The sequence below is a fragment of the Fringilla coelebs genome (assembly GCF_963513975.1).
Source record: "Fringilla coelebs genome assembly, chromosome: 4".
NCBI lineage: Eukaryota > Metazoa > Chordata > Aves > Passeriformes > Fringillidae > Fringilla > Fringilla coelebs.
This window is the reverse complement of record NC_140032.1, coordinates 47,529,939-47,602,027: the sequence shown is the minus strand read 5'-3', so window position 1 is coordinate 47,602,027 and position 72,089 is coordinate 47,529,939. Positions and strand designations below refer to the sequence as shown.

Here is a 72,089-nt window from a genome sequence, read left to right as displayed (position 1 = left end):
GATAAAATTAGAAATGGCTCACATGTGGGAGCTTTGGAATTGACATTTGCCTGGTAAAAACAATAAAATTCTATATACAAACACTTCTTCTAAGAGGTTTTAAAGTACCTTACTACCACAGACATTTATTTCCATCTTTGCAAACTACAGGGAAACAACAGTCAAACTTGAATTTATTGTTCAAGGCTTGTATTCATATTTTGTAACAAAAACCACTAATTTTCCTACAGGTTTTTTGTGTGTGGTTTTTTTTTAATTTGCATTTTCTGTTAGGATTGGGTAAACATCCAACCTAGAATTACCTTCCATCTTCATATATTTCTTGCTGAAAAATCAAAGCGTGTCTCTCCTAGGTTCTCTTGTTTCTCTGATATTCACAGCAAATGGTTGCTCAGAGTAGTCACTGGAAAACAGCAAAAAGCAAAAAGTGCAGGTGCTAGCTTTCAAACACACAGCCAAGGCAGTGTATTAGAACCATGCACACACGTGCATTTCACACTTGCCAACCAGAAGTGTAGAACGGATATTACTCTTTAATAATATGCACATTTTCAAACATCTAACAAGCTATTACCAACAATGGTGGGTAACAAAAATTTAAACTCAACAATGGTAAGCAGCATTATCTTTCGAACAAAAAAGAGCTAAAACACAGTTTAGCAGTTTTAACCGTGAAATGAGTTCTCACTAGAACAGTCTGCCTGCTGTTTATGACTTCCATATTCCACGAGTTTTTCTGTAATGAAGCCACAAAACCACCAGGCATTTACCCCTATTGGCTTTTCTGGAGTTCATAGATGCATAATCAGGAAATAAGTTGTTCCACTTTTTACATCAGTATCCTGCTTATGCTCCCCTCAGCCTTATAGGGAAGAAAAATTTGGTCACTTCTCAATGTTGCTGCAAGACTTGTTCCTTTGTCACTGCAGTCAGAGTGACAAATGCAATCTGGGAAGTTCTCATTCAGGACAAATTTTAGTAGAGATGAATATTTTCTGCAGAGTCCTTCCTGTGGATCAGCTCTGTGCCATTGTATAACTCCTCTTCATACCTACAGTATTTCACCTGGAATCTCCTACATCAATCCTTGTTTTGTCTAAAGCACCTTTCAAAGGCTTGTGGCCTTCTTATGAAACAAAAGAAAAAGAAACCATCACATCTCTAGGTAATCTGTTTCAACTCATAATCATGCAAACTACAAAAATGCATTCCTGTGTCTCATTTTAATTTCTTTGACCAACACAGCATGCTGGTGTTTCTCTCTAGATCAGGATCTCTGTTCCTTCACAACTTTACCATAATTTGGACATAACTCAGTTTCTTTTTGAATTAATTGAATGAATTACAGAACATTTAAAATGTACTTCCATGTCATGTTTGCCAATTTTAAATTTATTTTGATCTTATTTTGATTTTTTAAAAATTTTTCTCTCCTTTTCTAACCCATGATAGAAACTAATGCCAGTCTTCATAGTTCTGTGGAACACCAGGATCCCACCCCCCATCCTAACACTGCTTCTAGTGCCTGTTTATAGAAATAAAGAATTGAAGCAGCCAATATAGTCACACTGCATATTTTTCACTACAACACAATAATAGCTTTTAGTGATCACACTCTGCAGCATTTGCATGCTATGTTGATCATCCCATTATTTGAACCACAGTGCTTATGGGGCAAAAAAACAAAACAGACAAAAAAAATTCCAACAACATAAAGCCATAAGATGAGCCTCACTGTCCTTGGTAACTATCTATTATGAAATGCTAAGGACTACTGAAGAGTCATTTTCTGAAAAATAGGAATCTTGCATTTTGTCATTGCTCTGTGGAGAAGGAAGGTCAGCTTCATTATTGTAGAAGGCAAAAATCTAAACCAGGGTTATGAAATAAATTACTAAAACTCACAGTTTGGCCTTACAGTAAGACCACCTTCCAAGGCTCACCTTGTAAGTTATATTTCATTTATTCTGAGAAACTTATCTCTCCCAAGCTCTGCATGAAGCTACAAATGTCTTGATACTAATATCAGCTAAAAGACAAACTAGAGCAATGGTGTTGATAAAAGAAACCCAAAACAACACACTCCTCAATTGCCTTCCCTATAATTTTTAGCAATAGATAGAATTAATATCCTATAATCAGTTCCATATTCTCCTGCCTTGAGCAATACAGGTGCCCAAAATGCAGATGAAACTTTGAGTTCATACATACTTTCAAAGGTCATGTGTTTTGGGGTTGTTCCTTTTTTCTCCTTTCTAGTAATCTAAAAGACCCCTGGCTATAAATTGTTCCTTCTAGCAACCACATGCCAGGATTTTGCTGGCTATTTTTATTCATTAATACCAGCTGCCTCACAGTGCCTGGATGTAACAGCAAAAATATGTATATATGTTTTACCATATGGCAAAAACTGATGAAGACCTTTCATGTAGGATAATCCATATACCCAGAGCGTATGAATCTCTTGTGCAAAGGCCAGACTAAAAGGGCTGTTCTCCACTTGAACCTTCAAGGACTCACATCACTACAAGTTTCTGAGCCAAATCCACAAGTGCCTGTTTGTAATGCTCCCATGAAGTCAGAAGAGCAACTCCAGCTTCCATCCCTGTGTTTTTTCTGCTCAAGTGGTGAGCAGAAACTTCTGTCCAGGGGTGGATTTTACCATTGCACTTAAAGACAAAAAAGCACAGGCTTCCTTCTAACAACCATTTGTCATGCTACACTTTGTTCCAAAAGTGTTCTGTTGCCATCATTGCTAAACAAATGAGGTTCACTTTGAGATTATCTAATACCAAAGATTAACACACAGATAAAAAATTAAAATAGATGAGATAGTTGCAAAAATCATGTATTCAAAGCACAGGTTCTAATAATCTAGAGTATTAAATAGAGTCAAGGATATTAAATGCTAGCACACAATCAAGTGCAGAATGCTTTACTTCAGCTCATAATAAGTTTGCACAAAATAACAAGCTTTGTACCTCTTAACCACAATAGTCCTGAACACAGAATCATAGCTGCACATCAGAACAAAATAAAAGAAGATCAAATTAGAGAAGCAAATATGGCTGACAGAAGAGTAACAAGAAAGGTGATGAAAAAAATCATGTGTTTATTCAGAGGTCCTAGTGGGAGCCTAAGATAAATGAAATCCTGGAAACTATTGATTTCTTTTTCAAAAGGTTATAGACTGTTCTACATAACTTTTCTTTCCATTACGATCTTCCATTTCAGTTAGTAGATTATTTTCAATTCATGACATTTATATTACATAACAATAGATCAGGATTTTTTTGTATGCACAAGTGCAGATATGCATGAGTTTTCTTTCATACCAGTCTCCCATTTCCTCCTTTACTATTGCCTCCAGGTATAAAACATTTCTTGTAAATATACCCAACATAATCTCTAGCATAGGAGAAAAGGACATTCCAGCCTTATGAAATCTTGAGTATTCATTTGTGCTGCAACTTAATTAGAAAAACAGACACTGAGAAAAAGCTTGTGTCATCTGGGACATAATGTCTTCAAAATTTTCCATTTCTAAGTGTGGGACAAAGTTATACCCACTCCAAAAGTCAATTACAGAATCATCAGATCATAAGGGTTGGAAAAACTGTCGAGGATCATCGAGTCCAACTTTTGACTGAACACCACTATGCCAACTAAACCATAGGACTAAGTGCTATGTCCAGCTGTTTATCAAACACTTCCAGGAACGGTGATGCCACCACTTCCCTGGGCAGCCATTCCAATGCTTGACAACCCTTTCAGCAGATAAATTCCTGCAGAACTCCTCTGTGTTATAGACTAGAACTACTCCCTTTAAATGACACCAAACTGAATTATAACAAATGATTAAATGAAAGTTAACTATATGCATTTTCCTCACCATACTCTAGTGAATATTAAGCTAATTCAAACCAGGATTCTTCTACTCTGTGTAGAAGAGGAAAAAGTGGTAAGAGCTTTGCTTGAAGCGTTTATGAAATCCTGAACAATAATAAAACCTAATAGTGGTGAAAGATTTTTACTTTTGGCTTAGCAGGGAAAGCTTTTCTCAGTGGTATTATCTATTCTCTCTGTGTCATTGTACACGCATCATGAAGTTAAAACAAACTATTGCAAACCCACACTGAGTGTGCTTCTCTGAGCTGGGATAATGCTATCTTGAATTCTAAAAGTTTTCCCTTCTGTGTCAAATGTTGGCTTTGCTCTGTAGTGGTCATAATAAGAGGCCTAGGAGGTTTGTCAAGGCGACTTTGACAACTGAATTGAGTAACCTGAAAGTGCTTAAAATAATATTCTGAACAAGCCCTTAGTATCCAAGAAACATTCCAACCCTGGAAAAGATACTGTTTGCCCTTCCTTCACTGATTTTCATTCTACTGGTTTGCAATAGTCCAAGCTTAGTTGCCTAGCAAATATCTTTTTCCCAGCTGTTAGCAAAGAATGACAGAATCTAAAAATTCATGTTATACTGTTTCTGCCAGAGACTATGGCATCTGTCCCCTGCACAAAATAACTAGACTAAACAACCACTTGGCTGATTAAGCAATATGGCATCCAGCTCATTCTTCCATAGCTGTGTTAGCCTGCAATCCCAACAGGGATAATCAAGTGGCTTTGTCACTGAAGAAAACAGATGAGTTTCCAGAGAAACATATGTTGTGGTTAAGACACTTTCTCTCTTTTCCCAATCTCTCTCTCCCCCTCTATCTCTTTACATGGATACACAAACACTTAAAAATACCTTGGTATTCCTTGAATGGGAACAACATTGAAGAAAAAAAAAATGCTGCTCAGTTATCACTCCGTGTAAAAAAAATTATAAAAAGGCAGAGCTTTATTTTAAAAGGTCTCTTGTATTTCTCAATATGTGATTTCTTCTGAATAACACTTACCACTAGAACTCTACAGAACTAATTCCGCAAGTCAAAAAGCATCAGTAACAAACTCACGTCTTGAGCATAAATTAGGATAAAACTCATCTAGTAACATGATTTCACCATACCATCTTGCTCACCCATCAGGCATCTTATCCAGTGGAAATAGACCAGCATATCTAGTGCACTTTTCTAATAAATGGGAAAACATCGCAACATGAAAAAATTCATGCAAACTTAGTCTGAAAAATAAATTTCTTCTAAAAATGGCTGAATTTTTATGTCTGGTTTTAATGTTAATTGAAATGGTTAAGCCACAAGTAAAATAGTTTGGTTCATGGGTGATAACTATGGTTTAGTAGAAATCCAGAGAAACCAATAAACCAAAATAGACAGAAGTTAGATTCAACAAGTTCTCCTGAGAAACAATAAAAAGCCCTATCAAACTTTGGAAAGATGAATCCAGTCTAATATTATCCCTCTCATGCTCTGATGAAATAGAACCCTATAAAATTACATACCCTAAAAATGAAAATGCAATATTTTTTTTGCTTAGGACTTACAAGGAGAAAAAAATTATTCATTTAATGCACTATTTTCTTTATGACAGAAGTACCCTAATTTCATTACACTAAATGTATGCTTCTGTTATAAGGAAATGAAACAAAAAGAGCACACATCAGATATCCCCTTCTTCAGAAGATAAAATGGAGAGAGTAAAAAGGACCATGTTTCAAAAGTTCTTCTCTGATAAATATGACACTTCATGACCGTCTCCATAAAACAAAGCTCAAATAAGCCTGTAATTAAATGCTATTCAGTTCCTGCTTTTTTATTTGGGCAAAAGATCAGAGCAAATGCAAATAAGCATGTCACATATGAACAGCAGGTCTGGCTGTTATTTAATTTTGAGGAAGATTGATACAGTCCTGCTTATTCAGCAGAACTTTGTAAGGAGATTTTTATTTTTCTACAGAATAGAATAAACAGAGAATGTTCAATTTTACTAACTAAGACAGAAAGGGAAAAAGAAATCCCTCATCAACCACTAAGTTTTCAACAATATCCTAATCCTCCAATTAAGTCAGTCTAATGTACAAGACAGCAAGGCTTGTTCAGCAATGTCAGGAAAACACCAAGTACTGACTCCTGCAGTGAAACCACAATGCACTTTCTTCGCACTTACAGAATTACTTTTCCAGGGACAAGATTCACCTCTGAACATAAGAGGGCATCTGCCAGAACTGGCTGCCACAGAAAGAAAGTCCAAATGGCTTGACAGCATCCCAAAGCAAGAGCATGCTTACACAGCTGTTCCCATAGTAGCCTGTTTTCACAGAAATCTATGCAGCATTTTGCACTTCACCCATTAAATTAGTCCCAGAGCACGAGCGCTAAGGGCAGATCTGCTGTAGCCCACTGGGAATGACATCTTCTAATTAGTGCAAGGTCAACAGCCCTCAGAGAGGCTCTGACAGAGCCCAGAGACATGCTCATGTGCAATAACCATCAATGTGCAGACTAAGTGTTGTGTTTTCAGGCTGGGTTGAAAACAGTCATGGTACCAGAGACAAAGGAAAAATCTGAAGCATTAAGAAATTTACCACTTTACAAATGCACTTTTCTGTCCTCCTACAATTTAAAAGTGTTATTAATTAAAACAAATGTAGTAGCTCTTGGATAACTGAAAATCAGTTTAAAAACAAAAAATGGTGATACTCAGTTCTTTGAGCAAGCTTAATCTTTCAGCTTTTATGCAATCATCTCTTTAATAAAGAAATCTGATTAAGACAAACATCAGTGAAAACACTAAATTCCTTTAGTATTTTGTCTGTATTGATTTGAAATTTTTATGTTCTCCCATCCCCTGCACTTACTGCAGGATTGGCATGTTTCTACTTGGAAAAGAGAGGGCTTCTCTTTTGCTCTTTGTTTCCAACGAAGCCTGTAAAAAACAAAGACTTTTTGACTATTCCTCTGGTTGTGCATCAGCACCACAGATGGTGTTAGAACAGTTCTGTGAACACTTTGCAAATTAATTACTACTAGATACAGCTTAGTTATGTCATACTGCAAACAAAAAGGCTCTCCTCATTACCATGATTATCATTTTACCTTGAAATACTGAGGAATCACAGCCTTTATGTCAGGTTAGCAGCATACAAAATTTAATCTCTTTGATCTATGTTGCTTATCAGAGAAGTATTAGAACAAAATATAGAAAAATGAAGAGATGAGGTCAAAAGATGAAGCATGTATTATTTAGAGAAATGGGTAATTCAGAGCTCCTCACTTTCTTCAGTTCAACTGCTTCCATGTCACTTGAGCTTGTAGTGTGTTTCCTCATTTTTGGGGAGAAACCACTCTCATTGATGTACCAACAAAAGGAATGGCAAGAATAAAAAAACTACAAATAAATGCAGTGTTCTTCCTCCAGATCTGGCACAAGATCTTTCAGCAGGCTTCACCCATGCCTTGCCACTAGGTGTTTCACAGACAGACTCTTTTATAACCAGAGCTAGAAGCAATGGAATTAGAGCAGTCACAACTATTGCAACTGTCTTCACCATCTGGCCACATCAAAAGAGCAGTTTCTGCCAAATATGGAAATATCCCAGGATATCTGGAGCTAAAGCCCTTCCAACCTTCACAGCTCTTGTGAAGCAACAAAGGTTTACTGGGTTTGTTTGGGAGGGAAATGCCTTTCTTTACACTAGCTCCTATGACATTGTATTTTGTACTTGTAACTTAAACACCATTGGTAGCACTCCACTGGTAGTACACCACTACTATCCAGCTCTTGCTGGATAATGTGTGCATTTGCTGTTTCTCAGCAAGCAGGCTTTTGACTGGAAGCTGTGACATAAAAAACAGCAGCAGAAGCAGAGATAGATGGTAAATTAGGACATTTTGGTTTATACTACAGTGTCTTGTTTTCAGCTCCATGTATATGACGAAGGAGAGGAGGAAACCACATGCCCAAAACCACAGACCACAAAAACATGCTCCAGAAATAATAAAAATAGCTAAGCTCACTGAAAAGCATGCTCAGGAAACCCAAAAATTCTGGCTGTGAGAGAGACTCAGCAACTGCCACAGTTAGGAAGCAGATGAGCCCAAAGAGAAGCAGCTCCTGGAGCCCCTTAAGTCCAGGTAAAGCCAAAGTATGAAAGGCCAAGGCCATCAGGTCCAAGACCAATAATCTCAAAGCAGCCATGATTAACACACAACCACATGGCAGACAATGCTTGTTTTTCTAAAGAGAAAGGCAAATAGAACATTATTACTCTACATTTTCTTCTTACACAGAAAAGGCTCAACATATTGTGTAGAGAAGACTATTCTAGATGAATATTCTACCAGAGAAATAGTGGTACTTGCTTTGGCTCCAATTCAGTAAATAGTGCACAAGAGATCCAATCCCAGAGTTCAGGGTCTCAGTTCCTGTTTACAAACATACTAACCCCTCAAATACTGCCTACTCAATTTATAATTATTTTTCCTTTCTCTTTATTCTTGTTTCTTTGAATGCATCTGTGCTTTGTAATTTTACACAGACAACATTAATGACAATTTGTTAACTGTTCTTGTAGAGCAATGGTTTAAAACTTGTGAGCTGCACTTCCCCGAAGGGCTCATAGACTACCATTAAAAGATGACAGGCTGACTGATGTTTACTAAAACAAACAAAAACCCCCAAGCAAACAAAAAACACCCTACCCATCTGTAATAGTCTGCAAACAAAACAGAGACTGTATGTTCCTTTTATATTGACTAACATCAGAAACTCCATTGTCACAGAACACTCTCCAGTTCTTTCCCCCAGTTTGCACAGCTGACTGATGAAACTGCATGAGTTCCCTTTTAAACTGTGATGTTTCCCTCAGAACATCCGAGCTGAGAAAATTTTCGGCCTGAAACAATGATAGTATCTTATGAGAGAAGGAAGAAAAGGATTCAAGAGGGGAATGTGCGCTGTTACAATATCTGTGAACGTACGACATTTCGTTAAAACTGCACGCAGAGATGGAGCAGACATTGAAAATTCCACAGGAATCATGAAATGCATAATAAATTCATACTGCAAAAAATCCTCTTCAACGCTGGAATTCTTGACATTAGCGGTAGTCTCCCTGGGGAGTATACACAGTCACAAAACTCTGGGTTTTAGTGGGCAGACCTTCTTTAATTTGTACTGATCATTTTGTAAGCTGCATTTTTGTCTTTATTTGGCTTGTTAAGATAAGTCTGTTTCTTTGGAAAACCCAACGGTGTCACATTTTTTAAAAAACAGCGGCTTACTCCTTTTCTGTCAAAATAAAAGCTCTATGTAGGCCAGCATTCTGTTGCAGGCTGAAAGAGAGAAGCTCAGGAGGCTCTCACTCAGATCAATTTTTTCCACAGGCGGACAGATCTTCATACAATTCACACTGGTGAACATCAAACATGTCTTCCAGGTTTAAAGTCAGAAAGTCAACTGGAAAATAACCTACTTCCTTACCACTGACTTCAAGGTCCACAGACATGTAGGATAATAATCAAACCAAGAGTGCATAGAGAGGCTGAATTTTCTTTCAGTATTTACACGGTTATGTGGGAAAATTCAAATGAGGAATTACTGCATACAGGTGAAAAAAATCCAATTATTTATTTGTTTGCTTGTTTAAAACTGTCTAGTGCAGGATTGGTCTAGATTGACCAGGATTTTCAGTTCTTTGCCAATTCTCATTCAGCAAGTTCTCAAACTGAAGACAATCCAAATGGTTGAGTAAGAGAGAGAAAACATATCGGTCCCCTATCAAGGGGGGGACACTTGCATAAATCAGAACTTCTATGTTTAATTTTTCAAGCACATTAAAAATGCACACGTGTTTTAGGTAGAACATGCTGCTTTAAATTTGCATTTGAACCTTAACTGTGATTATAGGAAAAGCACAATATTCTTTTGAAGTTGGGCACCCCACCAGTGAGAGCACCCAGGTTAGGGGTGCACAAAATGCTGTGAGCAGACACAGGCAGGACAGCTGACCCCAGCTGACCCAAGGAATATCCCATACCATATGGCAGCATGCTTAGCATAAAAAGCTGGGGGAAGAAAAAGGAAGGAGGCTTACACTCACAGCGATGGTGGTTTTCTTCCCAAGAACCCATTAGGAGGGAGTCCTGCTTTCCTGGGAATGGCTGAACACCTGCCTGTCCATAAGAAGCAGTAAATGAATTCCTTGTTTTCTTTGCTTGTGTGTGTGGCTTTTGCTTTAGCTATTAAACTGTCTTTACCTCAACACACAAATTTTCTCACTTTTACCCTTCTGATTCTCTCCCCCATCCAGACATGGTGGGAGTGAGTGAGCAGCTGCGTGGGGCTTAGTTGCCAGCTGGGGTTAAACCACACGTTACAAGATGTGGGTTTTTATTGTCAGTGCTTGAATAAGGTTATCCTGGAATTCTCCAGCACCAAATCACTGTCTTTAAATACACTTTTCTCCAGCCCATAAAGTATTTGACAAGAAATCCTCACAACACGAATGAATCCCTGAACCAAAGGCTAATATGAAAAAGCAAAGGGTTAGAGTAGTTTTGATAGTTGATGAAAATTCACCAATCTCTACATGAGATTGATGTTTAGGGGACAACTTTGTACAGAAGGGAAAATGATCAGCTACAAAAAGCAAAATAGCCAAGAATAATTACTAAGAAAAACTTTAAAACCTAAATGTTCTTTGCAAATCCATTTCATGGTGGAGCTCAGAAGGGTCCATGTATTTAAAAATACTCACAGCAAATCAGAAAAACTACGAAGAATCACTGCTATTCTGAGTGTCTCTAACTACCAAGTAAGGAATACGCATTTTCTGTTTTCAGGAAGAGGGAGTATTTTTCCTTGAAGAAATGAGGAACAAAGGGGTTATAAATAACTGTCTCTAATGAAGAAGTGTCAATAATACCATTTTGCACTGTACTTACGATGTTGGCCCTGATGGTATGTTTATTGCTCTGCTGTCACATAGTATGATAGGAAATTTTTGCTCATATAACTGCAACACTCTATCTTTCAGACGGTTTATATTTAAACTAGGATGCAGTAATAACACTAAACTTTTTCCTAGTGGAAAGTTAAACATGAACTTGCCTCATAATTGTTTTCATTGTCTGGAAACAATTTAATCAAATCATTAAAATATTGTTTTTCACAGGTCGTAGATGAACTATAAACAAGGCAGAACTCAATAACACATGAGCAATCCTGCAAATAAACCTTCCATTGACTAATCAACTACAGTTTTCCATTCTACAGCAGGCAGCCCATTTGAACCCAATCTTGAAGGGTAAAGGAGTTTCTTCTGCTTCCACTTAAGCCTTTGAGAGACTGTCAATGAAATCAAATTAATAAAACAAAGCCTAAATAATTTCTCATTCTCTAAGGAGTGCTGTTGAAATCAAAGAAATGTTTCCATGTTAAGAGTAGGTTTGTCCTGAAAAAACTGTCATGTTTTAAAACAAATAAAATAATGTTCAGGGAACATTAACACATGGATACTGGTGTCTCTCATCTGTCTTATCGCAATTGTTGCAATGAACTTTGCACTGTCAAGCATTACAAAAATAATTGATTTAGACCACAACAATTCAAGCACACCTGGAGATCTGCAGGTGCTCAGCAAAATATAAAAACTCACAGCTTAGACTGAAAGGGTTTTTTTACATGCACCATAACTGCTGCTATGAGATGAAAATAAATGGATATGGCCAAAATATTTGTATTCCTCTCATATGATGAAATTTATAGTGATGAATGTAGGACTCCACAGAAAAAACAGCTTTGCTTGCAGAGGATAAAAGCAAGATTTGGACACTATTTTCAGCCCAGTAAATTTTATACTGAAACTGATATTTTTTTCCTCATTTTATACATAGACAGGTATCACTCTTCAAAGCATTGTGTAGATGGATTTTAATATGACAGTCGGGTGACTACTCTCATACTGGATCCAAGGCTACTTGAGTTTTATGGCATATAAAATCTCTGTACTCTCTGCTTAAAGGTGGAGCCACTAACAGTCTAAGAATTCCAGATGTGGCTTTAAGGCTGTGTTTTCTAGCTTTCAGTGTATTTGCCTTTCTCCTTCAACTTCCAAATTATATCAAGATGAGGTTTCTAGGGCAAACAGTTCTGCATGATTCTGGCTCATGAGCATATATAACCTCCATAGAGAAGAAAAAAGTGATTTTAATAAAGACTAAATAATGAAAAGGGATACAGGTTAAAAAAAAAGAATACCACAAGAACAGACACAGAGCTTGAAGGAGAAACAAAGAGACCCCTTCAATGGACACTTCAAAAGCCTAGTAAAAATCCAGCTATATTCATAATCAAAAAATTTTTTGTGAATGAAAAAGCTAATTTAAAGGAGGCGCTGGTATTCCAGCCCTCAGGCTTTCTTCAAGGTAAAAACAACACAAATGAGCAGAAACCTCTGCACAGTCACCCTTTAAATCACATGTTTACCTGGCATTTGTTTAGCTGCTATCAAGGAACTCTCATATCAAATAAACTGGAAATTTAAATTTCCCTTTGCAGTCTAGCTTCTCAGCTCCATCTGTAAAAACCCAAGCATGGGAAAAAAAAAAAATGGAACCAGAGTCACTCTTGTTTTTAATAGCATTTAAATCAAGAATTTTGGTAAGCAAGTTTCAAAGACCAATTTAAAAAGACAAAAAAAATACTTATTCTGACCTGTCAGTTGCTTTCATTACAGTGTTTAATTTGGCCAGCTCATTGCAGGCTGAAGTCCCTGGCTTTTTACAGGTGATGGTGAAGGGATTTTATGTCAGGTTTGAGTAGAATACTATCTCTAAACATTTCTTACAAACATTCAACACCACAGCAAATCTCATTCCTATAGACATACATGCCATTCCTATAGACATACATGCAAAGTTAGATGAAGATCCAGTTTCTATCTTCTATCTTCTTTCTTCCCTATCATTTCTCCCATATTAAGTGAAGAATTAGTTTTTACCTTTCCCTGTTTTTGGAGATGGTGCCATCAATGAAGTAACAGATCTTCTGACTCACAGGGAAGCAGAGATGAGAGTTTTTTTCCTGTGTTCCTACAATCCCTAGCATGATAACTTTAAGGTTCATAACTAGAGATAAAAGGAATGTTGAAAGTAACACACACATACTTGTTGAGCTGTCAACTTTCATAGGAAAAGGCTGTAATATGCTGGTTAGCACCTTTAAACTGCTGGGAAGGAAAAATAATCTTTTAAAAATTTATTATATATTTGTTTAGGATGCTCAGAGTAACTTTTATTCTTTGTCTAGCATGGAAAGACAGGAAGTTTAATGCTTTGAATGACCCACTTATGAAACTTTTTTAAATTAGGGAAATATGAAATGCAAGAGAGGGTCAAATTCAGGCAAATTACAGTATTGACTACATAGGTCAAAGCCTTGTTTATTTCCACCACCACTATGCCAGGAAAGCCTCTCATTTCCTTCCCCTCCTGATTTCTACTGCATTATTCCAGATGTAGAAGCTTGATTAGCTCCAAACTGCATCTGAAAACCAACTTGGGACCAAGTCTGCATTCTCCATTTTGCATCTCTAATGCACTACTGAATTGCTAGTGCTCAGATTCCCTATTGAAAGAAATAAATCAGAAATCATCATCCTCAGCATTGACCTACTATTTTTACATCACAACCTGTAGATTCTTATGTGAAAAGTTACCCTGAATACCCATGTCAGTCAAAAAAAGGCATAAAAGAATTCACAAAGGAAAAAAAATGAATTCTCAGCCATGAGGTCCTTTAGAAAAAGTTTCTATTTTCTTTAGTTGCTTATGGGTACTGCAGGAATTACTTCACCAAGGAGATGCAGTAATTTTGTACCAAACTCTAAACCTTAAAATAAATGGTAATCTCCACCTACCTTGTTCATCTTGTAATTTGAAAAACTGACTATGTTTGTATCAGCCATACCACTCAAGTAGTAACACTTTCATAGATCATTTGCCCAATACATCAGAATGATCCTCTGGAAGAGAATAATCATCTCAAGACTGTACAAAAAGTACAGGATAATTGCCATAAAATATCCTATACAAGTAGCAGGTAACAAAGCATTTATAAGGTAAATAAATGTAGAGGCAGAAAATATGAGGCAGGGAGAACTTTTTGACATTTCTTATCTTAATGAACAGGGTAAAACTCTCTGTGACTGCTAAATAACCTTTAGAAAGATGACATGCTTGGAAGTTTGATTTTGTTGCTCTTTGTAACAACACACCTACACAACTGCTTAGCTGCATGATTCCCATACATAGCAGTATTTTTCCAGTTTAAAAAAAATTGTTTTAGCAAATGAAGAAGCAAGACAATGTAGCTTTTTATTTTTCCAGCTGCAAAATTAGGTCCTGCTTACATTGCTAGGAGTACATTTGATCAATGTAGCCCTACCCTCATATGAGATCACACAGTGATCCATGGATCACGTTATTTCTGTTGCATGACACGTCCTGAGGTCACTGCTCTTTAGTGCCAGAGCGGGTGGGAAAGCATGTGTTTGGTGCAACAACCCTCCCTCACCCCATTAGTCCTGCTGCTGCCTCTGGAGAACCCCAACTGCTGTCTCAGAAGCACCTCAAATGCCAGAGCACCCTAAATGAAGCTGAACCTACTGCTGAAAGCAGAATGTTAGGACTTGATAATGGTATCCACTGAGAGAAGGCAGGGAAAAGCTAAAGAGAGACATTGGCAAAAGAATAATTTTTGGTAGGACAGCCCTTTCTTGTAAGTATGGCTTCCTTAAATAAGGAAGCTGCAGACAGGAGGAAAAATTTGAACTCTACAGTGAAAACTCATATAATACAGGAAAATATTTTTGTATAGAGCAAGTCCTGCCTACAAATTGATCAGATTCCCAATTAGCATTATGATGGGAATGCTGTGCCTTTAAGTTCACAAAAGACTGGAGCTTCTTTAACACAGATCCCCCCAAGAAATGCTTTACAGAGGCACTATAACAGCAACATGGGTTACATCTAGAGAATGAGATCTGCTTGTTATCACTGTGTTAATCTGCTTGAAGGCATTTCTGCTTCTAAATTCATTTCACAGGATGATTCAAATTCACATTCATCACTCCCATTGATTTTCCATGCTTGATATAGCATTTTAAAAACAAACTTCTGCAGACATTCACCTGTGTTTGCTATTCTGTCAAAATATCTTTCATCACAGCTAGCAAAAGAATCAAACCTGACTGCAAAGAGTCCAAACTGCAACTTCCAACAGCAAATCCCATTTTAGCAGCTGACAACTCTAGTTCACCTTCATGGTTAAACTTGAAGTTTTGCATGAACAGCTGAATGGACTCTTTATTCTGGATTTTATACATCCTATATATTGATACAACCTAAAAAAGAAAGCCAAGTTTGAAGAAAATCTGTTCAGCGGTTCTGAAGAAATAAGCTTGACTCTACTAAAACAGTCTCAAGCAATTTGCTAATAAACAAGCCTCCCATTTTTCCCCAATTCCACCTGTCTATCAAAGTAAAGATTCCACTAAAAAATACATTCTACATCTCTTCAGAGACAGAGGAAGAAAAGAGGAGGTCAGTCTCAAGGAATTTTTCTTAAATTATATAAGTAAACAAAGACAGCAAGTAGCATTCATCCTATTCATTATACAGATCCCCTCATCACAACCTTCCTGGCATTAAAAAAAAAAACTAGATCAACACATGCTTCATCCAGTACCAACATTCTAACAACAATTTTGAGCTGGTTCTTCCCATATACTCTGTTTAACAAGAAAAAAGTAAATTTCTGTGACAAGGGTTGAGGTAGTTTCTAGCTAAGAGCAGTTATGACTGCTCCACTGATTACCTGCAAATGCTTGAAAAGACACCAATAGGTCAGCATCACTTTACACATGAAGGAGTGTTTTACTTTTAATTTCTTATGTTTCTTCTGGATTTTTGAAGAATCCTAAAAGAATATGTGCTTTGTCTTCAAAGCAAGCAAAGCTGACTCACAAGATTACTCTTTGGAGACCTTGAAAAATAGACAGACAATCAATATCTGAACAATGCATTTTAACCACAGGAAATGCCAAAATCTAAGGATTTTCTTTATTTTTCTTGCAATAATTAAACATGAAATTAAGTTTGGGCTATCATGCTTTTTAAAAAGCTGTAGTAGGCTGATTAAGTATATCTGGAAACAAAATCCAGTAAGTTACATCAAATGAAATATAATATACCCCACTGACACCTATGGCAGCAAGCATATACAAAAACAATATGTGAATTTGTTAACAATTGAAACTGAAAACTAGATATTTTCTTTTATTCGTTACTTGGCCATCTTTACAGGTCCACAGCAGAAGAGAATCAACGTACAGCTCAATAAACTCCAAAATTAAACAAAGAAAGCAAAATTTTAATTATACTACATAAAAAAACCCTTCTGCTTTTTGATTACATATAGTCAGAAATAAATTTTAAGTGCTTCTGGAGATGATAATGAGGAGATAAAAATGAAGACACTTTTACAGATATTTTGAAACATTCTTTACTTTTTTGATTTACAGATAATCTATCCATAGTTAAAGGATTACCTCTTACATTTTCTCCTACAAACTACTAAAACCAGACACTACCCAGCAGCTTAAATAACATGAAAAAGCTGCATCTATTTAACAGCTGCAGAACTCAGGACAGAGGCAGTAAAATAGAAAAAAAAATACAGGAGTTAAAAATCCTACTGCAAGAATATTAACTGTAATAAAAGAGAAGACATTAAAACCAGCAGCTAGTTAGGTGCCAGGACATAATAGAACCCATAAGGGCAGGCAAAAGAATGATGCTAAGTTAGGAAGAAAGAGTCTGTTTTCAGAGAACTTCCTGACAGACACCACAACAAAGCAACATGAATGGTGACTGTGTGGTCCCCTTCTCGTAAATAAATCAGGCGTCAAAGGTTGATCTGCAGTTAATAAGAGGCCTAAGCCTTCTCCAAGGATTTGTAGTACTCTGTCAGCACAGTCCAAGCCTTGGGAGCCATGAAGCCTTCCGGTGGGTTCTGTCCTTCCCGAGCCAGCCTGCGCATGCGGGTCCCCGATATAAAATCAAAGTCTTCGTGGCTGACGGAGTAGGGGCGGAGGAAAAGGGAGGGAAAAAAGAACATACATTAAAAGCAGGCAAAGTTGCTCATATTCCTTCTACCTTGTTGATACTCTACACATTTCTTTTCCTTGGGAGTATAATGCTGTATCACAGCTGTCATTTCAAGGCCAGCAATGCCAGTATCTCAGGAATATACATCCTGACAATATTCAGCTTTGGTAACTCCTGAGGTTTTAGCAGGGTAGCCACATTTCTCTTCACAGAGAAAAGCAAGGCACAATTCTTCCTGAGAATATTTCTGGGTTTCACATTCTCTGAACATCAGAGAAAGAAAAAACAAATCTTATCTCATTTACTGCTCCTGTGTTTGTTCACAAGTGGAATGCATCCTGGAAATTCTTTACCTGAAGGGAATTGATATCTGGATTCTGGTGTGAGTGTTTTGATTCACTGACCAGTTGGATCCAGGTGTGTGTGTGTGTGTGTCAGGACTGTTGGCTGACAGTCACAAGATTCAGTGCAGTGGAGCGCTTGTAACATAGTGTAATATAATATAGAATAATACAGTATAATAAAGTAATTAATTAGCCTTCTCATGGATGGAGTCCTCCTTGTCATTCCTCTCCAAAAATATCTACTATATAGCAGCATGGTGCAACTGAAGCCCTGTGGACTGAATTCAGTCTGTGCTTCCATTGAGCCTGGCTTGCTCTCCGTGAGGAAAAATCCTGTTGAAGGAGAACCATCTACTCTAGCTACAGTCTGAGCCCTCTGCCAAGGCAACAGCAGCCATCCTGATTTACACCTTGCCTTGCCAGGGCAGGAGACCAGCCTGATGAGCTGGTTGAATGTTCCCGTGCTGGTTCAAGGAGGTCATTTCAGTGCCACTAGAGAATGCGTAAAAATAATTTGTCCATTTTAGTGAGGGACTGTTTGGAGAACAGAGGAAGTAAAAGCCTCAGAATCTAGAGGCAAGCTTCCCAGCTGTGCCTCTGCAAGACACTAAGCACACATATGTATATTTATGAATATCAATAACATGGCACATACAGTTCAAAATAAAGAGAAAAGCAATGGAATAATAATTCCTTCCCCTAAAAAACAAAATTCAGTTGGACAAATGCAAAACTGAACACAGATCAGGATTGTTCACCATTGTTAACATAAGAATTCTAAATTATTAACTTCTCAGGTATGTAGTCATAAGCAGCAAAAGCTCCACAAATTAAGTTACTCCTCACAGGACTGAAACAGCAAAAGCAAGACAAGAACGCCAGAGTTCTATCAAATGCTCTGAGGGGAAAAAAAATATGTATTTCTAAATTAAATATGCAATTTTACTTATGCCATTCGCTCAATTTGCAACATGTATGCATTACTCATTCTTTACTTGTCTGTTTGAAATAAAAACCAAGTATTGATCTCAGATGTACATGCCTTAGACAGAGACAGGAGCCAAGTGTGCACATCAGAGGGCAGAACTTGGCTCTAAGTGCTGGTCTATGCTCAGTAGGGTATGGAAGTTAGCAAGATGCAGAAAGCATTCCACAGTTCCCTTTCACAATAACACTAGCCCCATAACTTTTTGATTTGGACTGTATACATTTACACACCAGCACTGTCACACAGGCTCTTTTCTTGTTGCTCTAAATTTGGGACTGTGGGTTCCTAAAGTGTCACAAGACAAAAAAACCCTACTGTGCTTTAGTCCTGCAAAATATAAATCACATAAAAATGAAAATTTAAACTTGGTCTAGCTCCATGGGAGAAAAAGTTGGCACTGCTATTTACAACATCTGAAAATTTTATTCCTTAGCAGAGAAATGTCTGCTGTTCACTAATACTGCCTGAAGGTAGCTTGAGTGCTTTGCAAAGAACTATTTATATAAAATATATGTAGGGAAGTGATAAATCTGGTTAATTCTGTCAAAAAAATACCAAGTCTTCACATGATCAGGAAGAGAAGAGTAAAGCAAGTACTATGAAGTTTCTCCATGTGTGTTTTCTCCACAGGAAAGTTGGAGCATTTTTTAAAAAAAAGGTGGTTTATTCCCCCTTGTTTCATAAGGTTTCAGAAAAGCACTCAACTTTGTCCCATACCCTGCAAGTGAAACAATGCTCCTAAACTACTACATTTAGATATGTCATAGAAGTTTGCTTCAATAATACATACAACCCCTTTAGCTGCTTCTTATCCCTAGCTGCACAAAAAGCAGGTAAGAAGCAGAGATACCAAGGAAGAGAGAAACATGAAGCTAAGGAGATCTACAGAAATTATAAAAAATGAAACTAAAAGAGTGAGTGAGCTTCATATCAGAAACACAGTACATTCATCATGTCATAATATTTCTAGAAATGTTTCCAAAATGCTATTAAAAATTAAAAATGCACTAATGATGTCCTCACATCATTAGGTGAGGTCTGAAGGTCTATTTTGAAAGTTTTTCTTTAAAAAAAGATACTTAAATTAGTAATTGCTAAAGTAACTGAAATGGAGCCTTGGCAATATATACACAACAAGACAGTATTTTTTGCCTTTTTTAAAAATTACTGCACTTACAGATTTCAATAAAATTTCAGAAACTGAGATTCCTGCTTAGGAGAAAAACCTCATCAGTACTGTGACCACTGTGGCATGATGAGACCCACAAGCATTTTGAAATAAAACATAACAGTATGAGTAATTTGCTTTAGTAGGAGATAGTAAAAGGAGTCACCAAGAAATTTTGTTCAGAGTGAATTTTGAGGAAATAAAGAGTTACTCTATCCACCAAATCAGGTGGATTTGAGTGGAACATGAGAGGGGGAAATATCTGACCATTAAAGATGCTATAAAAAAAAAAGTCATTCAAATTCCATTCTTGTCAGATTTGAAATGACCCTCAATGAAACTTAATACAAGCCTTTTCTGAGTATGGCATTTAAGTGCCTTTGAAAAGTTTACTCAGTAACTGATGGAATCAGCTTTCTTTTAGCCACACTGGATGCTACTAGGTACTTGTAACACTGACTTGACTTTTTGCTGCCAATTGAGTTTGACTGGTACTAACACAATACTTTGTGCCACTGCAATTAAAAGCATTCTCCAAAAAGAAAGAGGAAAAGAAGGCAGAAAGAGAACCACAACAAAAATTTGTCAACAGAAAAACAATCCTGGAACATTTCACTTCGAGGACTGGTATTTGATCTGTGGCATAGCATCCTAGAACTCTACTACACTCACAGTGTGGAGAAAACCATACCTACACACACTGAGAAATTTTCTTACTGATGGAGGACAGGGATTACAGAGACCTTACAGGTACTGTGACAAAACAAGGACATCATTAGTCTGCAAGTGGGAAGTGACTGCCACAGGCCTACAGGAAGCCTCCTGTGCTGGACCTCTGGGGTGTCAATACAGTAACCAGAGAGAACATTTCTCCTGCCTCAGTATTCCCTACAAATTTAATCTAAGTATAGACCACATTACATCGTAGATTTTTTATCTGGGAGCACTAAAGCTCAGTCATAACCTTTGGAACTCTGACCTCCTTTTAGGTATTTAGCACTGTGCAAATGATCTTCTAGGAATTCCCATTCTCTGTGGAGGGCAATGTCTGGTGCTCTCAGGGTCTTCAAGAATTACTTTTAAATACAAGACTCATGATAAAAGTACAGATCATTCATTTGCAGTTTTGCCTTTTTTTTTTTTCTTTTTTCTTTTTTTTTTTTTTTTTTTTTGTTTAGGCAAAGAGAACAATAGGGAAATAAAACAATAACATGACTTATTCACCCTGGTCTGTCTTCAAAACAACTGTGATGCTCTACTCAGCTACTAGACTTCAGACTAATTTCTGGGACAATTCACAGTCTCCTTATCTGGGGTCTAATTCTAACCTTAAACTCCTTCTAGAAGGACTCTCTCTGAATTTAAACTTGCCTTGGCAGCATCAAGTCACAACTTACAGCATAACTCCTACAGGAAGTCCACACTGTGCCTTGGGAATGAATGTCCCATGATGCTGAATGAACTAGCCAGTGCCAGCTAGGTTCAAATCCCAACCAGCCAGGAACAAACTGTTTGTGAAATTAGAACACAATATTGTGAGTAATATCAACATATGAAAGCAAATCTTTTCCTAATTCCTTTCTGACTGGCTGGGTTTAAGTCTCCTGGCCTGATGCAGGGTTTCAGTGTATCCTACGTTATGTACTAATTGAAAAACCATATTTCACATAACTAAATTAAGGAGAACAGTCAAGTGTGCTTACTGCAGCCTCTTACTACCACTTTAAAAAACAAATTTGAGAACAGCATGTACTTAGTTGGAACAGCTCCCCTATAAGGATGATTTTACAGGATTAAAGCAGTAATGACAACCACATTAAAGGTCCTGGGGAAAAAAAGATATAAAGTTAAAATCTCTCTTCTTCACAGATACCCATGCTTCATTTACATTTTATAGATAGCATGAACAATCTGCTCCAGTCACCCTACTGATGGGTTTCTTTTAGCCAAAATATTCTCTTTGGTTTTCTTTCAGGAAAAAAAAAAAATTAAAAAAAAAAGAAGAAAAAAAAAAGTAACTTAATTCCAGACACTGCTGTGGCTTTTTTAATTGCCAGACTAATTTCCTTTCTTAATTGAGCTTTTTCTCAGCAGCAGTCTGTGGCTGCATTTTATAGGACTGATCTTCCATAAAGAATTGGGAATCTCTGCTCACAAAACCAACTTCTATTATTAAGCCACCAATCCCAAATGACACTTGTCTGTGGTAACTGGGAGGCCTTTTTGGCTGAAGAAGCACACTAACTGATTTCCTGAGCATTGGGTAAGCTTTTTTTTAGGGGGAGGGTGTGGGTAGTGGTGTTATTTTGTTGGTTTCTTGGTTCTTTGGTTGTTGTCTTTACATTTCACTCCACCAGCTGTTTACAGGTCAGATGTTCATTTTTAATTACTCCATTATAACTAGAGTTCTTCCTATAAACTTTTCCAAAACACATTTGGATATATTCAATTACAGATCAAAAATTTTATGAAATCTAAAAGTGCAAAAACTTTGATAAGGACGGTAACAATATTCATGCTAGCTTTTATATGCATTAATTCAGAATTCTGTGCAAGTGGAAACACTCAAGCTTCCCACACAGAAACTTAGATTAGGCTGACTTGAGCAACAGCAAAAATGGCAATTTTATTTTTATTATCCAAAAGTAAATGAAATTAGCTCTACCTGTACTGCTATACATCACTTCAAATGCATTCCTCAAATCACTCTCCTAGATCTAAGTTTCAGAGAAACTGTTTTTCAAAAAATAAGTTTCAAGAGTTCAGTTTCATAAGGTGCTAAACCTAGTTCTAAGACATCCAAGAAACAAATTTAAAATTGTGCTGGCTTCATGAGGTAAAACATGAATATAATTCATTGGTTGTTCATATGTTTTAATGTTCTAAAGGGTAACGGAACATAAATAATTTAAGCAATTTATAAAAGTTAAACTTTGTGCATCACTTGGCAACTACAGTTGCTGTGCAGCTGTTATAAATGCTTTCAGGTCAGTCTTTCTTCCCTCCCTTTCCTCACAGACAATGCTCTGTTATCCTGAATGCAACCAGCATATTTCTGCCTTTCCTCACTAACAGAGGCCAAGTGACTCCAGCTCCCACAGAGCCCAGAGCAGCTCAGCACTGTAAACCAGCAGCACAAGGTCCTGACACACCAAGTCAGCAGTCTCCAGACCGGTCCCAAGCAGCCACTGGGTCAAACTGAAACTCCACACGTTCTGGAGGGTACTAACAGGAGTGAGAAACAAACTGACCTTCTCTACCAACTCCACAAACCTGTGCTTGTGTGCTCACCCCTGGCAGCAGAAGACATTAAGTACAAGAACCTCTTGCAATCACAGGCAGCACACCAGAGAAGAGAGAGCCTTTGGCACTAATTTGCAGGCAGGGCCAGTGTAGGTTTTTGGTGCCTCCCAGGCTTGCCAGCAAGGTCATGAGCAGCTCAGGCACAGTCAGAGCACAGCCAGGTCTCACACAGTTGCCCAGCACCTTACTGGAAAGAGCTGACCAGTGGTGACCCAGCCTCTGAACACCCATCCCCACAGGCATACAAGGAATGCTGTCATCAAGTGTTACACCTTTCTCATAAAAGCTGGGCAAAGCAACTCTCTGCCACTGCTAATTCTGCAGCCACAGCTTGTCAGACATCCCTCTGGCAGCTGGACCAAGCTTTTGGTAGCCTCTCACCATGAGACAAAGATTCACCTACCACCATCCTCGTGTTAGGACTTTTTCAGAAGCCAAAAGTTATTTCACTAATGGCAGCAAAGAGCCCAACTGCAATAACCTCTGCATGTCTTTGCTGCCAGGCCAGGTGTGGGTGTGACTCTACCAAATTACTGAGACACTCAAGGCAGCAGATGGGGTCTACTATGGCTTCTCACAAGCACCCTCCCAAACCAGAGGAGTCCAGGAGGCCTGAAAGAACAGAAGAGATGATCACACGGGGAAAAGAATAACTACACCCAGCAGCTAAGACACATGGCCAGCTATAGCTTGGTCCAAGGGAACCCCCCTTGCCATAAGCTTCCACACATTCATTAGTGATGTGAATTCTGCAATTGTCTAGTTGGCTGTCAAGTGTCTAAGCCTCAAAAAACTGAGAAAGGCGCGAGAGATACCAAATTACCCTTTTCTGACAAAAGTCATTGCAATGCTTCTAAGCATACAACCCTCCTTCCCACATTTTCATGCTGTGTTTTTCACCAAGTGAGCTGAGGAAATATTTCCACAAACATCACTATTTCACATCCAAGGGTCTTCCACCAGTACTGATCATCCCATATTTCCAGGCAATCCTCTCTTCCCTGCCATCCTCCTCGCAGAGTCAAACACACATGGTCCAGGAGTCTGCCACATTTTCAGCATTACACAGACTATCTTGAAAGGCAGCCAGCTGCACCCACCCAGGCTCTAACTCTGTCTGGAGCCTACCACAGTGCTCCGTCTGGCAGGCAGGAGCAGTGCCGGGAGCCTGCGCGGGTCCGCATTGCCACCTAGAGGGCTGCAGCCACACACCAGCCCATCCACAAACAGCATCTAGGCAAGGACAGAACAAATGGGCAGCACCAGGACTGAACTGCACATTAGGGGCAGCATGGCCTTTTTCCTTTTTTCTACGATAGTTATAGAACCCTGGAAAAAAATTCCCCAAAAACAAGGCTTCATAGACACAGTGAAAGGATAAAAGGGTGCACATGATGTGCAGTCTGTAAGAGAAGGCAAAATCTGTTCCCACTGCTTTTCATAAAAAAAAACCTCAAAGAATTGTTTGTGGTTTTTTTAATCATTTGCTAAGATTAATGACAGAGGTACAATTTTACTAATTTTACTTGATTCAAATCACATCTATCCTCCTAAGAGTACAGCATTGATGATCCGAGATTCAATATTCTGAATTTTGGCCTGTCACATTGCTACTCCTGTACTATTCTACTTTAGGAAGAATTGATATACCAATAAAACTACTTCACTTTGATCCTTCTGTATTGAAGCATGACTAGCAGGTCCAGGAAGGTGATTCTTCCCCTCTACCCCACTCTTGTGACAGCCCACCTGGAGTACTGCATCCAGACCCTAGGGACCTCAACACAGAAAGTCCATGGATCTGATGGAGCGAGTCCAGAGGAGGGCAAAAAATTTGATCAGAGAGCTGGAGCTCCTCTCCTCTGCAGACAGGCTGGGTGTTGCAGCTGTTTACTCTGTAGAAGAGAAGGCTCCAGGGAGACCTTATAGTGCCTTCATGTTCCTAAAGAAAGTTACAAGAGAGCTGGAGAGGAACTTCTGCGAGGGCCTGTAGAGATAGGAGGAGGAGGAATGACTTCAAACTGAAAGAATGCAGGTTTAGATTAGATATTAGGAAGAAACTCATTCCTGTGAAAGTGGTGAGGCACTGGAACAGGCTGCCCAGAGAAGTCTGCATTTCAGTTCGATGTAAAACAAAAGTACATTTCAACAATCTGAATAAAGAGGGTTAAATTAAAATGACAAATCATCATCTCAGTATCGTTCATTGTCACCAGAGCAGCACATACACAAAGTTTCGAACACTGCTATCCCCACACAAGGGATAGTAGGCATACAGAAGATTAAATAAACTGTTCTGTAACTGGATTAAAAATAAAAAAACAAGAAAACAGCTGAAAACCCTGGGACAGAGAATATTCTTAGGGCATCATTGTGTTTTATTACTAATAGAGAAAATAAATAGCTATTTGTCACCTCATCTTGTCCAGTTTCTTTTTTGTGCTGCACACTCTCACTGTGTCTCTTCCCTCCTATCTGATGCACACCTGACACCTGAGAAGCTTATTTAGAAAGACAAAGCAGCAGAAAGCCAATCTTACCATTATAATACATAATAATACCTTTCTCTAGATTTACCAATCTGTGTCATTATGTTCCAGAATCAGAGAAACCCCAGTATCTGGGGAGCCTTCATGTGGCAGCTAAAGTTAGATCAGGTAGCTGCACTGTGAACCAAATCATGCTGAAATCAAGCTACATTTGTCCAAAAGCTACATTGATCTAAAATCACATCTTCAACATTGCCCTATTAGAGCAATATAAATTTAATTATAAACAATTTTTTTTAACGTGGGCAGGGGTAAGAGGCAGCTATTGCTCAAAATTTCCTTAAAACGAAAACACCACTTACTGATCAGAGTCATAATAATCCATGCACTTCTTTTTTTTATTATAGGCTGCTACCCTGAAGGGTACAATTTCCAGTGCTCGGAGGCCTGGAGCCATTGTGAGCACTTTGGCACCATGGGTTGGTTCGTACAGGTCTTTGCCAGTGTCAGGGTGCGGCATCCCCGCTGGATCTCGCCCTACAATGTAGAAGTTAGCTCCTGCAACCATCCGGGATCTGCAGTGCCACTGAACCTACAAGAGAGACAGCAAAAACAATTAACAGAAGAAAAGGCTCCAAAACTGCAGCTCTCAACATGGGCATGCACTCTGTAACTATTTTTCCTGAATCAGATGTGATTTTTACTATGGAGCCACAAGATAATAAAGAACCAGTTGAGTTGATCGCCATGAAACTTACAGCTAAAACATACTGCCTTTTTATCTGCACAGTAGGTACTCAAAGTTACGTCAGCACACATTCAGAATGAAAAACCACCCATGTTCAGCATTTTCAACTCGTACATGTGGCAAGGATGTTGTTCAAGGCAGAACTAACACTTTGTTTGCATGAACATTAAAACCCAAAGGACGCATAAACCAGGTACACACTGCACATGAATGCTTGGAATAAATTAATTTTCCTAAGCAAGTGAATTTATTGCAATTTGAAACAGTTTTGCCTTATAGAACTGTTTCTTTTCTTCCAAGGCACTTATCAGGAATGTTAAAAATACAAAAAATGCTAAACTGATAATTATTAGACTTGTCCATTGAGATTTTTAAAGACTGGAAGGACACATCCACCCTGTAAATAACCGTATTACCAGCTGCTTGCTCTTCTGTAAAGTACTTGTGCTATAGAAACAGATGTAGTACCCATGACTTTTAAACAACCTATGGAAAATTATTAAAGAAAGAATCTCTCTTATTACTTGAACAAACATTACTGTTAGGCTGTACTCTGAGGTCACTAGAAATGACCTCATAGGTCATAGGAGGAGAAAAATAGGTAAGGAGAAAAATTTTATCCTATTCAGAATAAGGAATGTGGATTTTGTTCCTCCTCACAAATACAAGAATGAGGTAGAAGATTTCTGTTAGTTCTCACAAAGGGCCTATGGAGAGCAGCAGAAGATTCCCCCCATGAGCTCACTAACATGCCTCAGCTAGATCTGGACCGCAGTTTTCTCTGGACTAAAAGGCAGTAAAAGCTCTGTTTGAGCAGTCAACTGGCCAGCAGAAAATAAGTGGCATCTGCCTAATTTAACTTCACTAGCAAGATCTCCTATCTATGAAAAAAGCTACCCCAGAGTTAACCTCAGAGTCTGGTCAGAACTTGAACTTCCTGTGAGTCAAGGTGGAGGCCAGCAAGGAGGGAAAAAAAAAAGAAAAAAGGAATGAGATGGAGAATCAATATCCCCTCAAGGAATTGTCCTCAACTGAGAACATTTATTCTTTCTGCTGCCTCCCACAAACCTCTAGGGACTCCAACCCAAGACCTGGCTCCTAAATAAAGTGCTGCCAAAGAATTATTTCATACAAAAGCCTCGAAACAATTCTCTCTGAATTAAGTTTGCCAAAAAATAAACAGACTGCTTTTTTTCTTAATATGTGAATGCCCCTCCAACATACAAACTTCTTGCTTAACGATCATAAAACTTAAGTATTTTTAACATTCAGGACAATCACGTTGTGTTTCGTTATGTTAACAGATCTTATAATTCCTTCTAAAAAAGGCTGTAAAAAAAAGGAGGAAGGATTAAATTATTATCATATCCTTGTAACTGTAAAGAAAGAAACCTACAAACAATATTTTCTCCATTTCCAGCAAAATCCTTCAATATAGAAGTTTCTTCAGAAGAGAACGTTTTGGTTGGTGACAGAGACTTGATAATTTACTTTCCCAAGCAAAATTAGTCTCCTCTCTCCCTCCATTAAAACAACACAACACACAAACATCAGACATCCCATAAAATATTTTAGTGCGCTATCAAAAGGGTTTTGTTTCACTTCGAACTCCTGATGTATTTACCTCAGTTGGTCCTGCATACATCATGGGAGAAGGGAATATAGCTACCACCGTGGTTTCTGGATTCAGGATTCCCTCCTCCAGTACTGCAGCATGCTGCTTCATGCGCCACATGAGAGGAACATCATCCTCCTTTGTCCAGCCGCCGAGGGGGTGCAAGAGCAGAACCGGGCGCCGGTAGCCGCGTTCCAGGAGCTGCTTGTGAGTATCCTGCATTAAGAGGGCGTGCCCGTTGTGCACCGGGTTGCGTAACTGGAACGCAAAGACAGCATCTGGGGAGGAAAAGAAACAAGACAAAAGATACAAGGGAAGCAAGTTATTTTATCAGGAGTTGCACAGCCACAGAAACATCTTCAGTGTACGCTTTTCTCTGAGCTGAATTAAACAAGTGTAATAGCAGCAGTCACGGGTCATTAAAGAATTATCAATTATTACAAAGTCACTGTACTTAGTAAGCAAAACTAATAAAAAACAAGCATACAAAAAAAAATCAGCTTCCTTAACTTCTGAATTTTCTGCAGAGTTACTCTAGTTTCTCCAACTTCTATTTGGATTTTTCACTTGCATAAGGGTATTGTATTCTAATATGAAATAAAACTATGCTACCTATCTTAAAGGTTAAATATATCATCAAGAGAACAAATGGACCGGTTTGAAACAAAACTAATAAAAGGGGATTTAATGTTCTTTACTAAGTTTCCTTCACCTTAGTTTAGAAGATTTAAAGCATGGTAAGAACAAAGCAAGACCAACTGCTATTCCAGAGTATTACAAACCCCTCAATGAAAAACCGTGCCACAGGATTTCTCTCTCCTGCAAATTCAGATGAACTAAAGTGCCCTGCAAGACAGCAAAATCACTGTAACAAGACATTTTCCAATATGGAACCAATGAAACCTAGAGAACAGGGTTTTTTCAGATCTCAAATATGTGTTTGTTTAGGGATTAGCCAAAAGACTGATATTGCAGACCTACAGCTCCTACACAGAACCTACCGACCACACAGAACGACGACAGGAGCTCAGGAGCAGTTGTGCTTTGCATCCTCAATGTTAATCTCTCTCCTCACATTTACAAGTGCAGCTGCCTGCCAGTCACTGCCACAGTGAAAGCAGCATGTTTGTTCTCTGTTTTATGACATTCTTCGGCCTCTTATCTGCCTAACACAACCACTTCTGTGAAAAAAACTGTTTTATGTCTTGAGTTGGAAAGAAACTTGGCACCAGCATACCTACACTACTTTCATAAGCCTTGCTCCCCCAGAAGCAGCATGGAACAGACTTAAAAATAGCAGAGTATGAAAGCTCAGCATTCAACCATACCTCTGTCGTTTTGGCCAAACATGATCTTTAAATCACAACTTAGCACATTTTAGCATTATCTTTTCTTGCATTACTAACATGTCTACAGTGCATGGAAAGATAAAGCTCAGAACCTCAGGCATAACCAGCTTCTGTTATGTATTTAGACAATGCAATTCCCGAGAACATAAAAATTATTACTATTCAAAGCAAAGAATGCCACCTACAAGAGCATTCAAAATTTTCATCCTTGAAACAATGCCAGCCACACTGGTGGCAGCAGACATTTGGATAAGCCTCAGCAGGAAGAAAAAAAAGCAAAAAACATTTACTCACCAGCATTCATTTCTTTGAATTTCTGCCTTAGTTCAGCCGGAGTGAGGCGGTATTGATCAAGTCCATCATTCCAATAAATACGATCAAGGACCTGCAGATCTCCACCCACAAGCCAGTTCCCTTGCTCCATAACCATCTTAGAAAAGAAACAAAGTCCATGTCAGGATTAGTTATCAGCTTCTCCTGATTATCGAGGGCATTGCAGTGGGGACACATCTTTACCAAGGATTGTGTTCCAGGTTAATCTTATTTGACAGTTGGAACTCAAGCATCAGTGTTTAAAAAATGAAAAAAATTCATTGAAGCACAGTCCAGACATGTTATCCCATGATGCAGGAGAGATGCACAAACCTTCAGTAGGCCTTTCTTTCAAAATTGAGATAATATAAAGAAATACAAATAGCCAATATTCTTAACCAACACTGCATGACAAACAAAGAGTGTCTGGAAAGCCTTGCCTAATCCTATTTATTTAGCATATATTTTTATTAGTACGTATTTTAAAATTTAATTACAATATAACAATACAATGAAGTTGCACACTTAATAGTTATTGGTCAAAGCAAATGCTATTGCAGCATTTGTACTCTGTAATATGCAAGATACTGCAGCACTTGAACTCTGTAGTTTACAAGATTCTAGTCAAGAATAAAGTAACAAACAAAACAATTCTGATTAACTACTCACCCACTATAATCTACAAATAAAGTCAGAATCTTTGAAGTAGAACAGCTTTTGGACTTATTTCATGGTAGCAGTTTACCCAAGTTACAGATGTTGGACAGTCACTACTTTTTTTATATCTTTAAATATCACCTCATGCTTTATCAAAAATTAATTATGGCAAGCTGCTTAACATACTCTACAAAGAGACATAGACATCACTGTGAAATTTTTAATTTCTAAGGATGCATTTTCTTTTGAAGACAAAATCAGAAAAAATTTTCAACTTTCATACACATTTCTGATAACTTTTTTTGCCTTCTGTAATTTAGAAATGACAATAAATCTTGATATAACAGAAGATACTACATACTAAACCTAAAAGCCAAGGTGTGAAAATTAGGTGTGAATTTTTCAATTTACTTTTCCTTTGACATGCAGGAATTAAATGATGCCACAGTAACCATTCCCTTCCTGAAGGAAATGTCAGACCGTGACATCTTACCAAGCTGGAGGGAAGGTGTGATAATGACAGGAAGATGAGAAAACTCTGCACTACACAATCTCTCAGGTATTTCTGATTAAGAACAGCCACCAAATTAATGTGCTGTCATGTTACTGCTATACACCCCAGTACAGGCATAAGAACATAGTTCCTTATCTACTACATAAGAAGTCATTCAAATTTTGTCTGCACAAAATTCTTATAATTTATTAGATCTATGTTAAGTCTTCAATAAAGGTCTATTAGATCTATGTTAAGTCTTCAGCATCACAGAATACATCAAGGTCTTTAAAAATCTTCTATTAGTCTTACAGATACTTGTACAACTTTTCAAAGGCTTTCCCTCTTCAAGAGCAAGCTCATAATTTGAGGTTTGCTTGGTTTCTCTTTACCAAATTTTATGTCATACCTGTAAACAAAAATACCTCAGAGACAAATGGGCTCTGCAGAGCTAAGATGTAACATTCACATCAGCTTGCATAAGCCAACACAGCATTGTGATGAGTATGCTACAATTAGAACATTTCAGTGTGACATACACATAAGGCCAAGATAATAAAACATAACGAACACAATGGATGGGAAATTACTCCCCAGAGAGTTAAATGATGAACTCTCCAGGAACAGGGCCTGTTTGAAAAACATCTAAAGCAGGCAGGTCTCACGTGCACCACATGCAGGCAGAAAAGAAGTTTTCTATCCTTCACAATGCATATATCCACTGATTAAGGAGCTTTGATGATCCATCTGGTGACACAGAGGGATGTGTTTCCTAGGCACACTGGAGGGCAAAGTTCCCTCTTCTGTAGCACAGATTCTACAGCACATTCTAAATTCATTTCACGTGTACATATTGACATTAGATTTTCACACTAAGTCCAGACTATTCAACAGCTGCACAGAAAAAAATTACCTTTGTTTCTGCTCAGATATTTTAACTCATTTTCAAAGTAGCTTTTTTGTCAAAGTACATTCAGAGACATGGACATCAATGAATTTGCAGCCCCACAACAGTACAGAGAACAGGACCAGATTTCCAACTTTCAAACACACACCTTGATATAGGGATGCTCCTTGCACGTGGTTCCCCACTGCCTAGCACAGCGTTCCTCTTTCCTGTGCTCGTAGAATTCGGGATTACGGAGAATGGCAACGCGACGACCTTCGTACACCAGTGCAATTGCTGTGCACCCATCCAGCCTTTCTTTGTCTTCTTGAGTAGCTGTTAGCACTATAGGCACTGACAGATTAATAACTCCCCCTGCAGAGGGAAGAAAAAAAGCCCTTTATCCTTAGTAACAGTCATCAATGTTGTTATGAAAATCTAACTAATTAACATCTTACTTTTAAGGCTGTAAGTGTATTACATGACAGGTAGCTGAAACACTTAATTTAACAGGGATTAAACAACTTGTAGAATGAACTCATGCTTCCATAAGATACACATTCTATGAAATTGAGCAAACATTGAAGTTTGAGAAAGAGTACACTGAGGTTTGAGAACACAGTACTGAAAATACAGCTCAAGCACAATACACAGCAAGTACTTAGAGCTGCACAAAAATATTTAAACTGCAAGAATACTACTTTTTGGGAAACTTAATATCTTTATTAAGAATCTATAAAGAAAGTAGAAATACACAAATAACATTTTAAAATAGATCATCTAAAATATCAGACAAGATTGCTACTGGAGTGGATAATTAGTAAAAAGGAAATTATATTCCTAGTAGCCACACTTTTGGCCCCTAAGAAAAAAAAACAATGCAATAGGAGCAGACAAATGTACCTAAGTAGTTAACATGCATAACTGAGCTATTTCAAAGGTAACTTTTGTTGTATACTAAATACTGTATTCAGAGTCAAGCATTTACCTTCCAGAAAAACCTGCTGACTCGTGCAAACATTCTGCATAGTTTGTTCAATTGAAAGTTTACCAGCTACTTCCCTTCTCAAACTAGGCCAATGTAGCTGAATTTTAAGGTTGTGTGGTCCTTTTTAAGTACCTACTTCACCGCCAGATCCTGAAGCCTTGTTTTTCTTTTCTGCAAGACTGAGATTTGAAAAATCCAGCAGAGTAAATATTGTAAGTCTTTTACAAAGGCTTGGGTTCTAAACTTTTGTGTGGTCTCCAGGAGAAAAGTCATGGGCCCTTTAAAGTTAATGAAGGTTTTTGCATTTGCCAAGACTCTAAAATAATGCTAATTTTGCTATTATTTAAGCAATAGATTTTTTATTAGGAAAAGAAATATTATAAATCTGGATGAAAAGTTTAAGAAAAAAATAGATCCCCCTCCTTTCATAATGCAAAATGTATAATGTATGCTCTGCATCTCCTCCTAAGTTCAGTCTTGGTGCCCAGAGTTATTTTCAAAGCAACTAGGTCATAAAATTGAATTTGGCAGCAGTCACAGTGAGTGGTTTGACACCCCATAATGGATAATTTAAAAAAAAATTGCTTTGCAGGCAAGTAAATAAATATTGCAAAGTATGAAGAGATGTCAAACCTGTTTATTATTTTGTCCATGACCAGCAAATAAATACATAATATCTTCTACATTTTTCTTCAGCGACTGCACAAATAAGAAACTGAGGCAAGGTAGTGAAGCAAGTCTGTTAAATCACAGATGAGCACAGAATCAGCAGGAGACTTTGGATTCCAGACAACTTAATCTTTAAAGGGAGACTATCAACAGGTCTGCACTGATCTCCACAGCTTGGAAGTCAGTCAGTACAAACACTGCTTCTAAAGCCCAAAGGATGAGATGCATTGCAGGTAATCAATAATTTCCCTCTCTTCAGAATCAAAGCCCTGCAAAATGACTGCTGCTGTAAGACCCAGAACTAACATACAAGCAAGGAGGAAACTTTGAGGATCTTGTTTTGGCTTAACTGTTGCCATTGCTGCAAGTAGCAAAGCAGCTTTAAGGCAACCATATTTTTCTAAAAAGATTTACACATGTAAAGTGCTGTAAGTGCTGTAGTAGATCTCTAAAAAGAGGAAATCAGTAGCAGGACATCTAGGGAAACAATGATTTTATCCAAGCTTAGGACTGAAAATTGTTTCCATCAACGACTTGCTAGTTTTCATTACTCATATTTTTTGTAGCACAGATGAAATATTCAAAACAACAGCAAAAGAAGTTTAAAAAATTGTTATATTGTTATATCTGAAACACTCACCTATACAAGGTCTTAAATGCCTTATAAAAATCCTGATTTACAGAAAATTACAGGACAGGAGTAGGACCTACAAGCTATTTTAGCAGCTGAATGCATTGCAGAGGACTTTTCACCTGGATAGAAGGCAAGTTAAATGAGAACAAAACTAGCAGCCCAAAATTATACTGCAAAGTAACAGGATGGCATTATGCTGTATAGGATAGCACCTAGACAAGAGGGAATTAAGAAATACAGGAAGGAAAACAGATGTCTGTATTACAGAATTGAGAGAAAAGTGACTTCTTTTTGTTCCACTCTTTGGTCTCTAGCAAGACAAGAGTGATGCAAAAGGAAGCATGAACATAGGAAAAAGGCTGGAATAAAACAGCCTTCAAAGAGGAATAAATGAAAAATGACAGAGGACCAAAATCAAATTCCAAAATCTGAGGATGTTATCACTTACTATCTTAAAGTTCTTAGCCAACTGGTAATGCAAAATAAAATTGATTCATTTAAATCATCCCAGGAATTTACTAAATCATAGTAATTCAATTACATGTGAAAATTGCTCATACTCAGATTCTGATTTCCCACTTGCAACAGCTCCAGCACTAAAGTCAGTTTGTTGTCCTTTCCTTCATTACTAATACCAAACAAATCTTTTGGTCACAGACCTAAACAACAATTAAATTGCAATTCCAAATGTTTTTCAGAAATTAGGATACTTGAAAAAAAATTGTAAAGGCAAGAAAACAAAATATTCAAATTCTAATATAATGGTAGGTATAAAAAGAATAAAACCATCACATTCAAAACTGGTTATTACAATATTCTACTCCCTTATCCCAGACCTGAAGTTGTGCACAAGCCTGATAATGTGTTACCACACCACTACTAAGAAGCAAAGCATCAAAAATATTTTGGAAGTATGATTAGTTTGCTCAGTTTTACAAATGGTGTGTTTTACCCTACCATCAAGGAGACAGTCAAAGTGAAGGCACTGGAGGTATTCTCTCTCTCTCATAAAGCCATTCAGGGGTGTTGCCCAACCTTCTGCTAGCACTTGTACCCACTGCATATCCACCTTGTAAAGAAATGAAGAGATAGAGCAGATAAAAGTTGCTGCTTAATTCCAGGCATCAGGTATAATCATAACAGATCATGCTTTAATTCTAAACTGCAGGACAGTACAAAGTGAAGATTTCTCAGTGTTACCATTTTTAATCACAAATAACTCAAAGTTTCTACAAGTAAGGAAAAAGAACCAACTGGTTCCTCACTGTTTATATTTTTGGCTATTTTCCAGACCATACACTGGATCAAATTTCCACATGTTAAACAAACAAACTCACAAAAACAAATTTTATTTGTAAATATTGATAAAGTTCATCTTAACAAAATCAGAGAATCCCACTTGCCTCTATCTAACAAAGCAAGACAACAAAGATGTTTAAAAGCAAAAAAAAAAAAAAAAAAAAGGAAAAAAATAGTAACAATACATACAGTTACCACAAAAAAAAATCAGAATTATGAGTGTAAATATTAAGAGGTCTAATCTTTAAACAAATGAGAAATATTTTTTTTTCATAAACTAGTGAGACAATCCAGAAGTAAAATTCTCTCTAGTACTTATTTTAGTATGAGATATCAGTTTACTCAGAATTTCCTTCCTTAGCACTCAGTCACACTATGACTTAGTGTGTGGTCTCCATTATTTCTGCATGTGCATTACTAAGACTTGGTCAAGTTTTTGACAAGGACAGGCTTTGCTTGTGCAAGTCTCTTTTGCAAAGGCCATGACTAATTTTATTACACTATTTAATTACACTGAGGCAAGTACAAAACAGAGTTTATTCCCAAGCTTACATTAGATACTTGATTGATATTCAACAAGCCAGTGGTTGGGGGTGGAGGGAGAAATTATTTGTTTTTCTATATAGGGAGCAATTTAGAATGGGGCCCTACTGAAGTATAATAATGGAGACCTTAAGTAAGTATTCCTCAACAAAGCAATTAATAGTTTTACACAGATATATGTAAAAAAAATTAGTAAAACGTGGTGAAGTGAAAGGAAGTATCAATATTCATTACTAGTAGAAGACCAAGCCAATTTTAAAATTACTTAGTTCAATGCTTAGTATGTCACCCCAATCCTTCCAAGTCTACTCACAACATATGCTGAACTCTGAGCTTAGTCAGCTCCTAGATCAAATGCTTAGCTTTAACTTCTAGTAATACCATCAAAAAACCAGTGCAAAACCTCATGCACTGTATGTGTGTTTAGGCTCAGTTATTCAGAAAAATGAATGAGGTAGAACAAAAACACAGCCAGAAGCAGCTTTATTTAATTGATCTGAGTTGAAAAATAATGCATTTAACCAAAATAAGAATAGGGTTGATCAAGCTGTTCCATGCTTTTCTATATGCACTCTGCTGGAAACTAGAAACACAGCACAAGTATATTCTAATCAGAAAAAAAAGCAATAAACTAGATCTTGTCATATCTTTGCAACTGTTTGAGTTTGGTGTGTATATTAAAAGTTAATGTTGTTCAGCTGAAGGCTACCAACAGGAAGAATCAAGAAGTAGTAATTATTTCCCCTATATTTCCAGGCAATTATAATTCACAACAAAATGGTTTCTGTAAGTAAATTTAAAAAAAAGTAAGCAATCCTTCTAGAAACAATTTCTTACACAAGACATTCCAGGCATGGTTTCATCCAAGAATCTGGAGGGAGCGTGGGAGGAAATCACTGTAATTTTTTTCTCCGGGGTGGGGATAAACTAAGTAACACTATACCAGACATTATTCATGAAAGTATGAAGATCAATTATCTCTGGTAAGTAAACAAAAAAAACACAGATGCTGCTGCTTTCACTCAAGGAAAGAGGGAAAAAGTCTATCAAGTGTATTCCGTAACCAGTGCAGGTATTTCAACTGCATCTACTTACACTAAGCAACAGATCAGACTGTCCTTCAACTGCAGCAATGAGACACCTGAACACACAATACCTTATTTATTTCCAGGGTTAACAGAGACTCAGCATCAGTTTTGGCCAACTGTAGCTTGTTTTCTGGCACATAAAGCTCTTTCACCTCATAAGAGGCATCCACTGGTACAATGTCCTGTATAGAAGGAATAAACAGAACTTAATGTTTGCTCAGAATGTCTCTTGGGCACTGAACACACATCAAGAAGTAAAATTCTAATGTTGCACTGCACAGCAGCAAGAATTTATTAATTATGCAATTTTTACTCATCTAAAAGCCAGCACTGTTCCAAGATTATGATATATTGCTCTTTACTGAAGCCAGCAGACTGGCTAAAGTGAAACATTCTGACAAGAGATTTTTTTCTAAACCTTAAGTAACCCATATAACATTTCTCTAGTAAATATTTAACTATTGAATTGAATGAAGTTTTTATGACTTATTAATGCCTACATTATCTACAGTAGAAAGGCAGACTCAATGCTTTTACACATGCTGAAGAAGTAAGAAAAGATTTAGAGACTAAGCATTGATGATTTTATACAAGACACATTAGAAATGGTAACATGAAGGCAAAATACATAGAGCTCCTTCTCTACTGAAAATTAATACAGAAGTACATATTAAAAGTATTTCCTACAGCTAATGCTATAACATCAGTATTTTCATCTATATCCTAACTCTTATAATATTTAAATGTGATGTCATCTGTGCAGATATATGCAATGAACCAAAATCTAGCTCTACAACCAAGATATTTTTATTTGAAAAAAAAAATTCAGTGCTCTTCCATGTGTATTAAACAAGATATTATCACTCCACAATGCTTAAGATGGTAAACTTGTTAGAAGAGATCAACACAAAGATAAAACCATAATTAAAAGAAGAGAGAAGGTCATCATGATAAAACTGTTTAGAGTCTCCTCCAACAAAGAATGGTATAATATGTCAAAACCCAGTCAAATGTTCCAGTGATGTTCAGTAGCAAAAAATCAATGGAAAGAGGCTGACTATTTTTTTAAAACATTTTTTATTGTTTGAGAAATAATGCTTTACTTTTGGAGAAAAAAGCTCACCCTTGGAGCAACAAACAATAATTAAATTATATTTACTTTCCCTGTATATGCAGGGTAGAATAATTAAGTATGCTTGTAGAAAACACAGTTAGCTCAGGAATTTTAATGCATTTATCAGACCTTAGGCACTACCTCCATGGAAAGTAAAACAGAGGTAGTAGACTAGGCTGACAAGTGAGCAATAAAATGACTAAGGGAGTAAGGAGATGAGAGTCTCACTGCCTGTTGCATAATTCATATGCTCAAAGACGCATCAAAAGAAGACAAATTAAACTAGCACTTGGAAATGGTGTTTTATAAGGAAAAGCTTGGTCCATTGCACATCAGACATCATTTTGGAAGCAGATTTGAATACATTTTAAGTTAGGCAAAATCAGCTTTTTGTTTTCTCTGCCTGAGCAGCAGCATGACAGCCCAGGAGAGCTGCAGCAGACTCCTGTCACAACAACAACCCCAGAATTAAATGAAGGTATTGCCTCCTGTAAGCAACACTGTAATGATGGAGTGCACATTAAGCTGCTTCACAGATTTCCCTCTGGATCCTGGCTCATTACCAGGCTAGGATGCCCCAATTTTACAATAGCTGAAAATAAACGTGCCTATTAAAAAGATCTCTTCAGGTATTATCCTGGTTTTGGTGTCCCACTAACAGGCAAAACAAAGGTTTCACAATGCAGTTTCTGTCAACAACCTACTTCATTATACAAATGTAAACAGCTTGAAGACAGTTCTAGCAACTGAGTCTGACATTTGGAGAACTTGTAGAATTAGTAAACCTAGACTCCCTCGCACACAAGAAAGTGGTACTTAAAACATCAACAAGAAAACCAGCAACAAAAGGAATCCATGCATCTTTAAACTGTATGAATTTTAGGAAAACGTTAGGCTAGCAAGCCATCTAGTGACCATTCTAAGGCATCAGTTTTACTGAAAGCTTAATTCTACCAAAGGACAAGTTAAAGAATATTCCACAATATTTGTTATTTCACAAGGCATTCATATAAAAAATGGCGAAATAATTTTAAAAAAACCAAACTAGATGCATTATGTAAATGTGCCTTCTCACACTGGGGTGGTGGGTTCTTTGCTGATGCTGATTGCCTCTGGAGATGATCTAGTCCAGCCTCCTGCTCAAAACTGATTGCACTACAGCAGGCTGCTCAGGACCTTGGCCAATCGAGCATTTAATATCTCTAAGGACAGAGCAACCACAAACACTCAAAGCAACTTGTTCTAATAATTGACCATCTTTATAGCAAAAGGTTTATTCCCCCCTATGTCTAATTTTAATCTCTCATATTTCACCTCATGTGTGCTGCTCTTCATCCTATCCTTGTACACCTCTAAAACAAGTCTTCATCAGTCTTGCCTATACTCTCTGACTGGGATGATAGAAACTGCAATAAGAACTCCTTTAGCCTTCTCCAGGTTGAACAAATCCACTTCCTCTCAGCCTCTCCTTGCGCAGTGACATACTCCAGCCTCTGACCATTTTGGTGACTTTCTGCTCAGCTCACAGAAGCACATCAATGTCTGTTTTCTTCTGGGTGAAGAAGAAGGGTACAAACCTGGACAAGGTATCCACATAAGGTCTTACAAGTGCCATATAAAATTGCAAAATTGCTTCTCTCGAGCTCCTGGCTACGCTCTTGTTATTTACAGTAGAGCATGCAGGTAGCCCTCTCTGCAGCACAGGCACATGTTTTAATAATGCTGGCAAATGTCTTGATAATGCTGAACAATTTATTTCATAGAATCATGGAAGCATAGAATGGCTGGGGTTGGCAGGGACACCTTCCACTAGACCAAGTTGCTCAAAGCCCCATCCTACCTGGCCTTCAACACCTCCAGGGACAGGGCATCTGCAGGTTCTCTGGACAACCTGTTCCAGTGTCTTACCAGGCTCACAGTAATTAATTTCATCCTGATATCTAAACTACTTCCTATCAGTTTAAAGCCTTGCCTTCTCCCTAAATGCCCTTATAAAAAGTCCTTCCTCAGCCTTCCTAAAGGCCCTCTTGTTCAAGCTACAGGAAATCTACAGAAATAACATTCTCAAGATAGCACGGCATTAATACGGTCTAAAACCAACACGTGCCTGTTTAGCCTTACCTTGATTTCATTGTCTCCCACTGAACTAAGCAACCACTAAGATATCTTGACATTCATTAGACTGTTATCTTCAAAGAAGAGGAAAAAAGTGCTAGATGTGCCTTAAAGAAAGCTGACTGGGCTAGGAGCCAGCAGTCAGCACTGTGTACCAATGCAAGCCTTCAGGGATCATTATCTCGACACATGTGACACAGGTTTCTATAACTATGAATTGTTCTGAGCAGGAGGCACAGGGCCCCCCCAGTCAGGAACTGCCACCTCTCATAGGTAGGACTCCTACACAGCTCTCCTGTTTTCTTCCAAAAAATATTCAGATGGGGATTTGAACAAAAATTGTCTTATGGTTTTATGCCCTATCTCCTGAGCAACCCTGAGCAAGCAGTCATCCTTGAGAAATTTTCTTGAAAATTTCAGTACAATCTCTCCAGAGCAGTACTTACACAGAGGATTAAAATTAACTCATACTGGCTGCATAATGAGGTCTTTTGCTTGTATCAACTTCAACACTTCATAGAGCTTTATTTACTCAAACTACTGTCCATACCCAAAATTTCCAGAACATCCAACTCACATAAAAAAACATGAATTATTATCTGCAGGGGTATCTCAATTAAAAGGAAACAGTTATCTGGAATGTCATCCACTACGCACTGAATATAGATAAGAACGTAAGGAAACACATTTCCTCTACATGAGGATTAGCAAATTCTGGGGGCATGGTTTCAAGAGAATAAAGCCATCTCTTTACTGCCTTCACTTTTAGTGTTGGGTTTGGGGTTTTTTTTGTCTGTTTGTTTTGTTTTCCATGTGGCATTTGTTGGAGGTGAGGTTTTTTTAGGTTGGGTACTGAGCCAAATCTACTTACCAGGCAACAGGAGAAGGCCCAGAGACTTCAAAAGGGATGGTGTAGATTGCAGGCATGAACAAGGAAAGAGATCTACCTTTTCAGAAGCTATGAACCATAAACTCAACTCAGCAATGTCAAGAAGATCAGCTTTCTGAGCTGGTCATTACACAACTGCAGGACTACTTTTACTAGTACAAGAAAAACAGTGGAAACAAAGGAAAGCAGACACAAGCACAGCAGCCCCTATTTAAGTGAGATCAAATCACTGTGTAAGTGCACCCCTGTCTCTTCACATCTGCAGTATATATTAATTTACACACTATAGAGACAATGTAAAAATTCAGACTCTCTAAAATTGGTTGCTAGCATTTTTAAGTCAGCATTCACTGTTGGTTCTGTAACAACTGAGACAGCCTCCTCTCCCATCCAGTTATTGATATAAATTTTCCACTTGTCCAAATCTTATTTCACTTGGAGGTCAACACTGTGCATTGTTTAGATTTAAAAAGGAAACACACAATAGGACAAGTTTAAAAGTTTGAACTGAAAGATGCATAAGCCTTTACGTCTCAAAAACTGACTTTTTTTTTTCCAGCACTTACATTCAGACTGCATGTACAACTACTCAGGAAAAAAGTTTCTAAGATATGTCTCCATTTCTGCTCACCCTCTCTTGAAGAAGTTCCACTACTTGTTGTATACAATCATTTACATCACAGGAATCAGTTTTCAGCACAAGCTCTGGGGCTTCTGGTTTTTCATACTCAGAATCAATCCCAGTAAAACCTACAGAACATAAAACCAAAATATTAGGTGACTTCTTCCAAAAGATGACTTCACTTTAATGCTGTTCACAGACAGATTTCTATATATAAATGAACACAACAGGCAAGAACATGGAGTTTTAGCTTCCTTAACACAGGAATTCTTAGGGAAATCAGCAAGTTTTTTCTTTATCAGACTCTTTGCTAATCACTATCTGATAGCATCAAATTTCAGCATTCTGCAGTACATACATAGCACTTATTTGTTGGTGAAGCCATTTGATTTTTACTTGAATAAAAAAAAGAGCACTGGCAGAAGAACTGTGCACATCAGTGCTTGTCATGCTATCAGCTGACTGTTGCTCTTAAAAAAATAAAAGATGAAAAAAATATTACAAACATCCAGTACGTATGTAAATTCACACTCATACTACCAAGCAGTACCCTGAAGTAAGGCATTTCAACACTTTTGCAATAGTTGAGCTAATATACTCATCTGAAGATAGCTGCTAATGTAAGACTGATGACTGTGTTTATTGTAATAGCTGTCACAGAACGTACAAGTTACCAGTGACCCTTGTTCTGGCCTACTTAGCTGGCAACCTGCTTTGAAATCGTGGAGATTCTACCACCCATGCATAAACAAGGAAAAATCAAGCCCAAAGGCAAAGAGAATCAGCACTACAAGTCAAATCTGCATCAGGAATATCAGCTGGGCTTCAGCAACTCAACACCTGCATCCTCCACAAATGCAAATACAAACATTAGAACTGCAGTTTTTCCCTCTGGATTTAAATACCCTAAAAATTAGTAGTTTACTTCCTCCTCTAAGAAAAATATCAATTTACAGTACCTCATGTGATAAAGAAAGACTGGTACCTTTTCCAAAACCTGCATACTTTAGAAGGATCTGATTATTGGAGGAGTGGGAATGTGAGACAAAGGAAATGTCTCATTACCATTTGCAGAGAAAAAGATGGTAACAGTTGCTGACTTTCCTTATGAATTGGCAAGCTTGTTTAATTTTCATCCTTCATATAGCAGATAAATCAAAGATACAGCCACTTGTATCTTGCTCAGGCACTGTTTATTTCACTACCGCTTCTTCAGGAACACAGTTCCGTTATGTGGCTTGCAACATTAACAAAATACTAGGGATGTTCACAAAATATTCACAAATAAGGATTCTGTACAGAACTTTATCTTTGTGTCATGTCAGCTCAAGCCAATGTGCTTTGATTTTGAACAAATCTTAGTTCAGCCTTACTTATTCCTGGTGCTTGCATGAAATATTCTGTAGTACTAGAAGTATCAAGCAGAATCAAATCTTTGATTTCTTGAATTTTATATCACTTCTGATTAAAGTGAATTCATATAGCATCTACAAACTCCACCCCCAGAAGCGATTACTTTAAAAAACTGCTTTGCTACTGAATACAGAGCTGTCTATCATCAGCCTCTGCAAACTATAACATAACAGAGCAAAGCAGCACTTGAAACACTACTTGCAATGAATGATGGCATAGCTAAGCTTTTTTTATTGCAGGTTATACTTAAATCTTGACCTGAGGCTGGGAATAGGAAACAATGTTCATGGGCACTAGAATAGAACACAGATTTAAAAGTTAGTATCTTCAGAAGTGTGCTTAATGGTCTTTACAGGTACAGTGGCCATATTTTACTTTTTAGAAGAAACTAGCAGGTTAATGAATGCAGTTCTTTAAAGACTTTTAAAAGAATTAGGCTCTAACTGGCCAATGGACACACAAAGGAGACAGACTAATCTTCAATCATTATGTGGTTTCTATTGCAATCGTTAATGTGCTCAAGGCTTTTTCTATGTGTGGTTAGCCACTTCCACCCTTTTACTGTCCTACACACTTAACTAGTCAGTTCCATAAGTTCAAAATCAATTCCAGTTTTCTTCTCAGTCCTGTCCTGAATCCATGCTCTTTTTAAGGATAATAGACTTGAGCACATCCACTCATGTGGAGTCAAATTACACCAATGTTTCACTAATCACACCAATAATTACATTTATGTAGAAAGGATGTGATTACATCTAGGTTCACCTTTAATTTCTCCAGCCCTGGCTTTCTTATAGAGTCCTTTAACATCTCTCTGTTCACAGACATGCAATGGAGCATCCACAAATACTTCAAAAAAAGGCAAACTTGCCCCTTCATGAATTCGTCTGGCGTTATTACGATCCTGCAAGAAAACAGAAGAAAAATCCTAAAAGGTTGCCCCCATATATTTTTACTGGTTTTTGCCTTTGAAATTCATTTCAAAGAAGATGACAGCCCAATGTAAACAAGCTTTTAAAGTCTGAAAAGAGGAACGTGATTTGATTATCTGATGCCCTGCAAGGTACATCACTTTGGCTACAGTACATCACATGGTAAAAGCTGACAGGAAGATGTGAGATATTTTACATTTAACTTGATTTATTAGAACAACCCACAACCAAACCCAGCCAATAGAATGCAGGGTTTTCTATATCCATACATATATGTCTGAGTACAGCAGGGAGGAGGTGTTATCTGCTGCTCTTGATGTAACCACCCTTCTCTCCCGAGCACCAGTTTTCCCTACATTCCTTAATCTGACAATATTTGTGCAGTCAAAATACTGTATTTGCATTATTTAATCGTATTATTTTTATGGCTTGCCAAGCATTGAAACAATATTGGTGACTTTTACTGAGAGAACAAAAAAAGTGTTCCGAAATTCACTAAAATCTTCTCCTACTAAATATTATTTATTAGTTATTTTTCTCCTATCTAAAGACTTCTTTTATATGGTAGGGTTTGAGTTCCCCAAATTATTATCTGAAGTGTTTGCACCACTCTAACCAAAGAAATAACACATTCTCGTGCTGTGAAACACCTAAGCTTAAAGTCCCTGGGCCATTCTTCAAGATACTTGGGTGTTGACACATCCTTTTTGTCTTTCCTCTCCAAGTTCTTATGCACAGATGAAAACAGTCTTCACACAACACACTTTTCCCTTAAGTCATTTGGTAAAAATAAAGTTCTCACCATTCATTCACTAAAAGAAAAATTGTTTTTAAAAGCAATTTACCTAAGCCTTCAGGTTAAGTGTACACCTAGTCTTCATATTTATAAGGTACTGGAATCTACATTAATCAAACCAGATACTGCAATTTTAAGAGTCTTTCTTGGAACATCAATTGAGCTTGTTTGTATTATTAGAGTAATAATTCTGTCTAATGGACTAAAGGATAGTTCCATTTACAGAACTAATGTCAGACTTTTATATTTTAAACTAATATTTCTGTTTTGAGTAATCACCTCCATAAAGCACAAACACCACCAAAAAAAAAAACAAAAAACCAAGCATGTATTTGATTCTGGCTACACTCAGAAATGGATTTCTGTAACTAGGATTCCAAATGATATTTTGCATTTTCCCTGCATTTCACCTAGATGTTTTTCACACTTACCTGAGCATAAGGAGAGATGAAACTAGTAATGCACACCAAACCAGCATCTGCAAACAATTTAGCAACTTCAGCAATACGACGCACATTTTCTTCTCTATCCTCTGGTGTGAAACCCAGATTCTTATTAAGGCCTTGGCGGATATTGTCACCATCCAACGTGTAGCACGGAATACCATGGCACACTAAATACTCCTCCAGTGCCATGCTCACTGTAGTCTTCCCAGCACCAGACAGACCTTAAAATAGTCAATAATAATATAAATAATATATTAATATTATATATATACTAGATATATTATATATATACTATATATATATATATATATATATTATATATATATTTAATTATAATAATATAAATTTATAAGCATGGGAACAAGTTAAGGCAAGTTGTAGTACATGTGCCCAAAGTGACAGGCATCAGCAGCAATGCCTTCTGGATAAGCTTACTTCTAATATAAGCCAAGTGGCTTTTACACAGTCAGGTAGAGAGTAAGGTGAAGCATTTTTTCCCTTTTTCTCCCTCTTGTGTATCTGGGGGAAGGCTGATAAGTTCACTGATGATTTCCTAAGTTGAATCAGCTCAGTGTTGAGCTGGGCAAGAAGTACAGCCTGTGCCAGGCAAGAGAAGGAACACAAGGCAGGAAACAGAACAGTCTTCTTTTGGCAGCAATTAAGTACACCCCCATCACAGAAAATAGGAATGACAGTCCAAAAGATTTCAGCAACTTCATCATTTACTTCTCACTGACGCAGTCTTTGGCCTGCCGTTCTTGTCCCCACATTTAGCTTGCTATTCACTCACACACTCTGTATTTTCACACATCATTTGGTCTCCAACATGTAACGAATTGCAAGACTTAAGGTTATACATTAACAAATTTAAAAACCTTCCTCAAGCTGACAAGTCTTTAAAATAACTTACACTCTAAAAATTGCATATTATTTTACACATTAAAGCAATGGTTTTCCACATTTTTGCTAAATTCCTCAGTTTTCTTTACTAGGACCCTCTGACTCAACATTCATTAAAAAAGAGCTCTCAAATAAAGATTACCTTGAAAAATGAAAAGCAATCCATGAAAGATCTTTCCATACACTCCCACTCTATGAGTGCTGACAAAGTGAGAGCGTCTTGGAGTGTCCCAATATTTCAGCTTTTATTCTAATACCTAGTAGAATTTTGAAACTCAAGTTTGCATGGTTCTAGAATGGCTAATATTGCTTACTTCAATGCCTACAGTCCTTTTCACCCTTTCACATTACTGCTCAAACATCTTCAATAACCTAGCTTCCCACACATATTCTTGATATCTTACCATCACCCTCCTTCCTGGAAAAAAAGGAAATTGGGCATTAAGATTACATTTGTTTAAAAAGAACATTGACTGGAAAATGTTGCTATGCAGATAACTGAGAACACATTTTTATCATGACCTTTTTCAAAATTAGATTAATAAGTTACCAGAAGAAACAGAAACAGCCCACTAGATCATTCAAGCATTGAGAGAGGCTGGAGCCGTGTGATGGAAACAGGGAGAGAAAGGGCTCCATTCTTTTCTCAAAGAAATACATGACAGCAAGCAAATCTGCTTGGAATGGCTCTCAGCAGCTTGTTATCAATGACTGCTTTACATTTCACACACATCTACTAACACTGTGGAAATCAGTTTTACTTAATGTAAATGTAGTAAGTTTCCCTAATACTCTGTGAGGATCTTTTATGTTGCAATACAACAATGTTCTAAATGGTTTACGAGCCAATTAAATGACACAGTTTGCTATTTTTTTCATTACTAGTTTAACTAAAAAAAAAAAACAAAACTTTACAAGAAATATTTTAAAGCTTCCAAAAACTTTGAAAGACAAAAAATTTCCTCACTGCTACAAAACTAAAAATGTCTTCCAGAATGTATTTATCTTCTCTATTTACCAAAAAAAAGCCCTACAGAGCTGACTTCAAAAATAACTGCCAGTATGCATTGCCTAAAATACAATTGCTGTCCAATGGCACAGGTTTATGTTGAAATGTTATTTCAAACCAAGGAGACAATAATAATCCAAAGAGAAGAGGCTTTTACAGAAAAGATCCAGAAGTACAGACTCTTACAAAAACAAAGCCGCGTGGCATTTCATTTCTAAATAGATAAAATGGACAGTACAAAGATACAGAATTGTTTAAAACAGAAATAAAGGAAAAAACAAAGCAACACACACAAAGAAAATCAGAATTAAGTAGCAGACAGTATCAAAAAAACAACCCTCTCAGAGCACTGAACAAAATATATTCTCAAGTTACTATTTGTCCCAGAGCAATTTCCTGCTAGCCTACCTAAAAATAGTAATAAAATTGCATCAAGGTCTTAGATTTCACAAACATTCAACTTTGCATGCAAAAAAGAGCTACAGCTGAGAGCTTTTCAAAGGAGTAACTAAAACATAAGGATCCTCAGAAATCCATGGCTGTACCTGTTAACCAGACTGTGCACCCACGGAAACCACTTCTTGTTCCTACGACTTGGCCTCTCTTATTCCTGCTGACATGATGAGCTTGGTAGGTAACATTGGTTGCCCTTTGCATTCCCTGTAAAAGAAGAAGTCGATTAAATCTTTGATAAAGGGTGAGTTGGCAAAGCAAACAAATTCATCCACAGGCACAAAGAAAGACTTGAGGACAGAAAAATGGAAGTAAACCCAATACCCATTCCATCAGTTCCAGCATGGAACAAAAGCTGCACAGGAAATTAGAATAGTCAGCCAGAGACAACCACACCCCTTGAGCTACTCCAGTGAAGCTTGGGACTGACAGGTTAATCAACTACTACTTTCAAATAAAACTTGCTTAAGAAAAATCAACTATAAGAAAGAGAGATGAACTGCTAGAGCTGCTTGACTTGACTTATATTTAAGTAATGTTAGGGATCTGCTGGGTAGAGTACCACAGGATAAAGACCTGAACGGAACAGGGGCCCAAGAAAACTGGTTAATATTCAAGGACCACCTCGTCCAAGCTCGGGAGTGATGCATCCCAACGAAGACAAAGTCAGGGAAAACCAGCCAGGAAACCTGCATGGATGAACAAGGAACTCCTGGACAAACTCAAACACAAAAAGGAATCCTATAGAGGGTGGAAGACTAGGGAAAATGTGGGCTCTCTCTGGATGGAAAAGGGAGACATGGTTACCTGAGACATGGAAAAGGCTGAGGTAGTCAATTACATTTTTGCCTCAATCTTCACTGACAAGTGCTCCAGTCATACCACCCAAGTCATGAAAGGCAAATGGAGGGACAGGGAGAATGAAGAACCATTGTCCAAAGCAGGAGAAGACCAGGTTTGAGGCCATCTACAGAGCCTGAAGGTGTACAGGTCCATGGGACCTGATGAGATGAATCCACAGCTCCTGAGCGAACTGGTGGTGGAGGATGTGTCTAAGTCAAGATCCACCATATTTGAGAAGTCACAGCAGTTTCTATTGAAAAAGGAGGAACATAAGCCTGGTTTTGAACAGGAAAGTAAGGAAGACCTGGGTAACTACAAACCCACCAGTCTCTCTTCTCCGCCCATCAAGAACATGGAGCAGAAGATCCTGGAAACTATGCTGGGACACACAGAAAAGGAGGTGATTTGTGACTGGCAACTTGGCTTCACCAAGGGCAGATCAAGCCTGTCAAATCTGGTGGCACTAGCTGTTTGGCTCATTTTTAACTCCTCAGAGGCCTTTTCATTGCCAACTATGCATGTCTCTTCCAAATTTCAGTTAAGCAAGTGCCTTTACAGGTGGTATCATCAGTCACCAGACAAGAGATAGTTATTATAGATTCTAAATGTTTAAAGAAAGTATTTTTTCAAGGAACTTTTTAAAAATTTATTTTAAAGATAGGGCCTTTAAAATATAATTTTAATAAAAATAAAGCTGGTTACCGAGTTTCTTAATTCATCATAATAACCTGCTTGACAAATAAATTCAGTAAGGTGACCCTGCTGTCGAACACATTTCACAATCTGAAGTGAGAGAGCCCACAGGAAGATCAGCCTTGGCATCATCCCAGACCTTAATGGTATCTGGTTATGTGAACTTTGTTTGTGAAAGATCAAGACCTTAGATTGTCAGACCATGCATGAACAATCAAACAACAATAAGACTTCAAAAAAAGAGACAAGGGGGTCAGGGGATGAGAGGGATCAGTGGTATCTTTAATGTTGCTTTGGCTTCCCTTGCTTGCAAATATATTGCCACTATCTTCTCTTTCATCATTGTATCAGTGCCAGTGGAAAAAGAAAACATGCAGTATATTTAATATAAAAGAAAGTAGGGACTATATTCCTCTACAGAGTACTAGCAGAGAGCTGTTCATAGTTTCAGAGGGGGACACCACAAAGCAGAATTAACAAAAATATGATATCTACTTGTGGCTTAAAGGACTGCTGCTACATCATTCTTCTATTCAAAGGTTTATCTATAACTTATTTGGAAATCATGAAGTTGTGTGATTATATGCCCCACTTCTAGACACAGCTGGGCTCATAGTTAGTACAAATAGAAGCTCAAGGCAAGAACCTATGTTCGGGTTTTCAACACAATAACTCTGTAATTCAGTGGTGATAGTCCAGCAACTAAAGTTAGATGATCACTGAATATCAACCCAGAAGAAACCACAATCTGCAAATAGGTTTTAACCATACAAAATAACATCATCCTTGCTGATCATGTTACCTTCAAATAATTTATCTCCTAAAACAAAACTGGTTTGTGCACAAAGTCATCATAATACAGCTGACTAAAACCAAAAGTCAAAAAATTAAAACCTCTCTCTTATAGCAGGAACAATTATGCAGTACATAAAATTGGAGATCTCAGTGAGCAAATTGTGGAATTAAAATCAACAAAAATAATTGAAGTGCTTAAATTAAAAGCTATATAGTGCATAATGAACATACACAGCCATTCAAACTAACACAGTAATAGCTACAGTCTCTCTCATTAATTGCAGTTGTACTGTATTGTACCAGGCACTGGAGAAACAGCAGTCTCAAAGCACAAATCCCATGCCACTGTCTCAGTAAGCTCTCTTACATTAAGACACAAACCCCCACATGCTTTGCTTTTGAACCCTGGCAACGAGTCTTTTATCAGACTCACACATTGGAGGTCAAACATCTCATTCAAGGAGACTTCTTCCAGTCCATATTCCATAAGTTATATCAGCTTCCTCTCTTTTCTAGGAAACTAGGAGCTAGGAAAGCAGCAATGAAACTAATCAGGGTATTACATTAGGTTCACAAAACACATGAAACCCTGAGGAAGAAGGCTGGAGGGATTCTTAAAATTATGAAAAAGACACAATTTTTATCAAAAAAAAAAGTATTAATACCTACTTAGCAGAGATGAGAAATCACAGCAAGGAGAAGGCCTCGCCAGAGGATGAGGCACACATGGGCAGTGGAGCAGCCAGCAAGCTGAGCAGAGGGACAATAATTCACCTGTACTTCACCTAAGACTAAAGGTTAAAGTGCCCAAAGAGTCTGCATGCACTCAAAAACACACCTGCCAGTCACCAGCTGCCCCACCTTTTGTATCTATGTAGAGGCACACAAACAAGGCAGCTCAGTACTAATCCTGGGCAAAGCAGTACCCAAATCCCCCTTATCTTTCGAAAGAAAACCAATTTTATAGAGGTGCTCTAAAAAGTTAATAATTTAGCAAGTCATTCTCTGTTGCTGAAAAAAAAAAAAAGTAGTCCCCTAATTAAGTCCACTTTTCTATTAATAAATTGCTTCCATATGATTTACCCACACCACTGAGCATAAGCAGCTGAACGTTGTATCTTCAACAACCCAGGTTTTCAATTACTATCCCTGACATACACACTTACCACAAATATTGATGTGGCACAAAAAAATACTCGCTGGCACATAATGCTTGTGCTCTCAAATTATTTAGCCAGTCCTCAAATTCTTGTACAAATGATGTTGATGACTATCAACTGTTGTCATCTTATTGCAAAGCTCCCATACCTTCTTGGTGATTTCTCACGGACAGCTCCTCGCAGCACTGACTCCTTCTTCCTCACAGCACAACCAACAAACTCCAACTGTCTCCTCAACCAGCTACCCCACTCTTTTGTGGCACTCTTCTTCTTATTGGACACAGCTACAGCTGCAGCTCCTCAGGTGTGAGATTACCTTCTGCACTGTCTATATTTTCTTACATTCTATCCCTCCACAGTCAACTGATGAAATTAAATGACCAACCAAAATTATATCAGACATAAAGAACAGTCATTTCATACACTATATACATACACTATATCAAAGTGTATGAAGATCAAAGTGTTGGAGATCTATATTAACAATGTTAAAAGAAATGAAACTAAGGAAACATGGGATAGAAAAACTCAATGTGATGAGCAAGTTCTCTTTGAAAAAGCTATTTTAAAATTCTAAGCCTAATTACATTCACTATAGTAGTCGCTGCTGTAAGGACACACTACATTTTTGTCAAGGGGCTAATGAAGAAAAGGGCATTAATCACCAAGGTTTATCTGATTTTTTAACAGCCATGGGATATTTCCACTCTGACATCCCCACAAAAATATGTCTTCCACCCTGCAACACACTGCTTCTGCATTATGTAGACAAACACTTCATCTTAATATTTTCCCTCCTACTTAGCCATGTAAAACAGTGCTTCAGTCCACTGTGTTATAGCAGTCCACTCGTTATAGCAGTAATGTCAGCTGAGAATGCTGATATATCCCTCCTTTCTTCTCCCCCACTCTGCAGTTTTGTTTCTCACATGAAATCTAAATTGCCCCAACAGGCAAACATCTTGGTATTGAAGTAAAAAAAAGGGTACTAAAGAAATCCTTTCTTAGATGCGCACTGGAGAGCTGCAATGATAAAGAAGGAAGGATAACTCCGCTGTTTACTTCTCCTGGCACGAAGGTAAATTTTAGCTTTGCGGGTAGTTGACCAAGGAAATTAATGATTACAGACACCTTGGAACCATAGGAACAAAAGAAAGAAAGAAAGAGGATGGGGGTCAAAAGGAAATACTAACTCTGTCAACTTCTCTATGTACAGACTTCCTGAGATGACACTTTTTTTTTTATTATTATTCTTGATGTTTTGCCCAGCTACAGCTATAATTTTTTTATTGCCAAAACCAAATCAGACTATCAGCGCCAAACACCTTTGATGCAAGAACACAGACAGGCATCCAGATGACGGAAAGCAAACCCAAGTTGCAATGCCAAGATCAAAAGACAGCCAAAAGAAGAGATTATATCTTAATTGTTTTATGGTTAACAGACAAATGGCAGACACACTGGCATAAGCTGAATTTATTCTTCATTACTTCCAAGCAACAATAAAATATTGTACTTCTATGATCAATATCAAATTTTAAGTTTTCACAAAGCAATTTACTCCCTTCCGGGGAAGGAAGTAAATCTTTCCATGGCAAGCTGAGACTCCCCAAGCTGCATCATGAACTTGGGACAGCTTGAAGCTGGAAGGATCAGAAAACAGACATGGTTTCCATATAAACCACATACACTGAAGAAACTGTGACTGTAATTCCATATCCCTCTGCTCAAAGAGGACAGTGTTGGTTCCCCAAGCTAAGAACTCCCATAAGCCAGCAAAAGCAACACGAGCAGCCTCCCCTCTTAACTGCAGTCTTACTTTCAATGCCTCATTTCCCAGTCATAACAGAAGTTCTTTAGGTCATTTGCTAACCTGCTTACCATGTGCCTCTTATAAACCAGTGACTCCCTGATAACAACACATTTTTATGACATTTATTATTCAGCACTGACAACCAATTGCTAGTTTTATTTTTATTCCCTGCAAAGTGTTCTGCTCAATAGCCAAACAGCAACTCAGGCACATGGAACAGTACCCATCTTTTTTGTCTACATACAAACACAAATAAGAAAAACAGATGTGGTTCCAACACAAAAATTCAGCTACCACAGAGGTTATATCTACATATTCATATGAGATTTCAGGACTAAAAAGATCTGTCAGGAATACCTTTCATCAGCTACTTTCTCAAATTCTGGTTTGAAAATCTGTGCTTTGATTCAGACAACTGTGCTTGGGAAGGAAGGGCAAGCCCAGAAATTACATTTGAGCACTAATACCTTTTACTCTTTTAAACACATAACAATTCCCCAGTCCATATTCTGTTATAGCCTATTGCATTACATTTTCTCCCATCTACAACAAGAATTCTTACTTGGATCCTTACAGTAGCCCACCAGAAAGCAGATTGCCACAGTGACACCAATACAATAAGGCACTTAAACACCTCTACATAAAGCACCACCCAAGCTGCCAAATGCATGCTCTCCTGCCACTGACACAGACTAGCTCTCCTTTGCCAGGTCTCAGAATCTCTGCTGGTCAGAGTGACTGAGATACTTACAAACCTCTTTTTCCGGGCAGTCAAAGAAGGAGTCAGGATTCTTTTGTTCTCGTTCTCAAGGTTGTTTATTGTTTCTTATCTATAACATTCTTTCTCCGACCAGTCTGTCTGGCAGGTCGGGTTGAGGCACACTGGCCACCCTTGGGGTGGTGTGTGGCGGTTCTTTCCTCACTCGGGGTCACCATTTGTGACCGTGTTCGCAGGGGTCCCAGGATGAGGGAAGAGATGAGAAAGTTGACTCCATGTTCAGAAGGCTTGATTTATTAATTTATTATATATATTATATTAAAACTATACTAAAAGAATAGAAGGAAGAATTTCATCAGAAGGCTTGCAAAGAATAGAAAAGGAATGAATAACAAAGGTTTGTCTCTGAGACAGTCTGGACAGGTGGACTGTGACTGGCCATTAATTAGAAACAACCACATAAGACCAATCACAGATCCATCTGCTGCATTCCACAGCAGCAGATAATCATTGCTTCCCAATACCTATCACCTATGTTAGACAGTGGGTTTCTACCTTAAACCAATCCAAAAGTGCCACCATCACAGCAGAAGATGGAGGCCAAGAAGAAGAAGGAGAAAGACTGGACACGCCCAGATTCCTCCATCTTGCCTCCTGAACCCCCATTCTAAAAACCACAAAAATCTATTTTTCACCCCGTGACAAACTAACTGTTATTCTGCTTTAACTCTCTTGACTTGTAATTCTTCATATAAAGGTTGGTAATTGCTTTTCCATGGGTGAAGATCAAAGGCACAGGGGTCTTGGGCTCTGTGCCAAGGTCTCTGAGCCCCTCGGGCAGGGGTTCAAGTCTTCCAGAGTAGTCAGAGGAATTTCCTGGGTTCCGACAGCCAGGTGCTCTAAAGTTGGGACAATTTGAAAGATCACAGCAGCAGCAATCACCTATAATCTTCCCCAGTACTGTGGATACAAGGAATTCAGTGATAAAGATATTATTAAGGAGTGTGTCTTTGCTTGCCACCTGCTGTTGTACCAGTATGACCAAAAGCAGAGGCAGCTTATTGACCGACGCTGGAGGGGACTCACTGCCTGGCATCAGAGGGGATGGATAAAAAATGAAGCCAAAATTATCCTACTGAATATGCTCTCAGAAACAAGAATTTGAGCAAGTTCTCATTTGGAGTTACCTGCAAACTGACACAACAGCTCAGCCGTGTTAGGAATCCAAGCCACTCTAAAGGAGTCTCCGTATCAAGCCATGTTCTCCACACTTAATGGCAGCGTCTGTGGCTATGCTGTGCTCTGTAAACAGGGAGTAACTGTTTGCTGTGCTCAGAGGTGGGCTTGGCAAGGGCATTTCCACAGGCAGAGGTGTATTTTGAATCACACTGGAAGCGCAGAGAAATTCTGAAAGACGGGGCTCTGCCTACTCTCCTAGGGGCTGCCAAGTCCATCAGGGTAAGCTGCTTTGACTTCGCTCTCAGCTGAACAGATGCAGAGCCAGAAGTGCCAGAACACTTGCCTGTGGAGCATGTGAATCAGCAGCACTTTTGTTCCTGGTGAAGCTTATTGGTTTATAGACAGCATTTCAGTTGAGGTCTTCCAAAGAAAAAGGGAGAAGTGGAAGACTTCCTCTGCTTGCCACGTAGCATAGAGGGGGTTGCCAACCTCAGCTGAACTCAGCAAACACTTAATGTACGTTAAGGAATTGCCCCAGTTTGGACAAAGCTATCTCGGCTTTGCTCAGGACTAAGGAAATGATACAGAGTAACTTTTGCATACACTTGGTTAACTCCACACAGACACCGTCTATTTCACTATCTTCTAAACGTCTAATTTTGATTTTTCCTAGTGGAAATTGAAAGAATGTAAACTGCCAATTACTCTCTTATGTGAACAAGTTTAAGCTTGTACACGGTGGAAGAGGCTTGGACAGGCACAACGTCTACCCAGCACTACGACAGCAACTTCCCCATTTTTCAGGCAACAACTGCTTTTATCAAGAAAGCTGTAGCCTGCACTATTCACAGCAAGACTTCAAAGACTGATTTACACTCTTACATTCATATCAAATGTCTTCTGGATCGTATGTCTTGCCTGTTTCAACTCAGCATTGATTGAAAGAAATCATATTTTCTTTTTCATTTCTTTTCACTTGTCTTGCATCATCAGAGGTATCAAATGTTCTCAAAGGCCTGCAATGTCTCTTCTAAATAGCTGCATTTTGGTCTTTGCTGTAAACCGATCTTCCCCCATCTTTATGAACAAGAATGAAGCCTTTGGTTAGATTTTTTTTTTAAGCCCAGTCTCGACAGTTTTCCACATAACACCCGCTATACAAAGAACCCCAGTCTCTGGCCAACCCAGGTTTATGAATGGCCACATTGTACATCGCATTCTTAAGTCTTCCTTCTTCCAAAAAGCTGGAAGCCGAGTGCTTAGGGCGGAAGAGGCAGGGATGTAACCTACAGACGCCGGGTCCTCTCCGGAGGGGCTTCCTGCCCTTCCCCGCAGCCGCCCCGGGCCGCCCCGCGGGGCTCCCCGGCCGCGCTGCCCTCGGCGCCGCCGCTCCGTGACCGGGCTCGCACCGCCGCTCCCCCGCCCCGCATCCCTCCCGGCGCGGGCGGGCAGCGGCGCACGGAGCCCCCCGTCCCGGCTCCCGCTGCCGCCCAGTGCCACATCACCACGGCGCTCGGCCGCCGCTTCCTCCCCGCTCCCCTGCCCCCGCACGCCCACCTGCCCCCCGCCGCACCGCCCGCCCGCTCACCCAGCTCGGCACCCTGTTGCTCAGCTTGACTTTCTTGCACTGGCTCTCGGGCAGCTCCATGGCCGCGGGGGCAGCGAGAAGAGGAGGTAGGGCAGGAGGACGCGCCTTCCCGACTGATGCTCGGCACGGATGAAGCCGCTGCCACCGAAGAGCAACGCCGTCTGCGCACTCCCGCGACTCGGCCAAAGGTGGTGCAGGGAGGAGCCGCGGCCCGGCGGCCGGAGGGAGGGTGGGGCGGACGGAGGGAGGGAGGGAAGAAGGGAAGGAGGGAGGTGGCTGAGAGGAGAGGGAGCCACGACAGCTCCGCCACGCGCCTGCGCCGCGCCGTGACGTGCGCGGGGGAGCGGCCGCCGCCACTTCCGCCGCCGCCGCCTCTGCTGCTGCCCTCGCCGGTGTCCGTATCCCTGAACCTCCCTATCCCTGCCCATGTCCATTCCCCTCTCCTTGCCCATGTCCATTTCCCTGCCACCCCCCGCGGCCCGGCCCTGTGCCCACGAACGCAGCTCGCCTCATTCAAGAGAACATAGCCCTAAGCTATGACGAAAGGAGATAGCCTGAAGCTGCGCCAGGGGAGGTGTAGGTTGGACGTTGGGAGGAATTCCTTTACAGAAAGGGTGATGAGACACTGGAATGGGCTGCCCAGGGAGCGGATGGAGTTTACGTCCCTGGAGGTGTTTAAGGAAACACTGAATGTGGCACTTGGTGCCGTGGTCGGGGTGACAAGGAGGTGTTCGGTCACAGTTGGACTCGATGATCCCCGGGGTCTTTTCCAGCCTGCTGATGGTGCGCTCTGCGCTACAGCGTTCCGCTCGGCCGGCATAGCGGAGATGTTCTCTCTTGAGTGTGTCCTCCCCACCTTCTCCACTTCATGCACAGAGAAGAGGCTGCTGCGCCCCTTGGGAAAAGCTCGGGTCGGGGAATGTGCGAAGTGGCTGTCGCATTATTCCGTGACAAAAATTTCTCCAACAAACGAAGCTCATCCCGTGCAGCGCTCTAGGAAATGTCTCTTACTGTGGATTTAGTACCAGAAGTTCTTAGGTTCTTATTTCAAGGATGGAACTGGTCTAGCAGTTAGATGCTAATCTTAGGGTGGAGACGATGCCATGCTAACGGGAGTGGCACTTACTGTATAAATATACGTGCATTTACAATAGTTAAAGAAAGGAAGTACTTTAGCACTTAAGTGTTACGGGTAGAAATGGTGCTGTAATTACAGGAGTTGCATTTACTGTTAAAACATTAGGCTAATCAACATCTGGAGTGTGTTTGTTCACTAACAGTTTAAACAGGAAATTTTACAAACTCTCTTTGTGGATCAGTGTTTACTCCTGCTATATCAGAAAGACATCCTTCCAAAGAAAATAAGGTGTTGGCTTAAAAGCAGGTATTAATACTTGATTAAAATCTTTATGCAAAGCAGATTATGTCCCTGAAATAAAGAAAAATAGCTTTCAAATTTCAGCCAATTTGAAGGTCCAATAGAATTAACACAAAGTAACTAAGAAATTCAAAAATTGCAGTTATTTGTTTAGGCTTGACTTGAATGTTATACCACATTGCCCTGCAAGTAACTGTACAACAGATGGTCCCTGGCTGTATTCTGATCATGACAAACAGTGACAGAGCCAGGGCAAAACCTCCCATGCAATGCTCTCCCAGTTATGGAAAGAGAACCAGCACATTGCTTTGCTTTGGAACAGTGACCTGAGAGCTTCCACCTGCTGACTATTCAGTTATGTCTAGGTGTGCTCGTTCATGTGCTTTCACAAAATGGTTTTACATAGCTTAAGAGTAGTTCTCAATGTTATTTGTGGTCACGATCTTTTTAAAATTCTACTGTTATTTTATTCTGATTGTATTGATATAGGTTGGTACTGTTCATTCTGTTCTGGTACTGTTCAGATACAATAGTGGGAAAACAGTAGTTTGCAAGAGTTGTAAATTAAAGCCAAAAACAAAGGCAGCCCACTTAACCATGTATCAGTGATTTCTTACAGGTCCGTCTGGCTCCCCTGTAATACTCACACATGGGCTGGGAGCAAAACACTGGATTTTTTAAAATAATCTGCATAGGAGTTTAGCCTTTGGCAGCTCTTCGACAACAAGAATTCCCATCCTGTTACAGGATCTTTTCTGCTACCTACTTTCTAAAGAAATGGTGCATTCTGATTCAGAGGTTGAGAAAACAAGGTGTTGAGCACTGGTGAAGTTTTAGGCGATGGTATTTACAATTTTAAAAACGACTAGAGAAGAAAATGCTCTTGTATTGATCAGCATGTATACACAATACTGCCCAAACAGACTGAAGGTGGGGAGCTGCATGATTCCTTCCAGGAACTGCTGAAGAGACCCTGATGAATGAACTATATACAAGTGAAACGTGAAATATGTCTGCAAATGTGGTCACTAGTGGTCAGACACATGACATAATCTTAGAGGTAATAAAAACAGCAATTCCTAAAACAAATCACCTTTTATGATTACACAAACATTCAAAAATAATGTATACTTACATATGCATATATAGTATAGTAAAATATAGTAGAGGCACATACTTGGATGAGATATATCACAAAACTGGTAAGTCTGGAAGGGAACACTGGTGGGCTCGTCTGGTCCAACCTCCCTGCTCAAGCAGGGAGCACATGGCACAGGATTGCATCTAGATGGTTTTTGAGTATCTCCAGTGAAGGAGACCCCCCCCCCCCCCCCCACCCCAGCCTTCCTGTTCAATCTGTTAAGTGTTCACCTGCACAATAAAGAAGTTCTTCCTTATAGAATGAGAATCACAGAATGGCTTGGATTGGAAAGGACCTTAAAGACCATCTACTTCCAAGTCCCCTGCCATGGGCAGGGACTCCTTTCAGGGACCAAGTTGCTCATATTCAAGTGGAACTTGTTGTGCATCAGTTTCTGCCTGTTGCCTTGTGTCCTATTGCTTGACACCACTGAGAAGAGCCTGGATTCATCAACTTGGCACCCTCCCTCCAGATTCTTACAGACACTGATGAGGACCTCTCTGAATCTTCTGGAGACTGAACAAGCCCAGCTCCCTCAGCCTTTCCTCCTCTTAAGAGTGATGCTCCAGACCTTTGACCAACTTAATAGCTCTCCACTGGACCTGCTTCAGGAGCTTGATGTCCCTCTTGTGCTGAGAAGCCCAGAACTGGACCCCACAGCACTCCAGATGTGCCTCACCAGGGCTGAATAGAGGGAGAGGATCACATCCCTCGACCTGCTGGCAATGCTCTTCCTAACGCAATATATCGGGAAAAAAAATCAACTTTTACATATTTTACAGAGGCAATTGTCACAAGCATAGGTCACATTTCATCAGCTCTTGTCAAAGCTGTTTCAGTGGAAATGTAAATGTAATTTTATTGTACAGAAGTTTGATATGTAAGTCCATCCAGTGCTGCTCACACGTTTTGCGTCTTTAACTTCTTAACCTCCTCAAACTATTAGAGGGAGATGAAAAGAACTTTTTTTAAACAAAGGAAGCAAATATATATTCATTTATACAAAGATTTGGGAAATGAATTCTTTACCTATGAATTCTCTGTAAGGTAATGTGCAAGTTCTGCAGGGCTATTAAAGGGTAGGTTCCAATTCCACTTTCCTGAAATCTTTCAAGGTTGGATTGATTTTGATATGCAAGTCAGGTCTTTTCTGAACTTTAAATAAAAGCACATTTCTGTGGGAGCCCTTAGTGAAATTCAGATCAATATGAATTGTTGCTATTTCTTAATCTTCATCCAAGCTGACTTTAAAAACTTTTCTCATTACAGTGCTCTTGCAACCCCTCTCTATGGAGCTAATAGAGCTGGATATGGCACTAAGGCTGTTCCATTGCTAAATTTTAAATTCTGCTCAGAGAATGAAGGCAGAATTGAGCTAGAAGTTCATGAGCTATATTTCTGGCTAGTCTAAACCCCCAAAAAGAAGACCTACTCAAGCTCTGAAAGAACCACCAGGATTTAGGATCCTTGAGCTGATTTTGATGCTGAATACTTCTGTCAAAGAGCTATTCTGTAAAATGACAATAATAAATTTGGATTTAATGTCTAGCAGGAGCAACAAACCCAAAATATCCACTGATTTTGGGCTTAGCTTCAAAAAGGGAAACTACATTAAAATGGAGGTATTTGTTAAAAATAAAATACTAGAATCTTCATTGCCAGCACAGGGACTAGTTTTGATATGAAGGTCGAGAAAAAAATAGTCTTTGAGCACAGATAAGTTTTAGGCAAAGCTACATGCACATAATACCCCTGAAGAAGGATTCTCAGCCCAGAGCAGACTGTACACACGGACATGCTGACCAGACCAACTCAGGGAAATCCTTTCAATCCTACATAGGGCCACTTACATAGAAAATAATTTTCTGCCGAGTTAGCTTTTGCAAAGCCATTTATCTAATACAAATCAATCCCAAACATATAGTAAGAGTCCCAATCTGTATAATTTAAAATTGTTGAGGAGACATCGTACCATACAGTTTTAATCTCCACTAAAATCTGACCAACTGATCATATTAGGAACAAGACAAGAAGATTTCTTCTTAGGTTATATTCCAAAGAAATGTGCAAATTTTTGGTGGAAAAATTAGCATTTCAGGGAAAAAAAATTTAATACTAAAAATAAAATACTAAAAAATTATTTTGTCTGATACTTTTTACTACAGTGTTTCACCAAACAACAGAGATAAATAAAGCTGTTTCAACAGAGATAAATCAAATTTTAGACGTCAAAAAATATTGGGTATTATAAAAAAATATTTTGAGTAGCTTCTAGACATCAATTCTAACATAAGAAGAATGTCTGAATTAGACTTGACTACAGACTAGAGACAAAGTATTCTCTAATACTTTGGTTTAATGATTAAAGACTGACCATCTACTTGTACATGACTTGGTATACAAGCCCAGAAATGCCTTAGCTATAAATATTACCTTTAAGATGCATGTCCTCTTATTTCTAGGAAGAAAAAAAATATTAAGGAAGAATTCTCTAGAATCCACCTACTGCTGTCACTTACAATAAAATGAATGAGAAATTAGGGAAGAAATTCCTTTAATACTGGAATTGTTCCTCTGGTAAGCATTCTGATCAAATTCTGATGACATCTCATGCTCATCTACAGATCTGTTCTTTTGTTTTCTCCTTACAAAATATCCAGAGCACTAAAACTCAGGCAGTCATACAGGCTGTTCACAGTTTTGCTCCTTTTTTCTTTTTTTGAGGAAAAAACCCATTTCAATGTAGATTATGCTGTCTACATAGAAAAGGCTCATCACTGTTCTGTCAGCATAGTTTCCAAACTCTACTTCTCACATAAACCATTCTTCTTTTGACACTATTCTAGTAAGTAAGAATTTCGGAATGCCTTTTAAACAGATTAAACATTCTGTTCAAGTTCCTCTCAAGTATCTCTCAATACTGAAAGTGGGGCTATGAAACAATCTCTAAAGGCTTTTAACCATAAATTCCTTATTCACTGATCTCCTGTTGGAGATGCTATTCTTACTGTTACCAGGTTTGTGTAGTGGAAAAGATGACTATCAAAAGCTGCCTGAACTATGGCAGTTCTGTATAACATCCATAGTTGAGAAAGATAGGAATAGAGATATTTCTCAGGACCTATTTTCTGTCTTTTGCAAAAGCTTTTAATAAATTCTTTAATATCTGGACTGATATGCATGTCCAGCAGAACAATCTGGCCCAGCTGTTTAAAGAAGCCACAGAAAGATCAGCAGAAATACTGATAAAACCCCTGAGTGATGAGAATACCTTTTGTTTTCTGACATATTGCTGAATGTTTCACTCAGACTTCTTTTCATGTCCCACAATACTGAGGATTAGAGCTCTCTTCCCAATTATATTGCAAGTAATAAATCTGCTGAGTTTGCTCTTTAGATAGATAAGCTCACTCCGTGTGCCATCTGTGCTCAGAATGAAGTGGTCTGCTTTGGCCAGCAGTGAGAGGTGATGCTTGGTGGCTCTTTTCAGGTAATACAATGATGTTGTGAGAAGCTGAACAGTGGTTATTGAGGTAACAGAATACACTCAAGGCTGTGTTGGACGACACAAGGGTGTCTCTGACAAACTTCAAAGTAGCTGAGGGAGATTTCAAAGATTGAGGGAGGCACTGGCTAGCGAAAACAGCAAGGGGCAATGCAGGTGCTAGAACTCTGGCTTAAAACTCCTGCAGAGTTCCCAGGGCTCACTGTATAAAGTGAAATAAAATATAATTTTAACAGTGCCAGAGGTAGAGAAAAATTTCATAATGCACAGTTTTGAAAATAATTGATTCTCTTACTCTATATTTCACCAAAAAATGCTTATCATGTCCCAAGCTGGCATTTTGACTACTGCAAAAGCTGTGATGAATGACCACTAGAGGTCATTAAATGAATAAAAAATATTTCAGGCTTTCTGTTGGGTGATTTTCTTACTTGAGGTTTATTTTATTTTGTTCTTTGTCACTAGCAACATAAAGAATTAACTTTACAAGAGAACTAAGTACTACATTTCTGAAGATAAATAGCTCTCTGTGTGCTCTGTAGGTATACAAGGATTTTAGGTAGCCCTATGTCATTGCTGACACTTTCACAAGTGCTATTGAATTTGATTAAGAACTAGACATGCATTTAGAAACATGAATACTTTGCTGTGTGCTCCTCTGTGTATTTAGTTATTTAACTCCCAAAAAACCCTAATTCCAGTATTCAAAACTTCAAAAATGTTTGTCTGTATGACCAATGGTTTTTTTCCATATGCCTTGGTCTATTTTGAATTTAGGTACTATATAGTCACCCTGTCTTTGGCAGATACAAGAAAGGACAGGTGTATTGTTTATTTAAGCAGGAGTAAAACTGATAAACTCTAGACAGAGGGACCTCTAGTGAAGCAGAACTAAAGACAGTATAACTTTGAAGGTGTTTTCTCTCCCTATTCCTATTAAAGCCTTAGTTCACCATTGGAAGAAAACTACTTATTTTCCTTTTTTTTTCCGCATCTCTGCACATGACATTAGGTGGGGGTAAAAAAGTCTTGTGGCAAAACTGTAAATAAGCTAAACCTGCTGGGATCTCTGAAGTAGAAGTGGAACAGAAGATTATCAGGAAGGAAGATCAGAAGTTGCTTAGGGAAGACAACAAGGAGAGGAATGAGCAGTTAAAGCTCCTGTCAGATGAGCAAAAGATGAAGAAATTACATGTGGCAGTTCTTATCCTAAAGCCAAAGAAGGAACAGGACTTTTTAGCTGTGATCTTAGTAGGAGACTCAAGCTAAGAATGAAAGTGAATGTGAGCTATCAATTTGTTTTCTTAGGAATGAAAATATACAAAAGACTTTCATGCCTGTCAACAATGTCAGGACATAATGTCCCCAGGGCTGTTTTTGCCAAATCACAACTGTTGAAAAGGAAGTTCCTTCCAAGAGTAGATGGTTTTCAATTTAAGTAAATGTATTGTATATAAATATTTGCAAATTTCTAATGTCTCTCTATTATTGAATTGCTTTCTCACCAGCTAAAAGTTTCTACCACCTTGTTTGCTACTCACTTCATACATCATTTACCTAAAAAATCATTTTAGTCATTAAAATTCAAACAAATTTTCTTTAAGGAGGAAGACCCCTTTCTGACAAGTATTTGTAGTACAATTTCAAATTTTTTTTATTTGTTACAAATGGGAAGTGAACTATTAGACTTTTTTCAATAATTTATTGCTTTCAACATGCAAATCCACCTTCTAAGAATAACATGTTTAGGACAAAAAATATATATCTCATCTTGAAAGGACCTTTGGACTACTGACTAGAGGACTGTATCATATGAACACCCACCTGTTGGAAAGAGCTGTAGGAGCCACACTATCTGATTGTCAATGCAAAAAACTGTGGCATATGTTGAGAATCCAACTGATATTTACCCCAGGAATTATTTAGTCTAAAGAAATTTTCAGAAAGGTTGCTTTAGTTGGCTTTAGCAGTTTTGGAAAAAAATACATGTAATTTAAAGTCCTACCTTTTTTCTAAATGGAGTTAGCAAGTTCCAAGAAAATTTTTAATTAGAATGTTGCCCACAACAACTTGAAAAGATGGGAAAAACATTCTGTAGGAAAGTGTTAAAAGTGTTGTGCTAGTAGATACCCTAAGATAGATTGGTGAGTTGCCACAGAACCATTAACTTTGAAATGTTGTGAATCACCACTGAAAAAGTGAAACATTGAAGGTTTCCAGACAAGAATAGTCTGCTTGTTAGAAAAGAGGACTAGGATCATGAAATGTGTACTGGGGGGAAAAAAGTAGTTTATACATTATACTTCCACTATTTGTTGTTCAGAATCAGACTTGTTGACAAAAGTTTTGGTGGACTACACGCAACTACTGAAGCCATGTAGATGCCAAACACCGTTGAAAAATGAATGCTTTAAATAGGTCTGCAAAATTACTACATGACTAATTTTTTTATAAGCTTTTTGGCTTGTCATTCTGTGTTTCAATTTCTCCTTCTGTAACATATGAATAATCATTCTTTTTACCATAGCTGCTTAATTTGAGGAAAATGCTTTGAAACCAAAGATACCTTATACACCCAAAATATTACTGTGTCATATACATTCAATAAAGTTATTCTACCATGGTGGCATTTACTACTACAGAATTATAAAATGTATTTTGGTGGAGAACACCCAAAGGCCAAAGATACCAGAGACTCAAAACGCATTTCTAATTCAGTTAAAAAGGTATTTAAATACAACAACTCCAGAGCAGGGAAAACCCTTCTCTAATCTAAAATATTTAATTAAACTACAGGCATTTTCCTAAAAGCTAAAAATATTGAATTATTTGTCAGATGTGCAACTCTGAGGCAACTTTAACTGAAATGCTTTCTTTGAGTCATCTCTAATGAACTTAGAATTCATGTTTTCCCAGAATAACTGCTTCAATCCTCAGTGGGATACAAAACCAACCAGAGTTTAGAGCAGAGCTGCTGCATGTTGTCTTGGTGATACCTGGACCCTAGATCTGGTCACTTCCTGTGTCCCCTCCTCAGGTTAAAGGTGGCAGCAGCAGCAGTCGGTTGGCTGTTTGTTAACTAGGAGCTGACTTGGTTCCCAAGGAGCAGTTTCTCACCTTGGTGCTGGTGCTGGTCTCAGCCTGACTTTACTGTGGCTTTGTGGTCAGAGTGACACAGAACAGCTGGTGAAGTGCTCATACTTGGATCTCACACTGACTCAAGCTGAACAGATGATTAGTGCACTTAATCAAATCAAAAGGAGCTGAAGGTTTTAGCCCTTTTAAAGAGGCTTTCAGCCCAGTAGCTAACAGGAGATGACTCTCTAAATGCTACAGTAATAATTTCTTTCCTTTTATTCCTATTGATGTCCAAGAACAATACTATTTGCTATGCTGACCTGAAAAATTGAAATAGAAGAAAAACAACAAAAGAAGAGCTGACAGTTTAACTGTTCTTTTCCATAGGCACAGTCAGTTTTGGTTAGATCCATTTGTCTGGTGACCTTGACTCCTCTCTAACTCCTTAGAAATTCTCTCTTGTGACAATCGCCAATGTAAAAAATAGAGAAATAGTTTTATAAAGGTCTTGGAAACAGAGACCTTTCAAACTTTTTAACTTTAAAAACTCAGTTGAGTAATCTTTTGAGTCACTAGTATTCCCTAACTGTAGAGCTAAATGAGATGTCAAGGGACACCCATGGAAAAAAGATCAGGGATTATTCTGAAAAAGACTGAAATATCTTGGGCAAACACTTCAACAAGTAGACCAGATGGGCTTGCATCCAGAATCTGACATTTCATTCAGCAACACCAGCTAATGGTTCCAGGCTAGCACCTGGCTGTTCTGAAAAGCTTAAATTTGGAATTGAGGGAAGAAATCCTGAAAAAAAAAAATAATACCAAGAATGATGCCTTGGAGGCATTCAGGATATACTGGGGCAGGAGAAGAATAAAAAGAGGTCCTTTCATTATCATGTGATGAATGGAAAGAAAAGGAGGCAAAAAACTAGGAGAGAAGATATATACTTGGCAGGAACACTTTTCTGAAATTTCTATCTGTAAAATGTTTCAGTAAAAATGAATCATTACTTCATGAGCACTGTAATCCTGTGTCCTTATCATGAATCTTTCTTTCTTGCAATATCTTTCTGCCCTAAATAGTTCTAATCGTATCAAGCTTTCTCCCAATATAAAATGGTTCATTTAATATAGAATCCAATCAGATAAGTTGGATGACTGTTAAAAATTGTTATGAATATACTGAATATACTGTCTATGTGGAAAACATTTGTATGCATGTACCTGTTATAAGGATTAGAGTAACCTGATTATGAATTGTGTTATCTCAACCTTAAAACATTGATTGCAAGCCCATATGCCATTTTTATGCCTGCATTTTGAAGCAGAATTCCAAGAGAAGTTGGCCTAAGATTGTAACATTTTGAGTATTATCCTTTATACAAGGAGGTACTTGTTTTACAGGGCACCCTTTCTGGCAGCAGGAGAAAAAGCTACATCAGCTACAAATTACCTGGGATGACTAAGATAAAGAAGTCTTTTGGAAAAGGGGCTGAGAACTTAAAGAATATTAACAGCTAACCTACCATGGGCAATTTCACCCAAAGCAGATAGATAAGAATTGCAGGAAGAAGTCCTGTCACATTGAACAGATGGACTTCTAATAATTTTAAATTTAAAAGTGAATTGCATTTAGATACTGGTTTTTAACCAATAAATCTGCTACCTTGTAAATAAAGAGAGTTCATATTTTAGTTCTTTTGCACCTTACCAAGTCTTTACCTTCATATCTCTGTATGCCCAAAGAACTGAAACATAGCCCCAAATGTCAAATTCTCCTTGAAAGTGCGCTTAAACAACAATTTAAAAAAGCCTGAAGAGCCAACAACAGGCATGGGAGTCAGATTGTTGAACTGTATGTTCAGTTTCAGAAGGGAACACTAAAGTTTCTACCTCACAATACAAACACAAATGAAGCACCTGGACTCTCTTCAGACTCCAGAAGTTTAACACATACCAGGCCCAGTGGCAGTGGACAGGGAGCAAACAGATTATCTGGTAAGTGTCCAAGGGACAGACTGACCTAGTTTGTGGCAGCATGAACTCCTGTGTTACATTGTGTTTCATATGGTCATGACAGGTGAGCCTGCAGTTTGTTCAACATTTCTAAATCTTTATAAAGGTTATGTCTGTATATGGCCTTTGAAATCCACAATTTAATATGTATTCACTTGCAAGCTGATTCCCACAAAGGACTCTGGGAATGTTCAACATAATGCCTAATAGTAATTAGAGAAATCTTATGAGATTTATTTACTGTGGCGAATAATTTATCATATTAACATTATTGCCCAGAGTTGGCTTTAATGATATAAAATATAGTCATGCAGGAAAAAGAATGTTTCAGCAGTGTGCTTTTGTTCTCTAGAAAACTGTGCTGCAGAACAATTTTTCAAGATGTTACAGGAGAAGGAAAAATAAAGCTCACAGTAATTTGAAAAAAAAAAAAAGAACATTTGAATAGGATGAACATTTGAATAGGAAGCAAAGTGGAAGAAGTTAAATAAGTAGAAAACAAAGAAAGTTCTGAATCTATAAAGCTAGATGTACCTTTTGCAGAATCATATCTGTATTCCTATCCAAATTTTCCTTTATACAAAGCCTCCCATCTTGTTAGTCTGTAAATAAAAGCAGGTGATCTATATTAAATTGATATCAATATTACTTGAAATACAAGCATTCATATACAGAGTCATCCTTTCAAGAAAATTGTTCTTCCTGAGCTAATTTTAGAGACAAACATCACTGCTCCATAATCATCTCAACACTTGCAACATTTACACATTCACTGATGATTAAATACCATAGTTGTTTTGACTAGGATAAATGGTTACACCGAGGTTTAGCATGCCACATGTAAACATCACCTATATATCTCAATTGGCAGTTAACAGAATGCTACCCAAATTCAATCTACTGTACACAGTGGCAGAAGCATGACTATTAGTTGGTTAGGTTCTAAACCAAAGGCTTCTATATAGAGTTTTAATTTCAATAACTTACCTGAATAATTACACCTTGAGATAAGGCAGCTTTAAAATCTTTCTCTGTAGGTACTGGCTAGCAGAGCAGAGTGGAGAGCATGATCTTACTAGAACAAGGTAGGGTATTGCCACAGGATTGTTTAATGCATATTTCAACTAACTCTTTTTTCTTTTTTTTTTTAGTTGGTGGGGGTGAAGATTTGAAGAATTTTGTTCATAGAAAGGCAACCTGCAATGATCAGGGGAAGGATTGTGACAGGAAATACACATTTCTTGTTTATGTTACTGTTTATGATTTCAATCTCCTCCAACTAACCAAAAATAAAAAATACAGCTTGGACAGAGATGAAGTGCCTTCTAACTGAATCATTTTAATTTTGCTTAATAAGCTTTTCTTTATCCTCTAGAGCATCTTTACTGCTTTATTAAAATTCTTTTATTTAAGAATAGTATCTTCGCAGCAAACTCATTAGACTTAGTTTTAACTCACACTGATTTGAGTTGCTTAGTTTGGTAAAGTTCGTACTTGACTTCATCCAGAACATGATTTCAAAGCCAGCTACCTGCTGTGGGGCAGGCTCCATTTGATCCTTAGCCTTTGTGCTTAGTCCCTTTGATCTGGTTAAACTGACCTGTCCCATAAAATTAATTGATTTCTTGCTGCGACTCAACATTCACCTTGCCTAATGTGCTAGTAACCATCTCTATTCCACCGCATTCTAAATATTTGTCTACACATACAACTTTTAAATAGAGTTACAGTGATCAGTCCCCATTGTGGGGAGACAGGATTTACCAGCAGAAGTTCATGTTTCTCAGTCTGGTTTACATACTGGCTGTTCCATCCTGATTTTTTTTTTTCTTTCTTGAATTGGTAGAGCTAAAAATGAATGAGGGGGCTTTTGTGGAACCTGGCATTATGGCACTCAGAGAAAATTGCACCCGATGAAAGCCTAGAGCAACTATTACGAGAAACCACATAAGAATTACTTTGTGTATATTTACACAGCAGCCTATAAAATTTTATTCAGATCTGAAATCTGAGTATGACCTTCATAATCTTCCTATATAATTTGAAAGCATAGAAGTACAGTTTAATGCATCTTTTTTAGCTCAGAAAACACATTCTTCTCAGAGAATTTTTTAGGTTTCTTGGGAAATTTCCCAAAGTTATAACTGAGGAGCTATAGGTTAACCTGTCAAAACCAGAAGAGAATAAAAGAAAAAGCAAAGATAAGCAACTTACACACCTGTCTTTAAACAATCTCTGTGTCTGTGTATATCAGGAAGTGTAGAACATGAACTTTGCATTAAACCGAACTATAAAGCCAGTCATTTCTTTTTACAGACACTGTGTCATGAGAGGGCTCAAACCACAAGGCTTGCTGACACATCTTTCGTAAAGAAGAATAATCTGTTCGACATTTAGAACACAACTTCTCACAGACTTTCCCCTGCACTTCAGACAATGCAAGCTTGTCAGGTTATTTACTCTGAAAAAAATGTAGTTGAGCTCCAGCAAGTGGTTTTTTATGGCCTTGCACCACATAAGAATCACAGCACAAAGAACAAAAAGAGCAAGCATCTTGTACCAAGATGACACAGTGATGTGTCTTCTGACTGAAGTAAAACATGAGATCAACAGTCTCCATGCAATGTAACTCACACCCTCCTCCACAATCCATGCTCCTTAGAGTCTATACAGTTTGGCAGATTGGGATAATGTCCTTTACTCCCCACTTCAGCCTCACCCTTTCCATCGAAGACTATAATTTTCAGGCCACTGGCTTGAAAGGCTCTTTTGTAGACCTAACATTTATAGCAATTCGCGTGATATATCTATACAAGCCAGTCCTCTCCTCAGAATCTGTAATCTCTCACTTCAGAGCTCATATTTGAAGCCCTTGACTCACTGTGATTTAAAATAAGACTTTGAAGCAAACTGCATTCTTTGGCAATGAGGAAACCCACAGGCTTTGGGCCCTTTTGATCCACTTGTCTGGTGCCTAGCAAAGCAGAGGCCTTCTTCTATCTTAATAGCTATGTCCCTGAAATAGCAGACATGGTACACACTGACCTCCTATTTACATTTCAGGACATTAACCAAAGAAATCAGCCATCAGGAGACATGGTGTTCAAAGATGTAAAATAAGCTACTGCATCTCCTTGAATACCACTGCTGAGAAAGGCAGGCATCAGACCAGGAGAGCTTCCTTTTCATATTCTCTGGCTTCAGGAGAGACAGCTCCAGATTTGTGGCTAAGGCTTTCTACCAATAGTGTTAAGAGAGTAAGACAGACAAATATATGAGAGAGTAAGAACCTAGTAGAAAATATTAAGTCCTTCCATATTAACAGATAGTGGTCAAAATTTAAACACATGATTTTTAGAAATTCTAACTTGATATACTTTCTTTACTAACCAAAAATCAGATTTCTCTGGAGTTATCACTGGGAATGCTAAGTGGCATCATTTACAGTGGGTATCCCAAAGAAAAATCCACTTACCTATGCAAGGAGTACCAGTTCAGATTCCTTTTTGAAAATTTTGCAGTTATCCTTTTTCATTCCTGTTTTACAGCATAAGACAAACAATGAAATTATTGTTTTATCCTAGAATAGAATGTGTATATAATTTTGACATATACGTTGTAAGAATCTAAATGAAAAGTTTTACTGTTCACGATAAAATAAAAGATATAAGGATGGCAGTTTCAGATGTCTGAGCTCTGCTGTGGTCTGTCAACACAGAAAAATTTAATTTTAAATATCTGCTATGGAGTAAGATTTGTACCATATGAACTACAGCTGATGAGAATACCCTAAGCTTCATTTTCACTTGTGCTATTTGGAAATTCTGACAGGATTCTGTAGAAAGCTGGCCAGTCAGAACAGTGCATATCTTTCCTGTTTTGGTGTAGATACAGGAAAAATATCACATGTTAATTACGAAATATATTTGAGAAGGTTAAGATAATATAAACAACTGAAAAAAGTATTACTTTTTAAGAACATAGCATATGATAGTGAAGAACTATTCAGACCAAACTGATTAGTCATTGTTATGGTAAATCACAGTGACTTCCAGTAACAAAGACTAGGAAAACCGGGCATTTCAGCAATTAACTTAACTGAGATACAGTTACAGCAAGGCTCCTTCTTCTATTCCCCAGTTTAGAAACAACCCCTGTGAATTTGCTGACCCTCTGGCACACAGCCAAGTGAGTTCTGTATAGTTGCTCCTTCAGGAACCCCAGTTCTGCTCCTAATAGCACATAACTCTTTACAAAGCTTATTTTTGTAATCACAAAATTTTCTAAAAATCTGTACCTTTGCCTGAAATGGTGAACTGAAGAGCAGAGAGTTAGCTAAGTGAATGAGGCAAGTATTGCATCATATTACTAAAGATGAGCAAATGGAGTATGGAAGAGGAGAGGAAGCAACTAATTAAACTACAACCCTATTAAGATGACTTTAATATTATGAAAGGTTTAAAAACACACAGCATGGGAAAGAACAATTAACACATCCATGTAAATGGAAATTTGAAACAGTGAAGGATAAAAAATCATTTTATGTCAAACAGACTATGAGAGATCTACCTAGTGGCCTTCTAGCAGATAAAAACAATTTTCCTTTTTTTCCAGTTTACCTTATTAAACCATTTATACATTAGCCCATCAAAAATAAGTTCACAATGGGAGAAAGGCTTCACCGTGAGAGAAAATAATAATTTAGAGGAATGAAATTAACTGAAATCAGATCAAAATTACAAAGAAAACCACAAATTCCTTGGTTGAAGTGACTCTACTGCCCTCACAAATACAAATAGATATCAATACAATCTATTGCATAGAAAGGTAAAGTGTATGTTTGGA

The 72,089-nt window shown here is 38.2% G+C and overlaps 1 protein-coding gene across 1 annotated transcript; it reads right to left on the bottom strand.

Annotated features, from left to right (window-relative positions):
- Nucleotides 1–16,103: 16,103 nt before the first annotated feature.
- On the bottom strand, nt 16,104–56,351 carry PAPSS1 (3'-phosphoadenosine 5'-phosphosulfate synthase 1). Its single transcript, XM_084204577.1, has 12 exons — nt 56,127–56,351; nt 47,430–47,544; nt 44,961–45,196; nt 43,567–43,705; nt 41,398–41,516; nt 36,717–36,830; nt 34,676–34,787; nt 31,597–31,802; nt 29,374–29,509; nt 27,740–28,008; nt 25,730–25,959; nt 16,104–17,041 (listed from the first exon to the last, which is right to left on the bottom strand). Exons 1-12 carry the CDS (start codon nt 56,184–56,186, stop codon nt 16,903–16,905), a joined length of 1,875 nt encoding a protein of 624 aa, XP_084060703.1. The 5' UTR covers nt 56,187–56,351; the 3' UTR covers nt 16,104–16,902.
- Nucleotides 56,352–72,089: the final 15,738 nt, after the last annotated feature.

What these genes read in the sequence shown, in the direction of transcription:
- PAPSS1 (XM_084204577.1), bottom strand. Translation starts at nt 56,186, where the DNA reads ATGGAGCTGCCCGAGAGCCAGTGCAAGAAAGTCAAGCTGAGCAACAGG. An exon ending in GTGCACAGTCTGGTTAACAG is followed by an intron (nt 45,197 to 47,429) that starts GTACAGCCATGG and finishes GACTATTTTAAG; the next exon opens with GTCTGTCTGGTGCTGGGAAG. An exon ending in AGGAGCATCCCTATATCAAG is followed by an intron (nt 29,510 to 31,596) that starts GTGTGTGTTTGA and finishes TTCTTTTCTAAG; the next exon opens with ATGGTTATGGAGCAAGGGAA.